Genomic DNA, 72,089 nt, shown 5'->3' on the forward strand with positions numbered 1-72,089 from the left:
ATTTGATATTATAAACATTGGGTTAACAACATTTAACAAGATCGTTAACCTAAAGGTTTCAAAACAACACTTACATGTAACGACTAACGATGACTTAACGACTCAGTTAAAATGTATATACATGTAGTGTTTTAATATGTATTTATACACTTTTGAAAGACTTCAATACACTTATCAAAATACTTCTACTTAACAAAAATGCTTACAATTACATCCTCGTTCAGTTTCATCAACAATTCTACTCGTATGCACCCGTATTCGTACTCGTACAATACACAGCTTTTAGATGTATGTACTATTGGTATATACACTCCAATGATCAGCTCTTAGCAGCCCATGTGAGTCACCTAACACATGTGGGAACCATCATTTGGCAACTAGCATGAAATATCTCATAAAATTACAAAAATATGAGTAATCATTCATGACTTATTTACATGAAAACAAAATTACATATCCTTTATATCTAATCCATACACCAACGACCAAAAACACCTACAAACACTTTCATTCTTCAATTTTCTTCATCTAATTGATCTCTCTCAAGTTCTATCTTCAAGTTCTAAGTGTTCTTCATAAATTCCAAAAGTTCTAGTTTCATAAAATCAAGAATACTTTCAAGTTTGCTAGCTCACTTCCAATCTTGTAAGGTGATCATCCAACCTCAAGAAATCTTTGTTCCTTACAGTAGGTTATCATTCTAATACAAGGTAATAATCATATTCAAACTTTGGTTCAATTTCTATAATTATAACAATCTTATTTCAAGTGATGATCTTACTTGAACTTGTTTTCGTGTCATGATTCTGCTTCAAGAACTTCGAGCCATCCAAGGATCCGTTGAAGCTAAATCCATTTTTCACTTTTCCAATAGGTTTATCCAAGGAACTTAAGGTAGTAATGATGTTCATAATATCATTCGATTCATACATATAAAGCTATCTTATTCGAAGGTTTAAACTTGTAATCACTAGAACATAGTTTAGTTAATTCTAAACTTGTTCGCAAACAAAAGTTAATCCTTCTAACTTGACTTTTAAAATCAACTAAACACATGTTCTATATCTATATTATATGCTAACTTAATGATTTAAAACCTGGAAACACGAAAAACACCGTAAAACCGGATTTACGCCGTCGTAGTAACACCGCGGGCTGTTTTGGGTTAGTTAATTAAAAACTATGATAAAATTTGATTTAAAAGTTGTTATTCTGAGAAAATGATTTTTATTATGAACATGAAACTATATCCAAAAATTATGGTTAAACTCAAAGTGGAAGTATGTTTTCTAAAATGGTCATCTAGACGTCGTTCTTTCGACTGAAATGACTACCTTTACAAAAACGACTTGTAACTTATTTTTCCGACTATAAACCTATACTTTTTCTGTTTAGATTCATAAAATAGAGTTCAATATGAAACCATAGCAATTTGATTCACTCAAAACGGATTTAAAATGAAGAAGTTATGGGTAAAACAAGATTGGATAATTTTTCTCATTTTAGCTACGTGAAAATTGGTAACAAATCTATTCCAACCATAACTTAATCAACTTGTATTGTATATTATGTAATCTTGAGATACCATAGACACGTATACAATGTTTCGACCTATCATGTCGACACATCTATATATATTTCGGAACAACCATAGACACTCTATATGTGAATGTTGGAGTTAGCTATACAGGGTTGAGGTTGATTCCAAAATATATATAGTTTGAGTTGTGATCAATACTGAGATACGTATACACTGGGTCGTGGATTGATTCAAGATAATATTTATTGATTTATTTCTGTACATCTAACTGTGGACAACTAGTTGTAGGTTACTAACGAGGACAGCTGACTTAATAAACTTAAAACATCAAAATATATTAAAAGTGTTGTAAATATATTTTGAACATACTTTGATATATATGTATATATTGTTATAGGTTCGTGAATCAACCAGTGGCCAAGTCTTACTTCCCGACGAAGTAAAAATCTGTGAAAGTGAGTTATAGTCCCACTTTTAAAATCTAATATTTTTGGGATGAGAATACATGCAGGTTTTATAAATGATTTACAAAATAGACACAAGTACGTGAAACTACATTCTATGGTTGAATTATCGAAATCGAATATGCCCCTTTTTATTAAGTCTGGTAATCTAAGAATTAGGGAACAGACACCCTAATTGACGCGAATCCTAAAGATAGATCTATTGGGCCTAACAAACCCCATCCAAAGTACCGGATGCTTTAGTACTTCGAAATTTATATCATATCCGAAGGGTGTCCCGGAATGATGGGGATATTCTTATATATGCATCTTGTTAATGTCGGTTACCAGGTGTTCACCATATGAATGATTTTTATCTCTATGTATGGGATGTGTATTGAAATATGAAATCTTGTGGTCTATTATTATGATTTGATATATATAGGTTAAACCTATAACTCACCAACATTTTTGTTGACGTTTTAAGCATGTTTATTCTCAGGTGATTATTAAGAGCTTCCGCTGTTGCACACTTAAATAAGGACGAGATTTGGAGTCCATGCTTGTATGATATTGTGTAAAAACTGCATTCAAGAAACTTATTTTGTTGTAACATATTTGTATTGTAAACCATTATGTAATGGTCGTGTGTAAACAGGATATTTTAGATTATCATTATTTGATAATCTACGTAAAGCTTTTTAAAACCTTTATCTATGAAATAAAGGTTATGGTTTGTTTTAAAAATGAATGCAGTCTTTGAAAAACGTCTCATATAGAGGTCAAAACCTCGCAACGAAATCAATTAATATGGAACGTTTTTAATCAATAAGAACGGGACATTTCATGTATCATGATGGATTTTTCTATCCTTTAGTGGATGTCCATGAATACATTCAATAATCCTTTCCATCATTGTTGATCCTGGATGGCCTAATCTGTTATGCCATAAACTGAATACACCAGGATCAATATATTTTTCATTAACTATCATATGTGTTTCTGGTACATTTATATGTGTAGAATGTAATCCAGGACTAAGACTTGGTAGTTTTTCAACCACATGACTCTTGTCAGTGATACTTAAATATTTCTCATTTTCTGTTGTCACTGACTGATAATCATACCCATTAAGGTATATGTCGGAGAAACTCAATAAATTTCTGCTTGACCTGGGAGAAAATAAGGCATCATTTATTAAAAATTTGTACCATTTAGTAGTATGAAATTTGCCTTTCCTATCCCTTTTATCAAGTTAGCAGGTCCTGATATTGTATGTATAGTTCCTTCCGTTGGTTTTAGATCAATAAAATATTTCTCAGATTTAAGTATAGTGTGTGTAGTTTCACTGTCTGCTATACAGAGATCTCCACCACTTTATTGATGTTGTATTCCAGCAAAATTCATATTAAACTTCATATATAAGAAATAAATAGTGAGTACATTAATATTACACAATATTTTACACGCAAATAGATAGTACTGAAACATTTAGCAAACATAATGACAAAGACAGACGATATTAAATCGTTTATTTTTTGAAAGACACACAACAACTTAAACATTCAAGAAATCTTCATATAAATTAGATGGTTTCTCAGTGACTGTTGGATCGAGGTTATCCACAAAGTTTACTTCCTTTTCTTTATCTTTCAGCGAATCCTGATACATCTTAACAAGATGTTTAGATGTTCGGCAAGTATTAGCCCAGTGGCCCATTCTACCACATCTGTAGCAAGATTCTTCAGAATTTTTAGAAGAATTTTCTTCAACGTCTTGTTTAGTGGGCTTGTTTTGTGGTTGATATTTATATTTTCGTGGATTATTATTTCTTTGACCACCACGACCACATCCACGCCCATTACCATTACCATAAGGATGGTTTCTACCATAGTTATGGCTTTTGGCATGATGATGGTGATGGTTATTATAACCACGACCTTGCCCGCGTCCTTGTCTCTTTTTATAATTATTTGCAGTATTTGCTTCAGGGATTGCAAGTGTACCAGCAGGACGGGATTGCTGATTATTCATTAATAGCTCATCATTTTGCTCTGCAACTAAGAGATATGAATTAAGTTCAGGATATGTTTTGAACTTTAGCATTCTCAAATTTCTTTGCACTGTGATGTTTGCAGCATTCATTGTGGAGAAAGTTTTCTCCATCATGTCTGCATCACTTATTTCATGTCCACAGAATTTAAGTTGTGAACATGTATTATACAAAGCTGAGCTGTATTAATTTACTTTCTTAAAGTCTTGGAACCTTAATGTTCTCCATTGTTCCATAGCAGCTGGAAGTAAAATTTCTCTTTGATTATTGAATCTGCTTTTGAGACCTTTCCATAAAACATGGGGATCTTCTACGGTCACATAATTATTTTGTAAGCATTCGTCAATATGTTGATGAATAAAGCAACATGCCGTTGCTTGTTCTTTTTCAGAACAAGTGTCGTTTTCATTTATGGTTTCAAGAATGCCCATTGATTTAAGATGCATTTTTACTTTTATAAACCATGACATGTAGTTGTTTCCAATTGATTCTAAAGGAGTAAATTTAAGCTTTTTCAGATTCGACATTTTCTATTATCAAAAATTAAAACAAACAACATGATAAATTAGAGTCAATTTATATTCATAAGTATATAAACACTAAACATAAATTTAAGATAACATAATGATAAGTAGGCGACAATGTCGACCATGTGTAAGCAATCATAAATAAATGTTATATAACCGAAATATAAATATTAGTAAACATAAATGATAATTAGGCGACAGTGTCGACCATATAACTGTTAGATAATAAAAATATAAATGTTAGTAACATAAATGATAATTAGGCGACATTGTCGACGATATATTTTTCAAGTGGTATAACCGACCATATATCATTTAGGTGGCAGAGCCAACCATATTTATTATTAAGATTATCGTGCTGATAACGTGTTAAGATTTAGTAGTTTATAACTACCTTTAGTGGTTTGATTCTTGATTAAGAATACTAATAATGAAGTGTAAGAACAAAGATGATACTGAAGAGAAAGAAAGAAACACTTTATAAGTGTGAGAAATGGTGCAAGTTTAATACTTGCATTCATGGCTATTTATAGCAAAAATATCACAAGTTTAGGTAATACAATAATATTACTTTTGTGTATCAATAATTGACTATCCATTTATACATATATTCTATATTATAACATATTATTATTATTATTATTATTATTGTTATTATTATTATTATTATTATTATTATTATTATTATTATTATTATTTAATGTTTTAATTTTTTATATAATATCAGTTACGAGATATATTTTAAAAATATCCTTCTCCATTTCGTCCGTCAAAATGTTACAAAACCACAAAGTCCATCATGTATACACACCATGACTTGATGGTGAGCGAATATCACCCATCAGTTTCTTCGATGGCAGACAAATGGGGGCTCCCCACGACAAGTCGTTCTCCGATCTATCTATAGTAATATAGTCTATAAATCTATCTATAAAGAATATAAATATAGAAATATATTACTCTGTATTGAACACTAATAATTTGAAATAACACTTCAAGGGGTGGTCATGACCTAGCGATTTGGATGTTTGAAAATATCTAAACGAGAAGGGTTCAATTTCCACTTGCTACAATTTAATGTCTTGTTTCGAAAAAAATAATTTGAGATAACATCATAATAACTAAACAAGGGACTACATTGGATGGTGCCAATTACTATATTTTAGTTGGGCTAAGGAGTAAATATTTTTCCTATCAATTAAACTATTGAGGGTAACCAAACAGCCCCTAACCCATTCTCCCTCCGCCACCGATTCTCTTGTAGCCAATTTATATACGGAGTACTTGTTTCTCATAAAATAAAATTAACATTAAAAAGGTAACATCCAAGTCCATTTCTATTTCTTGGATGTGTGTTCAGTTTACAATAAATTTATTAGCTTAGTACTCCCTAAAGTCTTAATTTAGCTTAGACTATAAGAAATCCAGACCTGTTCTTCCATTTTTGTCTAAATCTGGTACTTGTAAACTGCGATTGCAATTTGCAAGCCACTAAATTTGGCATGTGAAATTGTTAATAGCTGTGTCATGATGTCATCGTGCATGCGACTCTTAATTAACATGAATTAATGACATATTTGAGTGATCTTTTCAAGACGTTACGTAGAACATGGAAACCCATGACCTTAAATCAATGCAAAACCTCCTTGAGATCTACATCTTTTTATACGGACTAAGAAAAAATTGTACCATTGGTCACTCATGTTTACTCCAAATTTCATGATAACCACTAATGTTTGTTTTGAACAAGGTTAGTCACCCAAGTATCAAAAAGTTCCATGATTGATCACCCAACTAAGTTCTGTCAAAAACATACCGTTAGTGTTTAATCACGTGTTTTACATGTGAGGGTATGTACGTCCACAAGTATGAAAAGTACCTATTTAAAGCCTATTTCTCATCTAAACCCGTCACTCTCTCCTTCCTTTATCATCCCCACGCAAGAACCCTAATTCAGCCCATAAAATACATCAAATTGATAATGATTAATTGTCGGTGTGGAGCACGGTCTCAACTCGTTACAGCTTGGACTGACAAAAATCCTGGTAGAAGATATTATTGGTGCCTCTCAACGGTAATTACCCTAACCCTAATTTTTTTTTTAATTCGTGCAATTGCAACAGGATTGAGGTCAATTGATTTATTTTTTTTTAATTTGTGCAATTGTGACAAAATGCTGACTGTAATTGATTTTTTTGCAGTTCTGCACTCATCACTTTATTGATTGGTTTGACCCGCCTATGGGTGATCGAGCAGTCATCATAATACCTGGTTTATTGAGGACAAAGAACAGATTGGAAAATGAAGTTAAGAAGCTGAAGATGATTATAATGGGGCTGATATTGATTTGTATCTTTTGTTTGTTCAAAGTGTATGGTTGAAGCACCTAGAATAAAATGTAGTGCATTGTTTTATTAATTTTTTTTTTTTTGAAAGGCAAGCTTGCATCAGTCCGGATCAAAGCCTAGTCATCATTTGCACACACACGCGCTTTCGGGCAGGAAACCCGAACCACACTCTGAGGATCCGACCCTTAAACCATCCCGAGGGGCAGGCGGGCCGGACCTTAGTCCCGGAGCGGGTCGGTAAAACCTTCCCTTTGGGCCACCTTCAAGGAATATATTTCAATTCCTAGAGCGGGTGACGAGGTTCGAACCCGAGACCTCTAGCCCTGCGAGTACACAAGTGTAACCGCCGTACCGCTGGACCGAAGTTAAGAACCATTTTGTTAAATGGTTGAACCATTTTGTATGTTTTAGTGAACTTGTATGAATTTGGTGATTGCAATAAAATGGTATGTTATTTGCACTCAGTTGGTAGCAACAGATGGTGATCAACATGTTCAATAATAGTAGATAGAATTACCATATATCATTACTTCTAGTGATTGTTGTATGCACAACACAATCACCAAAAAAATAAAATAAACTTTAGTTCACCTTCATTGCATACATACATAACACAAACACCCAAAAAAGGCTTAAACTAATTGTTGCATACATAACACAATCACCAAAAAAAAAATACTTAAACTAATTGTTGCATACATAACACAAGCACCCAGAAAAAGACTTATACTTAATAGTACTAGACTTCATATTAATCACTCCTTAGCTTTCTTCTTAGTACCACTTCCACTTGTTTTTGACTTCCTTTTAGAACCAACATCCTTACCCTCATTTGTACATCTTCTAGCATTATGCCCAAATTCTCTACATTTACCACATCTATTAATGCTTCCTTTCTTAGACAAACAGATGTATACACGCTTAAAAACTCTAGTTGGTAAGGCTGGATCACACTGTCCAGTTTCAACTCTGGTAGTTGTACCAGGATTTGACCTCTTCAATTCTTCCAAGTAATCCCTCAACTGCCCATATTGCTTGTGATAATCCCCTTGAATAGTCACAAGTGCCTTTTTTAATGCTCTATATGCTTTGCTCTTTGAGACATTCACTTCATTTTTTGCTTGAAGCTGATGTTGAACTGCTTTAGATGGAATTGTAGGATTGGATGGTAGTTGTTCAACAAGTTGTGAAGCTAGGTAGTCATAGGTACATTGTTTGATAAATCTAGATTCTCCACATTCATGTTTATCCTTTAAAGTTCTTACTTTCCATGTTTCTGAATTTGCTTCTTTTGAGATGTGTATAACCCATGGACATTTATCTTTACTGATAACATCACCTACCAAAGATTGTCCACTTGAATGTGCCTTAACTTTATCAGACCCCACATCACTAAGCACCAATTGTTTATTTGGCAATCCTAAACATTTACCCCTAAACTGTTTTTTGTCATTATGTGTTAAAACAAGTTGTCTCCTAGTCTCAACTGCATGAATCTTAAAGTACTCTGTAGCATCAGCTTTAGAACCAAATTCTTGACCAAGAAAAAAACAAGTATTGCTAACCTGCTGTTCTGACCCTATCTCGAAATCATCATTGTTTACCACTTCTAAATTCACAAATTGTTGGTCATTTTCTGTACTTACAATTTGTTTAGCAGTGCCCATGAACTCCACATCTGGATCAATGTTAAAATCAAAGTCTTGCATATCCACATCAACATCTTCTGTGTGGTTATCTTCATTAACAATGTAATCATTATCAAGGCAATCATTAGATTCGTCTACTAATTGAAGTCCAACTGCAAAAATTATAATTTTAGGTTAATGTTTTGAATTCATGTAATATAAATTTCTAATTTGGTAAAACCTGCTGTAGAAAAATTAGGGCTGAACAAAATTACAATTTTACCTTCTATTTGTGCTCCTTCAGACTCTCCGTAATCATCATCAACATCGTCTTCTCGATTCATCATCATCGTGAACATAATGATACAATATTAGGGTAAACTCTTGGCACGATTGATCTGGAGGGTTTTAATCAACTAAACGAGCGTACTAAAATTGGGCACTCATATCATAGGGTTTAACAAAATATGAATGTGTGTGGACGTATATACCCTCACATGTAAAACACGTGATTAAACACTAACGTTATGTTTTTGACAGAACTTAGTTGGGTGATCAACCATGGAACTTTTTGATACTTGGGTGACTAACCATGTTCAAAACAAACATTAGTGGTTATCATAAAATTTGGAGTAAACATGAGCGACCAATGGTGCAATTTTTTCTACAGACTAATAAAGTATTTATAAACTAATCAATTAAATACGTACTCGCTATTTCGTTTTTGTTGCATGTATCTGAGTGTATAATTACGAGATCTATATTTGTCTATATCATATATTACTTGATTAGTTGATTACTTGACATATGGACTACACTAGATCTCTAATTATCACTCTTTATTACTCTTAATTTTCTTTTTTTGAAAAGCAACATAATTATTATTACCAGTTTGAAAAATTACAAAGAGTACAATATTTATTTACTTCTTTGTAGCCTATATAACTATACATTAAGAACAACACGAACTATACACTGTAAACGAGTAATTACAACGCGAAGAGACATATTCTAGTTAGCCTCTAAATATATTTGGGAAAAGTATATGAAAATGCATTTAAATTTTACTAAATTTCTATTGTATGCATTCAATTTTCAGATCTCCTATTGTATGCATTCAACTTTCTAAATTGTCCTATTGTATGTATTTAACCTGCTATAATAGGTAACCTTTCAATTAGATATTTACATTATTAGTCTCTCATGTTTGTAAATCCTAATTTCATTGATCCCTCATCATGTTTGTTAAATCTAGAATGTTTCAGGCTTTGATTTCCATATAAAAGTTTCTCTATATGCTTCCGCATACACTCGAAAGTCATCAATATAACCTGAAACAAATCAAAAATTCCGAATTTGATCAAAATCAAAAGAGTTGACTTTTTACTTTGAAGCTTTGACTTCGAAATCCAAGCTCGGATTCTTCGAGTCAGGACCTCAAATTTTGCAGATAGTTTCAAGAAGTGATTCTAAACAATTCTGAATTTTTTACTTTTCTCTAAATCTTCCTGGATCAATCCGATGATGAACTTGGATATGATGATGAACACAAACAGAAGCATACCTTTGTTTTTGGCTCTTTATAATCATCAATTACTTTTTCTGCCAACTCTAAGCTATCTACATATGTGTGTCTATTTACTTGTCACTTAAATAACATACTTTACGCCTTGTAGCACAGTTCATAAGAATATGAAAAAAAGACGGAATCATCCTTCAATTCATGTTTTATTCATTCAAAAGACTTATAAAACAGGCCAGATGTAGAAGTAATTAATTGTAAACCATGTTTAGTGCAAAGATGATTTTGTAAACCGTCACCTGATACATTTTTAGGTGACTTGCAAAGATGATTTTGGTTTTCTAACTGTTAATTTGATCAGCAAACATAGATTAGGTTATTATGTTAAATTGAATTTGGTTATCTAGAGCCTGATGGTGTATGCTCGATGGTGTATTGGTTGAATGAGAATGGATTTGTGGTGGTATGAAGTTTTGAAAGAAAATGTTATTTGATCAGCATATATGAGTTTCATATATTTTTATGTGGAAGCTAATACAGAATAATTGTTTGGGGTTTGATTTAGGGTTAGTGAATAATTGGGGATGGAGATGAAGGACAACGTTGAAGGAGATGGTAGGATGATGGATGATGATGAAGGGACCAATGAAATTAGAATTTACAAACATGAGGGACCAATAATGTAAATTTCCAAAAATGAAAATGAGGTGACCTGAAAGGTTACTTATTATAACAGGTTAAATACATACAATAGGACAATTTAGAAAGTTGAATGCATACAATAGGAGATCTGAAAGTTGGATGCATACAATAGGAATTTAGTGAAAGTTCAATGCATTTTCATATACTTTTTTCAATATATTTTTGGGTTCACGAGCTATTGGTTCCAATCCCATTTTCTTTTCTTTGAACGGTTTGAAATCCACTCGAAACTTTTAACTTGAATTTCGTGAAGTAACATTGACCCGCTCGCCCATTTTTTCATGAAGGTTTTCTTATTACGGTTTTTCCAAAGATAATAACCACAAATCCACTCGATTGCTTACCATAGTTTAGTGGCCCATTTTGACTTGATTTGCGGATGTCTTCAAAGGAATAGCTCATTCATACTAAGATTGTTTATCGATCCCAAACATCGAAAGCATGTTTGCATAATATGTGCGAATGATCAATGGTTTTGATCCCGTCGTCACACATGGGACAACGGGTCGAACCAAGGTCAATCCCACGTTTATCTAACTCGGTACTTTATTACTCTTATTACCGATTAACTTACAAAAAAAAATGACTTAACAGGTGTACCAATTAAACTTTTTCTTTTATTTAGGAAAAAACATAGAACTTACACTAAAATAAAGGATTTCAACATAAATTGAAACTCCTGTAAAACACACAACCATAAAGAATAAAGAACCGAGCATAAAATTATAACCTAATTAACTTAGCTCCCACCAAACGTAATCTAATTAAACTTTTAGTCTCATTTCTGGCCTATAACTTAAGCACACGTTACATTATTCTTTTAAAGGGTTTCTAAGACGAATTGCACTAGTAAACGTAACATGGAGGTTTAAGCTCTTATTCATGTGAACACATGTAAGTTCTAGGTCCTAGGTCTTATAGTTTACTTTTAAGAACGTGATTATATTATATTTATATTTATATAAAACAAACAAAAAAAAAACAAAAAACAAAAAAAAAAAAAAAAAAAAACTCAAGCAAAAATCTAAAGAAATTATTACAACGTATTTTCATTCAAGACAGTGACGGGGGATAATAAGGACAGGATAATAAGGGCGGGGGTGTCATAGTCCCCCCAAAAAACTTTGTCCTCACTAGCAATTTCTGCGATTTTAGAAACTGATTTTGTTAAGTTCAAATCTTGACCTCACCAAATTTAAGTTTGAACGTCTGACATACAGTTTATTGACTTTATTCATTGGATTAATTATTATTTTATCAATTCTTAAACTTTTATATTATTTGTATATAGTACTATATACAGTACATATATTTTGTTAAAAACAGTACTTGCATATTTCATTCAAAATTTAGCAGTTTGGGGATATTATAGTGACCTTGAATAATTAGCTAAGTAAATCGAATGAAACCCTTTATTCATATTGAAACTACTTGTTTTGAATGGATTTTTTGACTCCCTCATTGTTGGTGTTCAAGCTACGTCACTAATTAAGAGTTCCAATTTAATGAAATTATGTTCTCTGTGACTAACCAAGAAAAATAATTAATCACGACGATTTAATTCATGATGACATATTTTCTCTAGAGCTTCAGCTTGAAACAAACACTACTACGATGCGTCGAAGGTCATATAGCTCATGAGTCATGAGCATATATTATTATAGATAGATTTGAAATGAAACAAAGTAAAATTAAAGAAACATTTATACTTGATGAAACATGAAGTAACATTCACTGTTTTTGATAAGAATTGATTAAGATGGAAAACATGTTACATTGTTGTAAAAATAAAAGGGTAAAACAAATGAACGTGTAGAACATGCCAAGCATGTTCCTCAATAAAATCGTACGAATTTAGCACTCCCAGAAAACGTTCAATTTTGAATTTGAGCAGTTAGTCTTTTCTTTTCTTTTCTTTTATTTATACTAAAAACACGGATATTATTAAAATAGAAGGCAACTTTGTCACATACGAGTAATGAAAGATTCACAATCAAAAGATACAATGCGAAACACGCTATGCTCGAAGAGGGTAAAAATCACTAGAGTAACTTCTGACAAAACTAACTTAAATCAAGCTCAAAGTTTAACATTTTTGAATTAGCGAGGAAACCCCTTTATGAAGGAGCACATTGGCTCCCTCATAGAGGGTGAACCTCGGGTAATCAAGCCCTCCAAGCGTGAGATCGGGTACTGGATGAATTGTGCATTACGCGCACCTTTTGGTCATACTCCATTTCTGAACGATTTGGCATAGTCAGGAGTCGAACCCGTGTGGTGTGCTTCATTGAGCAACTCGGTGGTCACTCAAGCAAGCATGCGTGGTTTAATTAACCTACTTTGAACGCACACTTTCGATTCCGCTCATCCGAATGAGAGGTTATCCCGTCAACTTTATCAATGAAAGCCTTTTCCTTCCTGATGCATAAAGGAATATGTGAAAACGTTGGCCTTTTGAAGCATCATTTTTTTTAAAGGGAAGTAATTTTACAAATATATAAAAATACACGAAACAAACTAGCAAGAAACTAGACAAGACACGAGACCACACACAAACAAACAAAAACTCGAACACACTAGTACGAGAACACTAAAGGAAAATCGCACACCCATAGCCCAACTACAAAAGATCCACGCAAAATACCATACACGAAACCCATACACAAGAACCACAAACATAGTCGACCCCGAAATGAACACCACGACTAGTTATTGAATTTATGTTTCCGAGCCCGAGGATGCGCAGGAAGAGCAACATGAGCAACAATCAACTTCATCATCGTCCTCTTCCGAATCTTTCATCACATTATCGATAAAATATCTATCATACCATCGAAATTTATCCCGACGTTAGCTACGCTTCATATTTTTCCTTTCCCAAACATGTTTAATGAAATGACTTTTAATTAAAGGATGGACTTCTCTCTCTTTAAAACGAAAACGAGCTACTACGGTAGATGTTGAACTAGAGATCACATCTTGCAAATCAACGTTATCCCTTTTGTTAAAGCTAGGATCACCCACATCAGATTCATCTGAAACCAGGCCTAGACCATTTGAGGTGCAATTACTCATCTCAGAATCCGGCATGTAACTTGTCTCATACTCATCTCAGAATCCGGCCTGTAACTTGTCTCAAAATGCTCTCCACCAGATAAAATATCACTAGATTGGGCTGACCCAATAAATGTGCTTTGATTTATTGAGGAAGCCTGCTCAAGCCCAACCTGGTTTTGAATATTCATTGGAACTCTCAAAGGTACACAGTAATCATCACACGTGTAATCTTTTCCTTCGATACCTGCGCAGTCGACATTGGAGTTCGCATCAGAACCTATCGGCCTTTGAGCTTCTCCCGTCATCAGACCGTCGTCGGGATTGATTACCGGTGTGGAGACCGCTGTCGGAGAATCACCAGACGAAACCGAGGTCTCATTGCTTTCAGTCGGAATAATCTCACCATCTTCAACGTCATTTGCATCATCTGTTGGGATAAAATTTACCGATCCATCAAGAGCTTTTTCCTTGTTACCTTCATAACAGGTTCCATTATTCACACCCACACTTGATGATTCGTTATCCCCCGAGCTAGTGTCTTTGGCAGGTTTCGATTGGAACAATAAATTACTGGAGGTGCCATGAGTTTTTTCCAAGTTAACCACTCGTTCGGATGGATTAGGACGGGTCCTTTCAAAGTTAACCACTCGCTGTTAAAGCTAAACACGAGATTGTGATTGCTTACCGATTCAGGAAGATTAAATTCAAGACATTTACCTCCAACCTTTATCTCGATACGATTAGTCACCGGAATCTGGAACTCCTTGGATTCTTGATTAATACCTGCAAGTGAATCTGCATAACTGCTTCCTTCCCATTTTAATGGATTAGATGGACCACAGTTCCAAGGAGCATGTGGAAAATTATCATTTCCTTCAACATTCAGGTTGCTTTCACCATCCTTACTCAATGAACGATTAGCTACATTCCTCTCCAAAGCTTTTTAAACTCGAATCCACCTCCCATTTATCTGTATGGTGTTCAAGATTTTTTTGAAAGAATCAATATCAGTAATGCCATCAAATCGAACATATCGAAAACGTTGGCCGCTTGACAATCTCTTTCATGCTAAGTACACGTCTTTAAGAACACCGTAATTCTCGAAGACTCTCCGACAATCAACTCAAGACCATGTATCCGGGAAGTTGAAAATCATAAACGATGTTACTTGATTATCACATGACTTTGTAAACGAATAACCATTTGGCTTCAACATGAGTAAAAAAAAATTAATGTTCTTTGGAGACTTTTAACAAACAGGTGGTGTGCAATGAGAAAAATTTGAAGAGAGAATAGCTTCCATAAATTTTCCTGCTATGAATCTAACAAAATATTAAACAAAACAGAAAATAAAAGTTATGAAAGATGGATTAATGGCAATTTATGGCGACGACAAGGTGGTTTTGGTGGTGGAGTAGTGACATTAATATACGATATTATAGATTTAACTCTTTTATCAATGACATAAAATTTCTATATTGAATAAAGAATTGAACATATCTGAAGCATCATATCTACCATCTTTTACTGACTTCGTTAATTACTCCGTAATATGTAGTATTTACTTTCTCATTATAATCCTCCAAAAAACATTGACAAAATGTGATTAAATCTGTAATGCCAAAAAACATAAACCATGTTTAAAAAAAAAAAAAAAAAAAAAATTGCGCGGTGCACAGATCTTAGTGCGTGACGTGCACCCGCTTGTACGGAGCACACCTAGTTACGCGGAGTGCACATTGCTCAACAGAAAAATCCCAACACTGAGTGCGTGACCACCATGTGGTACGCAGAGCTCAGACCTGGTGCCAGCTTTTCTCTTTTGATCCAGATTGAAACATACATCAAAGAACAACTATTTTGATCCCCAAATCTACACTTCAACTTTACAAACAAATTTAAACGTATCAATCCCTTTAAAAACACACTTATAACTTTTATAATCTCTTTAAGAACGAATTCACACCTTTACTCTTTAAAACATATTGAACGACATTTTCAACTAACAAAATCGTTTTGACTCTTCAACGAAACTTACTACTATTTTGACGACCAACTTGCTTCGCTACATACATAATGACAAATCTCACACTTAACAACTCAAACAAAGATCAAGACCTTAAACACAACAAAAGGGAGTCAACCGAATCATTTAATCTCATACAACCAACTTGCACCCAATTCACACTAAACAATATTAAACATGATCCGAAATACATAATCGACTCAAAATAATTCATTTATAGTATTATGTAAGTTGCACAATAAATGCGAAAGAAATAATTGTAGTAAAATAATTCTCCTAACGTCTCTGTGGGTGGCATATGATCACGTCTGTGGTTAAGTCTCCTCAAGTGCTGTCTATATATTTGTTCGAAAAAAATAATAAATTAATAAAACATACATAAAAACGGGGTAAATGACATTTCTTAGTGAATACCATAATTCAACATACACATTCTACGATAAATATATAAATATAAATGTAAATAAAAATGTAAATATAAATACAAATACAATACAAATAAAGACTTATACTTAGACCATGAATAACCCTGTCTGTGACGTCACATGCAGATTGTTCACTTTTTGGCCAAAAAGTGCAATCTGCCTGTGACGTGGCAGTGTCACCCTTTGACACCAAAATAACCCTGACGCCCCTCCAGTGTCAAATAGGTCCCACCAGTTTTATTTTTTCTTTTTTTATTTTATTATGAATACAAATTATATTATATATAATTAAAAACATATAAAAATTAACCATTACATAAAATTTAACCATTACATAAAATTTAACCATTACATAAAATTTAACTATTACATAAATTTAACCATTCATGGTGCGGAATGCGGACATAAGGTTCCAAATATGCTCAACTAGATCATCGGTTAGTTGGTCGTGCACCGTCCTATCTCTTATTTCTCGGATGATAACGTCTTGATCCCGTCCTCTATTCGGTATCCGTTCTGGACGATTCTCCATATCTTTGGTAATGAACTCTTCCTCCCAATCACTTAACGCAAATCCTTGATCTTCCAAAATCATATTATGTAATATGATACAACAGTCCATAACTCTCCGCATCTTGTTTTCCGACATAGTGCGTGCTGCTAACCTTAAAATATGATATCGACCTTGAAGAACCCCAAATGCCCTCGCTACATCCTTTCGGGCACTAGCTTGAAACCTAGTAAACTTAATCCTTGGATCATCTGTCGGACACGCAAAACCTTTGACTAGAGTAGCCCAGTCAGGATATATACCGTCAGCTAGGTAATAGCCTTTTGTGTACTGATTACCGTTTACCTCAAATGGTGCTAGTGGAGATGTTCCTTTTTTAAGTTTATCAAAAACATAGGATTGATTCAAAACATTTATATCATTGTTGGAACCCGCCATTTCAAAAAATGCATGCCAAATCCACAAGTCATACGAAGCAACTGCTTGAAGCATAATGGTAGGTTTCTTGTGATCACCCCTAGTGTATTGTCCCTTCAAAGCAACAGGACAATTCTTCCACTCCCAATGCATACAATCAATACTCTCGAGCATACCCTTAAAATCATGTTTCTCCTCATGTTTACTATATAATCGTTGAACATCGTATGCATTGGGAGATCTCATGTAACGTTCTTTGTATAATGTAATAATACATTTACAAAAGTTATCTAAACAAAGTATTGAGGTTTGCTCACTCATTTTTAAATATTCATCAAACATATCGGCGGCAGTTTCATACGCCAATTGGCGTAGAGCCGAAGTCATTTTTTGCAATATTGTAAAAGTCGGCCGACCGATAGCATCAAAATGTTCCCTAAAAAATCTAAAATGCTCGGGAGTATCATGAGAATCGAAATTAGAAATACCTTGCGATATTCGGAGAAATAGTTCAATCCGCATACGAAAACGCCTTTTAAATTTATATGGCGGAAACACGGGTGTGTCACTAAAATAATCCTTCCATAAGTTTTCTCCGGCTTCTTCACGATTTCTTGGAATATAAATTCGTGATCTTGGAACACGCTCGGATTCGACTTCGTCATCCTCATCTTCTAAATGTTGAATTAGTGCAATAATACGTCCGTCTTCCGAATCGGAATCGTAACTAAGTAAATACGATGCCATGAAAGAAAAATAATTGATAGATAAGAAAGAAAATTGTATGAAATAATTGATAGAAATGAAAGAAAAATAAAGGGAAATGGTGTGTTAAAAGTATAGAATGTATGAGTTTATATAGATAAAAATATATAGAATTTTAAAAAAAAATTAAAAAACACAAAAATAGCCGTTTGCCAACGGTTTTATTTTTCAGCCAATCCACATCTGACACGTATCCCTGACGCTTCCTCTCTCTTCCGTGAAAAACTTGACTAAGCCCCGTCCGCGTCACCGGTAACGCCCCACTAGGGGCGTTAGAGGGGCGTCACCCAATGCCAACAGGTCTGACGGGACCCTCTGACGCCGCGTTAAAATTGTTTTTATAAATACTCCAATAATAAGTTTCCAATTTCCACCGAATCTTGTCTATTCGCATTTAATTTAAAATTAGTACACACCAACAATACTGTCATGCTCATGATAAAATCCCTTTCCGAAAATTGACCAAACCCTACTCAAAAAGATCAAGAAAACATTTGAATCCAGGAAAGTATCAAAACGACAATACCCATTTACACACAATATATTCATAGATACAGATATATATACCAATCAAAACAACCCATTTGTAAAAACCATTCCTTTAAAGATCTTATTGATTGATCCACAAAACGGAGCCTGTTCTTGCTGTTTGTGTGTTTAAACTAACTGGGTTTAGTTTAATTGTTTATCTTCATTGATTTCACCAAAACACAACTGATTTTGATAATTCTATTGAATTAAAAAAAAAAATGCAAAAAAAGAGATGGAAGAAATTAGGGTTCATGAGGAGAATGCTAACGTGCGCCATTGCTTTGATTTCATTGGTGGCTCTGTTTTCTGCTCATTTGCATCTTTTTTTCCCTCCTTCACAACTGTCTGTGCTTCCTGATCCTTACAAGCTACCAAAGGTGATTCCTTTTTTATTTAATTTTTATAATTAATTGATTATGATTATTATTTATTGATGGGTCCAACTAGGGTTTTAATTTTCTTGAATTTTTTTGCTTTGTTTGGCTGTTCAGTTAGTTTACTATTGCTGCTAAAAGTTTCTGTTTATTTTGGGCAATTAAGCTTTATGAGGACTATATATATGTTGTTCATTTGCAACAAATTCTGTTTATTGAAATGTTAAATCACTAAAAAAGGTTACTTATTTGGGAAAATCAGTGCTAACTACAGGCATATAGTAATGTAGTTTTAGATAAGGTGTTGTTGTAATTATTTATAATTAATTATGTGTAATATTTTGTATTTGTAAGATGCAAAACTCTAGTTTGTCCTGTTTCTTGAATTATTGTATACAAATGTCACAATATTGGTTCAATTTTTGGGTTTTGTCCTAATTTTGAACTGATATTGTCTGCTTTGGATTGTAAAAATTGGAAATTATTAGCATAACAAATGTTCTCATTGGTTTTTGTGTGGGCTCCACACACATTTAAACTTTGAATGAACACTGAATATCTTGGTTAATGCAATATGTAGCAACATGAAATGCAATACCAAAAGTTGAGCAAAGAGCAAAGCTTGATTAGTCCCCATTTGTCAAAACCTCTCAAGGTTAATTTTTTAACTCAACTTTTAACTTTTAATCTCCCATTGATCATTCTATTTCTAACTTGTAAATACAAGGAATCTTATCTAGCGTTTAACGTTTAGTATAAATATTTAGCTATAAATATTACTTACCTGAGAGATGCTGAGATGTTACGTAGGAGTAAATGACGTATTTAAACCAATATACTTACTTTTTATTTTTGCAATTTATAATTCTTTCAATTTTATCTGAAAAGTACCATTTTTTGCAACATACGATTTTGAGATGGCAACTTATAAACACTATACTTTTATATTTGTGGGATATTTTAACCGGAAAGCTGTAAATGCTGAAATAGTTCTATTGTTTAATAAATCATTATAATATATATATATATATATATATATATATATATATATATATATATATATATATATTTTACCTTTATAGCAGTTAAATATTGATGATTAAGTAATAATTTATAAATATAACTGAGAAGTAGTCATGAATGTTTCATGTTTTGAACTCCTTTAGACTTGACAGATGAACGGTGCTAACGGCTCGTTGGATTTCAACAAGTTGTGGAAGCGTCCACCTAATCGTGACTTCGTCCCTTGTGTCGAGCCAAGTTCGTCATATACCGGTTAGAATTATTGTGATCTTACTTCAAGTGAATGTTTACTAATGATTTAGTTATTCACGGTTCACATGGTTTATGATTTTAGTTCCACAAGAAACGCGAGGTTACTTGGTTGTTCATACGAATGGTGGCCTCAATCAAATGCGAGCCGGGGTACGTTTCTTCCCTTGATCCCCATATATCTTAATATGATTTATATTTATTATGCATTTATAATTTATATTTTTGGTTAGTACATTGTACTCCCGGGTCCTATTTCACACACAACCCTCTTTCGTTAAATTGTTTTGGAAGAAGTAAAATACGTAGTGGATAAGTTTGAAAAAAACCTTTCGTTAATGGGATTCATAAACATGGTTGACCGATATTGACTTTGATCAATTCTAATTTAAATTCATATTAAAATGTTTGACCAATATTGACTTCGACCGATCTTGACTGAATAGATCCGATTTTGACCCATTGACCGACGTTGAACTATTAATTACTTGGATTTTTGGAAAATCGGGTCGGCCAGTTTCTAAAAAGGAGTACTCAGCCTTAATCGGAGAGTTTTACAACACTATTCATTAATAACACAGATATCATTATAAATATTTTTCTTGTTATATTATAAAATAGTCATTTTAAGGTTAAAACCTGATTTTTTTAATATAATTTTTTTTTTTTGTTGTTGTTGTTGTTGTTGTTGTTGTTGCAGATTTGTGATATGGTAGCTGTGGCTCGCATTATAAATGCTACTCTTGTAGTACCGGAGCTCGATAAACGCTCGTTTTGGCAAGACACTAGGTACTACTTCTCACCTTATGTTATGATTTGATTTTGAGTGTTTGCAAACGAATATCTAAAATAAAAATCGGTTTGTAAATACAGTAATTTCTCTGATGTGTTTGACGAAGATTATTTCATTAGTTCGTTAGCTAACGATGTTAAGATAGTTAAAAAACTTCCAAAAGAATTAATGACTGCAACGAGAGCCGTTAAGCATTTTAGAAGCTGGTCAGGTGTTGATTATTATGAGCAAGAAATTGCCAGTTTATGGGATGATTATCAGGTACACTTGTTCATTTGTTGTACTTTATGTTATATTATTACAAACAATCAATAATTCATGCAAGAACGAGTGAAATCATTAAATTTTTATAATACATTAGATTACCATACTGGTTATAGTAGTGATATGAAGTTTTGTGATCAAAAGATAGACCACACGATAGATCAAATCTTAAATGTTTTAGCATGTATATATTATAGAAAATCTATTGTATGTATTCTACTTCAAATAACTCGTTCTTGGTATTAAATTTTAAGTCATTGCTGCTGTATACATCCGTTGACTTCTTAATTCGGTAACCAGTAAGGGGTTGTTTACTTTTTTTTTTTACTTTCCCTTTGTTTCCATTTGCCTCTGTTTGGCTATACCAATTTTCAGATTAGATGACAAAGAAACAACAATTATACTTACTGAATTAAGAACTGTACAGAAACAGATCATTAGGTGGAAAGTAGTAGTCATATAGTTTCTTATGTCATCAACACAGGTGCCACTTCGGCCGTTTACAAGTTATAAGAGTTTAATACATACAATAGAAAAATGAAAGTCTGATTAATACACCGAGTGCTAAAAAAGTAGAATACATACATACAATAGATTTTGAGCAAAGTTTGATGCGTTTGAAACACTTGACCTAAATCTAAATGTAAAGTGGAATGTGGTACTTGACAATTGTTGTCCAAATTGCTGTTTTTGCACATGTATTACTTTTTGTGCATTTTCGCGTCAATGGGCTGTTTGAAACGTAAAACCGAGATTATATAGACATATAGTTGCTATATAATCTTTCACGTTTTCTATTTTTCAGTTGACGTTGAATCTGTATTTTTAACTACACAATTAATGCAGAGTGTTTACATTTTCAAATCCGTTTTTGTTCCTTTATACTGTATAACAGTTACTCTGTTTTTTTTTTTTTTTTTTTTTTTTTTTTTTTTCTTCTCAATTTTCAACAAAGGTTGTAACTTATCAAATCGTAAGATGAAAATGCTTCTTCTGAGATATATGATTAAGGTGTGATAATCAAAAATTTAATCTTTAAATTCTTGTCTTTAGGTTATTCGGGCAGCTAAATCGGATTCAAGATTAGCTAATAATAACCTTCCTCCCGATATTCAAAAATTGCGTTGTCGTGCATGTTATGAAGCCCTCCGTTTCTCACCGCGTATAGAAGCAATGGGAAAAGTAAGTATGCGTAACGTATTTATCTGAAGGTGGCAAATTAATTAGGTAATTGGTCAAAACAGGCCATGTTCATGTACGGGTACAAACAAACCATTTTGGGTTGAGCCGAAGAAGTTTTAGTCCACTAATATTTTTTTATTGGTTAGTCAATTTAGTTATAAAAAAATGATATAGGAAGTTTTATGCATTTAAATTATTACACTATGGGGAGTGAAAGCTTGACCCGTTAGAGATAAAAGTACCCGAATCGATTTCCACCTATAATGTCATCTAATTTGCATTGTGGGTCCTCTAAAAATATTTTTAAGCGAATTTATTTATTTTATTGTATTTGTTTTGTAGTGGTTGGTGGATCGGATGAGGTCATACGGTCCTTACATTGCGTTGCATTTAAGATATGAAAAGGACATGCTTGCATTTAGCGGATGCACTCACGATTTATCAATCGAAGAAGCTAATGAACTTACATCTATTAGGTAAAATAAAATATATCATAATGAATACTTTGATGTTAAATATTGAGATTCTCTTCCATTATTTTTTTTTTATTTTACGTTTTTTTTGTAGAGAAAATACGTCGTATTGGAAAGTGAAAGACATCGATTCGATTGAACAAAGAGCAAAAGGGTATTGCCCGTTGACTCCAAAAGAAGTCGGAGTCTTTCTAAAAGCCCTTGGATTCCCTAAAACAACTCCGATATATATTGCTGCCGGAGAAATATACGGGGGTGATACCCGTATGTCCGATCTCGCTTCCCGCTTTCCTATGTTAATGAAAAAGGTGCGTAGTCCGTTGACTCATTGACTTTGACTCTTTTTTTCTCCTATTATTTCATAATATGTGATGATCTTGTCGAAAATTTGAATCTTGATGTGGCAAAAAGTGGTTGCAACGTTTTGTTAGACACATAGTATGATGCATATTGTTTCCAATGTTGACAAATTGAAACTTTTGGATTAGTGTAAATGTTAAGGTCTCACTCGTCTTTTGATTGCTGGAACTATTATAGTTTATACTATTTTATTTATTTATTTATTTTATTTTTTTGTTTTTGAAGGAAAACTTGGCGACAATTGAGCTTGATCCGTTCATCAACCATGCATCTCAAATGGCTGCTTTGGATTATATTGTGTCGGTGGAAAGTGACATTTTCATACCGTCGTATTCTGGGAATATGGCAAGGGCTGTTGAGGGTCATCGACGTTTTTTAGGACATAGAAAAACTATTTCTCCCGACAGGCAAGTTATTTTGTTTCTTGTTGCTCTCTTTTTATGCAAATTTTAAAATTTTATGGATATCTGATATTTCAAATAACATACGTGGCTTCTTGCTACAATCATAGTAAAAACACAATCTTTGCTAAATAAGAAACTCTGTTTTATAGGACCAAAATGCTAACTTAGACCTTTTCTTTATATATTAGTATATGACTCATGGCTAGTTATTTGCTTATTGAATGGTCTTTGATCTGATTCTTGATATATTGTTACCTTTTTGTTCATTAGGAAACTTCTTGTTCGTTTTTTTGACAAAATTGCTAATGGCACGATGAAAGAAGGCAAGAATCTTTCAAATCGGATTATTGAGATTCACAAAAGACGGTACGTTCCTTGTCTACTTCCATGTAGACCCTTCCATACCCATTAGTAGTATTTTTTATAATATGGGATTAGCCGTCTGAACTTGCTTTGTAGCTAACTAGCTATAGAATGCTCCAATTTGGAGCTGACAATTTCAACCCATTCACATAGAAACAGGTCAATGTGGCTTGTACTTGATTGATAACCTGCAAAATATAAAAACTCGGGATAAAATATTTAAATAGGTCAGATGGGATAAACAGGTCAATTTGGGTTGTATTAGTCTGTTTTGACACACCTGTATACCAATTGTTCAAATATCAAGGATATTTTTTAATGCTGTCATTCTGATTTCACATGGTGTGCTTATCGCAGGCAAGGTTCACCTCGAAAGAGAAAAGGTCCCATCACAGGGACAAAAGGAACGGATAGGTTTCGTTCAGAAGAAGCGTTTTATGTGAATCCTTTGCCTGATTGCTTATGCCAAAAGGAATTTGAAGAAAATAGCACCACTGTCTTCATTAAATAGACCACCTTGACGTGTCGTTTTGTATTTAGATGATTAAGCACCCAGTTGAAGTTGATGACGTGGCAACCGAATGATTTAGCAGCACCCTTGTCGAGTATTGCAGGCTATGTATATCTATGAGAAAACAGTAGATGCATTTTAGATGAAAACGGTGTTTAGGTGAGTGAGAAAAAGTGAGAAAAGATGAGGTATTTGAAATGGTTGCAAGTATTGGGTGGTAGGCTTTATAGAGTAAAATGTTCGTTCTTCATATAGAGTAGTAGTGTTTTTGTATTCAATTCAATACATTATAGTGGAACATGTTATTTAAATAAATAATATAAAGATAGAAAATTTTAACCTGATATTACATCTCTCTAGGAACCAAACCGATAATGACGATTTGAACTGATCCCAAATCGAGCTATTTCGGTCCGGTCCTTGGTCTATATTTTGCTAGATTTTTGGTGTTCGGTTTAGCCTGCGCCGCTCCCAGAAAACTAGTTCGGTTAGCTTTGGTATAAACACCTCTATTTGCTTCAGTCCTGTTATCAAAACCTATACATCCAAAATACATTTTTAAATGTTTTAACACAATAATTCAACGATTAAGGAGGTTATGATTCTGTAACGTGTGAAAAATTACTTGAATTTTTTTAACATTTACACACTCACAGCCAGCATTTATGTATTATTAATCAAATGTGATGTGATGCATATTACGTAGATCACCGACACCAAATACTAATACTACTAGTTCAAACAAAAAACTACTACAGTAGTAACTAGAAGCTTAATTCTCTAACAGATTTCATTACTACCAATAAGAAGATACAAAGAAACTAGAAGTTCAACTTTGTTAAAAAAATTCAATAACATAGATTGTAACTAAGAAGATGCATCAAGCCCTCTCGCCCCTAATACGCCTAGCGAGCTGAATGTCTTTAGGCATGATGGTGACACGCTTGGTGTGAATTGCACACAGGTTGGTGTCTTCAAACAGTCCCACAAGGTAAGCCTCTGCTGCCTCTTGAAGTGCCAACACTGCATGGCTCTGGAAACGCAGATCGGTCTACACAAGTGAAAAGTATAAGCCAAACATGAGAGTCGATCATCCAAACACATGACATATTAAAAGTGTCAAATAGGACTGGCAGATATATGACCAAAATGAGTTTAGCTCCAAACAAATCTATTCACTATATATTGCTATTGTTAGAGATCAAACATTAATTAAATAGATAGACCTAAATCTCTAATAAGCTCCGAAATCCAACAAGAAAAAAAAAAAAAAATTGATCTTTTCATTAACAAAACATGTAGTCTGTTCAATGTCCATCCTATAAAAACTGCAGTTTTTGACGTAACACATACTTCAACAAAGAACTGAAACTTTATATATACATCTACATTACTAGTTACTAGTCATGAAAGACAAATAATAATAAGGATCTTTTTCACCTTTGTTAATTCAAATGACTAGATGAACAAGTATAGAGTTTTTGACATAACAATGATAGTAATATAATAATCCATGGGACATTTAAGTCCACGTATAATTATACAAGTTTAAGATATATGTTATAAGACATAAAAAAGTGGCCGACAAATTTGTACATAAAGTCAAAAAGCAAATCCTATTTGATATCTCATGAATGAATTGTACAGTGGAATTTGAGTAGTATAAATAAGGATCGATGAATGTAAATCAAATGTACTAAAAAATTATAATATACTCTCTCCCTCTCTTTTATCTTCTAATAATCAATAGCCTACAGTCAAGAACCAGACCACTAAAGGTAGTTATACTGCTAAATTATAACACGTTATCAGCACGATTATCTCAACATTTATACTAAATATGGTTGGCCCTGCCACCTAACTAATATATGGTCGGTTATACCACCTAAATGATATATGGTCGACACTGTCGCATAATTTACATTTATGTTATCTAACATTTATTTATGTATACTAACATTTACATTTATGTTATTTAACATTTATTTATGTATACTAAACATTTACAGTTATGTTCACTAACATTTATATTTATGTTATATATGGTCGGTTATACCGCCTGAATTATATTTCTGTAATCTAACTCTTATTAACTTCACAAACATTTATATTTATGTTATCTAACATTTATGATTACTTATGCAATTAATCATTATTTATTTCATGCATACTAATGTTTATTTTTATTTGAGCCTTCGGGGTCACACACATATACACCGAGACGTCAAATAAAATATATATATGATGTATATATATTACTCAAGTAACAAAATAGTAAATCGAAATTAATTCATTTACTATTCATATGAATAGTAAATGAAACGAAATTAATTAATTTACTATTCACATGAAAGTGACATGATAGAAATTATTAATTATAAGTTACATAACATACCCCTAAAGTATTTGAAAAATACGACTTTTTAAATAATTTTCAAAATCAACAAGTTGATAAATTGATCTCATATATATACTCCGTATCTTTTTGAAAGATTTTGTCTTTTGTTTTTTTTTTTTTCTTTACGTATGATATAAAAAAAAATCTTGTCCTTTATATTACTCATACGCGTTTTGATATAGTGACTTTATTCGTTAACGTCAACTAACGACGTTACAACGGTCATATATACATAACGATTGTTAACGTCAACTGACGACGTTACAACAACTATATTTTTCAAATATAAATTAAACATCCCCGTTTTCATATTTTCACAAATCAATCTTCATTTTCTCAAATTACTACTCTCAATTTTTTTTTTTAAAAAGATGATTAACTCAAGGATGATTTTTCCTACTGTATTGGTCATAATAGCTATCATCCTTGTTGCTTGTACACCATTAGATGAACCTATATTTTATCCTTCCCTTATGATTTTATTATTTGTAATCATACCATTATTCCTTTGTTTGCTACTTATGAATCTAAACTAATTCTAATTTCATGTTGTTATTTGTCTATGAAAAAAATTGATTATGATTATGATTTATGTTGTTCATCTTTCTGAAAATAGAAAATGTCAAACTTATCAAAGCTTGAGTTTGATGCCTTAGACGTATCGGGAACAAACTACACATCATGGGTTATGGACGTAGAAATAAATCTTGGATCATTGGGTATTCTAGAAACTTTAAAAGAAAACAATACTTGTTCCGATCAAGATAAATTAAAATCAATTGCTTTTATTCGCAAACATATTGATACCACCTTAAAACATATGTTTCTCACTATCAAAGATCCACATGTTTTATGGGAAAGTATCAAGAGTAGATTCGATAATCAAAAGGAAATATTACTCCCAGCTGCGAGGGAAGAATGGAGAAATCTAAGGTTCCAAGATTTCAAAAGGGTAAGTGAATACAGCTCGGCCATGTTCAAGATCCGTTCAAAGCTTCAATTCTGTGGTCAAGAAATAAGTGATGCTGATATGATGGAGAAAACTTTCTCCACAATGCATTCTGCAAACATAACTGTGCAAGAAAATTTAAGATTGCAGAATTATAAAACTTTTTCCAAACTTCAAACTTATCTCTTAGTTGCAGAAGTTAATAAAGAATTACTGATGAAAAATCAAGAATCTCGTCCTACCGGTGCGCTAGCATTTCCTGAAGCTAATGTTATTAACAATAATAATAATAAAAGAAGAAATGCACATGGACGAGGGCGTGGACAAGGTCGTAGCCATATTGGCCAAAACCATCATCATGGAAATTACCATAACAATAATAAAAATCATAATTATGTTCGAAATTACCCTTATGGTAATGGTCGTGGTGGTGTTCATGGTCGTGGTCGTGGTGGTCGTGGTCGTGGACAAAGAAATAATAATCCACAAAATTATAAAATCCAAACACCATACAATCCCACAAATCACAATGTTGAAGAAGGCTCTTCAAAGAATGTTGAAGATTCTTGTTACCGATGTGGTAAAATTGGCCACTGGTCTAAAAACTGCCGAACAAATCAACATTCTGTTAATCGGTATCAAGAATCCCTAAAGGGAAAAGGAAAAGAAGCAAATCTTGTGGATGACCTTGATACAAAAATCACTGAACCAACTTGTGACTACTTTAATGAATAAATTTCTAATATCTATATATATAGATATCCTATTATATGTTCTCGTTAAATAAATGGTTGTAGATTTTCAATCTACACCATATCTAGTTTACTACATATTTTCTTATTATATGCTATCGTTTGTAACATGTTTTGAATGTAATATATTGATGAATTATGTACTCATTATTTGTTTCTCATATTTTTTTTTTTGAAGTTCACGATGTATACTGCCGGAGTAAGAAATCAGTCAAATGGTGGAGATATTTGTATTGCAGACAGTGGTGCTACTCACACCATACTCAAATCTAAAAAATATTTCACAGACTTGAAAGCAACGGAAGGAACTATACATACTATATCAGGTCCTGTGGACTTAATAAAAGGAATGGGAAAGGCAAAATTCATGTTACCAAATGGTACGAATTTTATGATAAATAATGCCTTATTTTCTCCCATGTCAAAGAGAAATTTGTTAAGTTTCTCTGACATATACCAAAATGGATATGATTATCAGTCAGTGACAACAGAAAATGAAAAATATTTAAGTATCACTGACAAGAATCGTGTAATTGAAAAACTACCAAGACTTCATTCTGGTTTACATTATACACATATAAATGTACCTGAAGTAAATGTGGTAGTTAAAGAAAAATCATGTGATCCTGTAATGATCAGTTTGTGGCATGAGAGATTAGGCTACCCAGGATCAACAATGATGAAACGAATAATACAAAATACACATGGACATCCATTGGCGGATCAAAGGATCCCTCATGATGCACTTATCCCATGTACATCATGCTCACTTGGAAAGTTGATAATAAGACCATCACCTCTTAAGGTTGAAAAAGAATCACCAATGTTTCTTGAAAGAATTCAAGGTGATATATGTGGACCAATTCATCCACCATGTGGACCATTTAGATATTTTATGGTTCTAATAGACGCATCTAGTAGATGGTCTCATGTTTGTCTATTATCAAGTCGAAATATGGCATTTGCAAAATTTCTTGCTCAAATTATTAAATTGAGAGCACATTTCCCTGATTATACTATTAAAAGGGTGAGACTAGATAATGCCGGTGAGTTTACGTCTCAAGCATTTAATAACTTTTGCATGTCTATTGGGATTATTGTTGAACATCCCGTTGCCCATGTGCATACACAAAATGGTTTAGCTGAATCATTAATTAAACGATTGCAGCTAATAGCTAGACCATTGATAATGCGAACAAAACTCCCAGTATATGTATGGGGCCATGCAATTTTGCATGCTGCATCATTGATTCGCATTAGACCAAGTGCAAGTCATACATATTCTCCCTTGCAACTTGCTTTTGGCCATCAGCCAAATATTTCCCACCTTAGAACATTTGGTTGTGCGGTTTATGTCCCTATCGCACCACCACAACGCACTAAAATGGGTCCTCAAAGAAGGATGGGAATATATGTTGGATATGAAACATCTTCAATAATAAGATATATTGAACCCATGACGGGTGATGTTTTTACAGCACGTTTTGCTGATTGTCACTTTAATGAAACATTATTCCCTAGATTAGGGGGAGAAATAAAAAAATAAAGAAAATGATGTTTCATGGTGTGAACCTCAATTAATGTATCTTGATCCTCGCACAAAAGAATGCGATACAGAAGTTCAAAAAATAATGCATATGCAAGAACTTGCGAATAAATTGCCGGATGCATTTACAGATACAAAAAGAGTGACTAAATCATATATACCAGCAGCAAATGCTCCAGCTCGAATTGAAATTCCAAAAACTGGCAATAATGTCATTCTTGAGTCTTTGTCACGCCAAAAATGTGGGAGACCAATTGGTTCCAAAGATAAAAATCCTCGAAAAAGAAAATCAGCTGATAATAAGGTAAAAGAAAGTGTTCAAGAAGAACTACAAATCAATACTCCTTCTGCAGAGGAGATTGATGATGTCAATACGGAATTTTCAATCAATTATGCACATTCAAAAATATTATGGAACCGAAATGAAATGAAAAATCTTGATGAGATATTTTCATATAATGTTGCATATGACATCATGAATGATGATGATGATCCAGAACCAAAATCTGTCATGGAATGTCAAAATAGACATGATTGGGATCATTGGAAAGGAGCAATACGAGCCGAATTTGAATCGCTCAATAAAAGAAAAGTTTTCGGATCTATCATTCTCACACCTAAAGATGTGAAACCCGTGGGATATAGATGTGTTTTTGTGCGAAAAAGAAATGAGAAAAATGAAGTTACAAGGTATAAAGCTAGACTTGTAGCTCAAGGTTTTTCTCAAAGACCAGGAATTGATTATGAGGAAACTTATTCTCCTGTTATGGATGCAATTACTTTTAGATACTTAATCAGCCTGGCAGTTTCTAAAAATTTAGAAATGCATCTTATGGATGTTGTGACTGCTTATCTTTATGAATCACTTGATAGTGATATATATATGAAGATACCTGAAGGATTTAAGGTATCAGAAGCAACCAATGCAAAACCCAAAGAAATGTACTCAATCAAGTTACAAAGGTCTTTATATGGGTTGAAACAATCGGGTCGCATGTGGTATAAACGATTAAGTGATTACTTGATAAGCAAAGGGTATACTAATAATCTTATTTGCCCATGTGTTTTCATTAAGAAAACAACATCCGGATATGTGATCATAGCTGTTTATGTTGATGATCTTAATATCATAGGTACAAATAAAGAGATCCATGAAGCTATTCAACTTCTAAAGAAAGAATTTGAAATGAAAGATCTCGGAAAAACCAAGTATTGCCTTGGTTTACAAATTGAACATATGCCTAATGGTTTACTTGTACATCAAACAACATATACTGAAAAGATTTTAAAACGTTTTAATATGGACAAGGCAAAACCATTAAGTACTCCTATGGTTGTTAGATCACTTAATGTTGACACTGATCCATTTCGTCCCTGTGAAGACCATGAAGATATCCTGGGACCAGAAGTACCATATCTTAGTGCAATTGGAGCTCTTATGTATCTTACAAATTGTACAAGACCTGATATTTCTTTTGCAGTTAATTTGTTGGCAAGGTTCAGCTCAGCTCCTACCAAAAGACACTGGAATGGGATCAAACACATATTTCGATACCTTCGAGGAACTACTGATTTAGGATTATTTTATTCTAACGAATCAAAACAAGATTTGGTTGGTTATGCAGATGCAGGTTATTTATCTGATCCACATAAAGCTAAATCTCAAAATGGATATGTATTCCTAAATGGAGGTACCGCAATATCATGGCGTTCTCAAAAACAAACACTTGTTGCAACATCATCAAATCATGCCGAAGTGATTGCATTACATGAAGCTACTCGGGAATGTTTTTGGTTGAGATCAATGACACAATTCATTACTGATTCTTGTGGACTGGAACGCGATAAAAGTCCAACAACTATCTATGAAGATAATGCAGCTTGCATAGCACAGATGAAAGAAGGGTATATCAAAAGTGACCGAACAAAACACATACCTCCTAGATTCTTCTCATACACTCAAAATCTCATTAAGGACAACCAGATTGAAATGAGATATGTGCAGTCCAGCAAAAACTCTGCTGATCTTTTCACGAAAGCACTTCCAACTGCTATTTTCAGAACACACGTTCATAACATTGGCATGAGACATGTTCAAAAGATGTAACAACTGAAGCAATGTCTACTTGAGGGGGAGTCAACTCCATGCTGCACTCTTTTTCCCTTAGCTAAAGTTTTTTCCCACTGGGTTTTCTTTAGCAAGGTTTTTAACGAGGCAGTAACTTATAGTTGATCTCCAACAAAATAAAATTGTCGTCCAAGGGGGAGTGTTATAAGACATAAAAAAGTGGCCGACAAATTTGTACATAAAGTCAAAAAGCAAATCCTATTTGATATCTCATGAATGAATTGTACAGTGGAATTTGAGTAGTATAAATAAGGATCGATGAATGTAAATCAAATGTACCAAAAAATTATAATATACTCTCTCCCTCTCTTTTATCTTCTAATAATCAATAGCCTACAGTCAAGAACCAGACCACTAAAGGTAGTTATACTGCTAAATTATAACAATATAGCATTTGAATTATATCTATTGTATAATATCTGATAACGAGTTTGATAACCATAAGATATGGAGTAAGTAGGAATATATAGTGTACTGTGAACCAACCTTGAAGTCTTGAGCAATTTCACGAACAAGCCTTTGAAAAGGTAGTTTCCGGATTAAAAGTCCAGTACTCTTCTGAAACTTACTTGCGGATTTCACTGCACGATAATATAACTTAACATCACAACCAATAGAAAAAAGTACAAACGTTAAAGTATAAGAATGAAGGCACTGGTGTGTGTGACAAACCGAAGGGCAACAGTTCCAGGTCTGTATCGGTGAGGCTTCTTCACACCTCCCGTCATTGGAGCAGACTTGCGAGCAGCCTAACATACCATTATATTCATTGTCACAACTTTGTTTCAAAACCAAAATAACTTAGGTTGCATTCTTGTTTCGAATCCAAAATTAAACCAAAATGCAAATTATAAAAGAATAGTTCTAAACTAAATTCGTAATATTTGGCAAAAACAATAAAAAAAAAAAAAAAAAAACGAGATATTGAACCACAAAACAATAATAAGTAGATCATAATCACAGTCCCTATTGCTTAAACCCTAAAACCATTACGGTATAATCATAGATCAAAACAGTACCGGCCGGTTATTATATTCAAATCATTCCACCTCAACACATTTCAAAAAGCTTGTAGAAACTTAATTTACAAATTAACATGAAAATTTTCAGTTTTACGTAACGAAACTTTTGATTTTTTTTATAAACTTTTGTATGTAAACGAGATACATGAACAGTATCACGTTATCGGACCGAAACAAACCCTAGAATTAACACGATCACGGAAATAAATTAGATATTAATCGATGTGAACGATAACATGAAATATAGGTGTATCACAAACCCTAATTTGATAACGCCAGCGGATCGAATTCGAAAATGAGAAAGAAAATGGAGAGAGGTGCTTGCCTTTGACCGGTTTTTATGTGTCAGAGAGTTTAAATTGTTGTCAATGAGAAATTGGCTTAAATAAATGTTTTCATTAAAAATGTATTTTTTGAAATTTTTTTTATTTTTACATCATTAGGTCGACCAACAATATGGTCGACTACCTTTTAACTTGATCGATCACCTCATTTTTCAAGGTGGTCGACCAAACTTCATTCAGAGCATGATCGACTACCATGTAAACATGGTCGACTACCACCTCAATTATACAAGGTCGACCACAAAGCAAAAAAACAACGCGGGCGACCAATGAGTTGGTCGACTTCTCTGGATTCAAGTTTCACGCATCCCGAAATCTGCAAAATCCGTGCAAGTCTATTAACAGTTGGTAGTGACACTTTTTTCAGCTTACATTATGGGATTCATATAGTCTGTGTGTAAAACATATATGAATTTCCACCTCTTAGAAAACAAGTTAGCCATTATTATAAAAACACTTTCTTTACAGGTGGGTGGTAGCCATGTTTTTAACACTCAAAAGTGGAGGTTGAATTGTTGGGTGGTGGTAAAATTGTAGAGGTGTGGTGACATTAAACAAACTGAAAAAAGTGTCACTAAAAACTGTTAATAGACTTGCACGGATTTTGCAGATTTCGGGATGCGTGAAACCTGAATCCAGGGAAGTCGACCAACTCATTGGTCGCCCGCGTTGTTTTTTTGCTTTGTGGTCGACCATGTGTAATTGAGGTGGTAGTCGACCATGTTTACATGGTGGTCGACCATGCTCTGAATGAAGTTTGGTCGACCACCTTGAAAAATGAGGTGATCGACCAAGTTAAAAGGGTAGTCGACCATATTGTTGGTCGACCGAATGGTGTGAAAAGATAATTTTTTTTTCAAAAAGTGTATTTTGAACGAATTTTTTTTAAAAGTGTATTTTGGCGAATTTTCGTGCGTCAATTAGCAACATGTTCATATTTATAGAGCTTTAACTGGGCCGTGTTGAACAAAATGGGCTGGATATTATATTTGGTAAATGTACGGGCCTTTATAATAAAATCTGCTTGGGATGTTTTATAGAATTATTTTACATTTTTATTTTTATTGTTTGCTTAAGATATAGAGCTGACTAGGGTGTTCCTCGATCCGATTTTTTTATTTTTTCGATTTGGTGTTATCGGTTTTTAATCACTAAAACTTAAAATCAAAAATTGAACATAAACCGAATTCAAATATTAAAACCGAAACCAAAATCCAAATTTAAATTCGGCTCGATTTCGGTTAAATCAAATTCGACTTCCAAATACTATCATACTTTGTAAAGTATGATATTATTATTAACTTTGTAAAATATTGTTAACTTTGTAAAATATCATACTAAACTAATACTCGTATATATAATCGAACATATATACAATTTTATAGAATATAATAAATTTATAGAATATCATAATACAATACATATTATATCAAGAAAATAAACAAAATCAATAACTAAATGAAAGACTAAAACTATCTATATCTTAGTATAATGTATACTTATTCAATAATAATGCGTAAATTTTATTGAACAAATAACACACACATATATATAGGGGCAAGATCAATGGGTAAGTAACCAATCGGGGAGAAGCAATTTTTTTTTTCCGTTTTTTTTGGATTTTTTTTCCCGGCATCAAGATCACACGAAAATATGAAGATTTAGAAAAAACACTTCGTGATGAATGTTATTATTTAGGCGGAAAAACGATCGGCAAAAATAACATTCAAGATAATATTGTTTCTGAAGAATGTGAACGTTTTTTTTTCTTCATGTTTTGTGAAGTAAAATTTAGCCCGATTAGAGTTTAGGGTTTAGGGTTTAGGGTTTGGTGTTTTGGGTTTATGAATAAACTCAAAACACTAAACCCTAAACCCTAAACTCTAAACCATTCGTGTTAAAAACTCAATCTAAATCCTAAATCTAAACCCTAAACCCTAAATTTCTAAACCCTAATATCTAAACCCTATAAACCCTAATATCTAAACCCTCAACATACGCTCGAAAAACACGATAATTGTTATATATTACTTCTTCAAGCGTTTTTTCGCTAAAATAAAAATATTTATCACAAAGTGTCTTTATTAAATGTTCATATTTTCATCCAATCTATAATATTCGTGAATAAAATTTTTTCAAAAAATGAATTTTTTTTTGCTTCCTCCCGCTTCTCCCCGATTGGTTACTTCCCCCTTGAAAAGCCAACAAATAACATATTGACTCAACAGGAAAGACAACTTGAATGGATACGATTTAAAAAATGAGAAGTGAAAGAAATTTAAAAAATATGTGAAATTAAAGATTCAAATAGGATTTCAAATTCAATTAAACATAATTTGACTTGAAAAGTTAAGATATTAATTCAAATCATATCTCATGAATGTATATAATAGTATAAATAACTTAATATATTTGTTTAATATTGTGTAAATTGTATTCGGTTTTTGGTTACTCAAATTCAAAATTGTGACGACCCGAAAATTTCCGACCAAATTTAAACTTTAATCTTTATATTATTCCGACACGATAAGCAAAGTTTGTTAAGTTAAATCTCAAGAATTTTAAACTGTGTTCATACATTCATTATAACCTCGACCAAATTCCGACGATTCACGAACCGTTATATATAAATAGATATGTATATGTATATATATATATATATTATAACTTGAGAATATTAATAAAGTATTAAACGTATAATACTTTACCCGAACGTATTTGTTTCAATATGATTTTTGACGAAATTAAAAAAAAATATATTAAATGATTGAATTATCAGAAACATTGAATTATGATTACAAGTCTCTATTGAGAGGTCCACTATGATTTGAGAAAATCTATTCCTCTTAACGATATTTAGAATAATTTGTAAAGCTATTTATAAATAAAAACATAAAGTGTCATTTACGAAAGTTAGACAAAAGTTAGTGGAGAATTGGTTTCCATAATATTCTATTAATCTATTTTCAAACGTACAAAGACGTTTTCAATTTAAAAAGAACTTTATTATTAAAACGTATATAACTTTTATAAATATCTAGAATTACTTTTGACAACTCATTACTTAACCAGTATGATAAAGATAACGATATTTATATTTTATTTTATTAAATATATATAACGATTTAAATTAATATTATATATATTTATACGCGTATTATACATACATAGTTTTTATACTTTTACTATACTTTAATTTTACCTTTACTTTACTTTTACTTTACTTTAACTTTAATAATTCATACTTTAATAATTCACTTTAATAATTCATACTTTAATAATCCACTTTAATAATTCATACTTTAATAATTCACTTTAATAATTCATTTTAATAATTTATACTTTAATAATTCACTTTAATAATTCATACTTTAATAATTCACTTTAATAATTCACTTTAATAAATCACTTTAATAATTCATACTTTAATAATTCACTTTAATAATTCATACTTTAATAATTCACTTTAATAGTTCAAAAATCTATTATAAATAGAATTCAATAGGTTTCATTTTTTCATAGAAACTTGAAAATATATTTCTCTAAAATCTCTCAATCGAATTACATATATATATTTTCTTTGTATTATTTCAAGATATTATTAGTATACATAAAATACAACGACAGAGTTATACTCAGACGATTTCAAAATAAGTTTTCAAACGGGATAGAGCTAAGGAAATTATGGGTTATAGCTATGGAGGTTATGGGTATTAATCGAGGGTATTTCTCGTGAGTTCAACCTAACGTTTATCATTTTCGTTGCGTCTACGTACTTTCCTGCAATATTGAATCACAATATTGATACGTTCGTGAATCCGAGACAAACCCTGCACTTGTTCAGTGCCGTCATATACATAATTGCTATGAAATACAGTATTGTGAGTTTCATTTGCTCCCTTTTTAATGCTTTTGCAATATATATTTTTGGGCTGAGAATACATGCGCTGTTTTATAAATGTTTTACGAAGTAGGCACAAGTACTAAAACTAATTCTATGTGGGTTTAAACCAGAAATATACCCTTAGCTTGGTAACATTAAACTACTTGTCTATGTACGGTAGGCGCGAATCCTAAAGATAGATCTATTGGGCCTGACAAACCCCATCCTGACTATGGGATGCTTTAGTACTTCGAGGTTATTTTAAACACACCTGATCTGGTGTACTTCAGAGGGTAAAACATGAACGTTAAGGCTTGTTACCTGGTGCCTACAACTTATAGAATACTTTTAAACACTTGCGAGTGTATGGATATTTATGGAAACTGAAATCTTGTGGTCTATTACTATTACGGAAATGATTGATTATGATAAACTAATGAACTCACCAACCTTTTGGTTGACACTTTAAAGCATGTTTATTCTCAGGTATTAAAGAAATCTTCCGCTGTGCATTAGCTCATTTTAAGGATATTACCTGGAGTCATTCATGACATACTTTGAAAGACGTTGCATTCGAGTCATTGAGTTCATCAAGATTAATATTAAGTCAATTATAGTTGGATGTAATATGAAATGGTATGCATGCCGTCAATTTTTGATGTAAAGAAAGTTTGTCTTTTGAAAACGAATGCAATGTTTGTAAAACGTATCATATAGAGGTCAAATACCTCGCGATGTAATCAACTATTGTGAATCGTTTATAATGTATGTGAACGGGTCATTTCAGTTGGTATCAGAGCTGGTTTAATGCCGTTTATTAGCGGGTTAATCGTAGAGGGGGTTCTCACAGTGTTACCTGTGACGAAGCATTGGCTCTTACTCCTCGCGGTCCCTATTAGGGTTGGCTGTACTGCCGAGAGGCGGGCCGTAAAATCAGTGTCTGAGGTACGCTCAGTGGTCACAGGCGGTTAGCTGAGAAGGCACTGAGTGGGATGCGTCCCCAACTTTCAGTTGGTATCAGAGCGGTGGTCTTAGCGAACCAGGTCTTGCATTAGTGTGTCTAACTGATAGTTTATAAGATACATTAGTGAGTCTGGACTTCGACCGTGTCTGCATGTCAAAAGTTTTGTTTATCATTTTTAGTCGGAAATCATCTACTTACCATCCTTAGAAAATTACCTGCTTATCATTCTTAGTCTAGACACGTCTTGCTGCATTGATTGCATGAATAGTGTATAGACAAAATTCATATCTTAGCGTATCTGCTAAATCATATCTTATCGTATCTATTACCGTAAACTTTGCCTGACATATTCCGTAAATTCCTCCGTAATCTACGAAACCTTTTGCTCTATATAATTAGAATACCACCCGATAGCCGGAAAATCATTTCATATCGAAAAATCCTTTATCAAATCGTACGAAATGGAATTCGTCATCAGTTCAAGTTCCTCGGATTTCAAAATGGAATCCCACTCAAGTTCCAAAAGCAGTGTGACCGGAATGGATCAACCAATTAGTCATCATCTATTCTGGATGAATTGAGGATGGGTTCGTAGCCTCCTTAATCATTGGAGACAAGAAGAAGGTGATCCTTTCCATCCACCACATTGCCCTCTTGGCGAAGAACCTGAAGCACTTACCGGCGAACCTGTTCGAAACACCATTTTCTCTCTCATTTCCAGAGTATCTCGTCATGATTATATACTACACCAAATTCTAGATCTTATTTATCCGCTCGTCCGAACCGACAATCACCCCGGTGTAATAGAAGAAGTCAACGAGCTTCGCGCTCGGGTAGTGGCTTTGGAGAATATGGTGCAAAGGTTACAAACACCAGCAGCAGCACCAGCAACATAACCAGTACCACCATCAACAACATCAACAGTACCATTACCACCACCAACAACAACCGCATCGCAAACCTCAACTTCACAATCTGTCCCATGAGCATCGACGTCATACGCCCTGTAGATACTAAGGAATACCACAACGATGAAGTATTGATTCATAACTTCATTGGGAAAACATTCTACGACGATTATGTAATTTCTAAAGTTTAGAAATTATCTATCCTAGCCTTAACCATAAATCAAGTGAGTTTAATTTAATATTAACTCATTAAATCTATATTACATCTGAAGAAATATACACATATATTTCCATAAAGACTGTAATAAAATTCTTTTGTACAAAATATTAATTGTGATATTTTTTTAACGGGTAGGTAATACCCGAGAGATATATAAATTCACAATTAATACATTACATTCTTCGAATCTGATTCAGCAAATCATCAACTATACTCCCTACTTTCACAACAATATCCATTCTTTCATATAAATCAAAACAATCATACCCATTCAAATTCAATTACATATTCTGATTTTGAAATCGCCGAATTCAATTCAAGTTATAACTGGTATCATCACTCTTAGATTCCTATATCTTTCAAAGCTATACTTTGACTTCAAAACTGTGTTAGAACATCATATGTATTAACGATTACAATATGTGCTCAAACCCTTCGAAATACCTGAAGACACTTCAAATAATGAACAATCGAGATGATGATCCAACCACATGTTATCCATAGTTACGTACCTAAAAAACTCTTGAAACCAAAGTCATAATTTAACATGTATCCATGTCAGACCTTTTGGCATTTACTAGCTAAAATAACTTTTCAATCCCTTCTAAAAATAAACAGTTTTGTCACAGCTCCAGCAAACCAACTTCAATTGTTCATTCGAATAAGCCTTATTATAATGATTACCCCTTCATCATTATTACCGGGGAACCTTTCATATCTCGCCACATTAGCAGTAAACTTATTAACAACTTCATTGATCTTTGAATTTCCGAAAAATCTTTATATTTATCAAAACCCCATCATTTACTCATCTGCATCTTGTAACGAGAATTGCCATACGAATCATCAGAAATTAGCAATCAGTATTTTGAAGTCTCGCAGCATGTCTACGCCAATAATTATATGTGTCTATCTTCTGGACTTATATACTTTGAATGTGAAGTTTCTGAAAAACACCCTAAACTGCGAACCAGTTCTCGAAATTTTGAAAAATGCCGATGAAGCAGCAAAAACTGTAAATGACCTTAACAGTAAAAAGTTGGATGATAAAGGATAGTATATTGGCAAAGCTCAGAAAAAGAGAAGCTTTGGAACTGGAAAACGGATTGAGCAAAGTATGAAGGAGGCTGTGGACAAATCACAAAGGCTGAACCTGCCTTCAAAGAATCTAAATGATTCAGTACTTGCTGAAGTCATTAACGAATACCTTGCTCCTGACTCTAAACCCCTGCGGACAATATCCTTCATCATCCTCTGATATTAGACATTCTAAGATATCATCGTATCTTTCATTATAAATATCCTCCATATTTCTGAAGATATTTCCATAATTATTCTTATCTGAAATCATTTACCTCTTCGTGCTGTCTGTATTATATCATAAAAGAAACTATTTTAGTTTCTATATTCTGAAACTTTCGAATTTAAAAAAGGAATATTTTTGAAGTAGTGTTGGGAACTGAAGCATGAACTAGTATAATATAATGACACTTGATCAACGTGATTATATTACAGTAATTCATGCTGAGTTTCTAAATGGAACATGATGATTCACAGATCATAACGTCATCATGTGCTATGTTACACGACTCTTGTATTCTCTTTGATCTCCAAATATCAAGAAAATATTTCTTGATGATTCGGCCTTTTTCGAGGTATTCTGGTAATTTGACAAGTCAAGATCGTGCCATTACAATTTCCTTCCTAGAACATTAACAATGTTCATTCCGAAATTTATATTTGCGAATTCTGGATCATTACAAGCGGTGCTTAATCGCAAGAAGAAGAAACGAAAGGACAAAGCTCCGAACTAGAAATGGGAGTATAAATCATAGCAAACAGAAGAGAGCATTAACTGTGGATGACAATGATTATAGAAGAAGCAAGGACTTTGAAATATAAGGGAAGATATAAAACCCAACAACAACCCAGAAATCACAAACCGTATATATCAATGCATATAGCAGTATAAAGACACGGGAGAACTAAAAATACTATAAAACCAAGAGTATAGTAGAAGTAAATAGATTCTTCCAGAGGCAGATGAAAAAGAAGAGCGACAGATATGAAAGTGAGGAGTATATCAAGAATCAGCACTGGATGAAGCGTATTGACAAATAATTTTAAAGTAAGAATTGAGGGAGAAAGAATAGAAGGTGTGAATTAAAAGGAAATGAAGGAGATGGATTTATAGTGAAATATCCGACAGAAAAATCGAGATGAATCATCGCATTAAATCGAAGAGGATCATAATTTCCTTAATCACCGAAGAATCAAATCCTATATAGATTACAAAGATTTTCTTTAATCCGGAGATCAACCGTGATGATGTCAAAAGATAAGACGAATCCCTATTTTCTCATTTCACTCTTTTACGATAGCTTCACTCATACGTTTCGAGTAATCGAATTATTTTATCCATATTTCTCAATCATGATAAAACCCTATGAATCAACTTATATTCATCATAATAACATTCTTATTGTTAGCCATGACGACCTCGATCAAATTTCGGGACGAAATTTCTTTAACGGGCAGGTTCTGTGACGACCCGAAAATTTCCGACCAAATTTAAACTTTAATCTTTATATTATTCCGACACGATAAGCAAAGTTTGTTAAGTTAAATCTCAAGAATTTTAAACTGTGTTCATACATTCATTATAACCTCGACCAAATTCCGACGATTCACGAACCGTTATATATAAATAGATATGTATATGTATATATATATTATAACTTGAGAATATTAATAAAGTATTAAACGTATAATACTTTACCCGAACGTATTTGTTTCAATATGATTTTTGACGAAATTAAAAAAAATATATTAAATGATTGAATTATCAGAAACATTGAATTATGATTACAAGTCTCTATTGAGAGGTCCATTATGATTTGAGAAAATCTATTCCTCTTAACGATATTCAGAATAATTTGTAAAGCTATTTATAAATAAAAACATAAAGTGTCATTTACGAAAGTTAGACAAAAGTTAGTGGAGAATTGGTTTCCATAATATTCTATTAATCTATTTTCAAACGTACAAAGACGTTTTCAATTTAAAAAGAACTTTATTATTAAAACGTATATAACTTTTATAAATATCTAAAATTACTTTTGACAACTCATTACTTAACCAGTATGATAAAGATAACGATATTTATATTTTATTTTATTAAATATATATAACGATTTAAATTAGTATTATATATATTTATACGCGTATTATACATACATAGTTTTTATACTTTTACTATACTTTAACTTTACCTTTACTTTACTTTTACTTTACTTTAACTTTAATAATTCATACTTTAATAATCCACTTTAATAATTCATACTTTAATAATTCACTTTAATAATTTATACTTTAATAATTCACTTTAATAATTCATACTTTAATAATTCACTTTAATAATTCACTTTAATAAATCACTTTAATAATTCATACTTTAATAATTCACTTTAATAATTCATACTTTAATAATTCACTTTAATAGTTCAAAAATCTATTATAAATAGAATTCAATAGGTTTCATTTTTTCATAGAAACTTGAAAATATATTTCTCTAAACTCTCTCAATCGAATTACATATATATATTTTCTTTGTATTATTTCAAGATATTATTAGTATACATAAAATACAACGACAGAGTTATACTCAGACGATTTCAAAATAAGTTTTCAAACGGGATAGAGCTAAGGAAATTATGGGTTATAGCTATGGAGGTTATGGGTATTAATCGAGGGTATTTCTCGTGAGTTCAACCTAACGTTTATCATTTTCGTTGCGTCTACGTACTTTCCTGCAATATTGAATCACAATATTGATACGTTCGTGAATCCGAGACAAACCCTGCACTTGTTCAGTGCCGTCATATACATAATTGCTACGAAATACAGTATTGTGAGTTTTATTTGCTCCCTTTTTAATGCTTTTGCAATATATATTTTTGGGCTGAGAATACATGTGCTGTTTTATAAATGTTTTACGAAGTAGGCACAAGTACTAAAACTAATTCTATGTGGGTTTAAACCAGAAATATACCCTTAGCTTGGTAACATTAAACTACTTGTCTATGTACGGTAGGCGCGAATCCTAAAGATAGATCTATTGGGCCTGACAAACCCCATCCTGACTATGGGATGCTTTAGTACTTCGAGGTTATTTTAAACACACCTGATCTGGTGTATTTCAGAGGGTAAAACATGAACGTTAAGGCTTGTTACCTGGTGCCTACAACTTATAGAATACTTTTAAACACTTGCGAGTGTATGGATATTTATGGAAACTGAAATCTTGTGGTCTATTACTATTACGGAAATGATTGATTATGATAAACTAATGAACTCACCAACCTTTTGGTTGACACTTTAAAGCATGTTTATTCTCAGGTATTAAAGAAATCTTCCGCTGTGCATTAGCTCATTTTAAGGATATTACCTGGAGTCATTCATGACATACTTTGAAAGACGTTGCATTCGAGTCATTGAGTTCATCAAGATTAATATTAAGTCAATTATAGTTGGATGTAATATGAAATGGTATGCATGCCGTCAATTTTTGATGTAAAGAAAGTTTGTCTTTTGAAAACGAATGCAATGTTTGTAAAACGTATCATATAGAGGTCAAATACCTCGCGATGTAATCAACTATTGTGAATCGTTTATAATGTATGTGAACGGGTCATTTCAAAAATTTTGAAAACAAAACATTGAATTGAAAACCAAATTCAAATTCAGTTTCGATTTTGCTCAATCCGAAAATCAATTTTCAAATCTGGTTTGATTTTTTTTTATTTCGTTTAGATTCGATATTCGGTTTAAATGGTTTTAAATCAAATATTGAACACCTCTAATGTTGACGTATGTATATGTTTAAGAATATGATTGGTAGAAAAAAAAAATAACTAGAAAATGTAATAATAGATGATTAGGGGTATATTAAGAGAATAATGGATATAAATCGACTTTGTGTTAACACTTTTTTTGGGTAAGCGAGGAAACACCCTATAAACGAGTACAATGGTCCTCATAAAAGGTAAAACTTCGGGTAATTAATCCCCCGAGCGCGAGACTTGGTACGGGTGAATTGTGCATTATGCGCACCCTCTAGTCACACTTCCTTTTTGAACAATTTGGCATAGTCAAAAATTGAACTCGGGTGGTGTACTTCATTGGACAACTCGGTGACCACTCAGATAAGTTTGCGTGGTTACTTTCTATTAACACTTGCATAACATAGAATTGTTCTACATGATGAAAATGTTAAATTAAAATTAAAATATTAATGATGATGTATCAGAAATTTAGCGAACTTTTCTCCATACCTGTTTTACTTGTGTGTTTAGATGAGGTTGGAAAAAACAAATGATCATATAGATATTCACTTGACGATGTTTTGGTGAAAATACCTTGGAGAGTTTGGAGTTGAAGTTGAAGTTGAAATTATCATATTAACTATTAGACAAAAATGATAAATAGTATCAGGGGCAGTTTCATCTTTTTACCTACTTTACTGTAGCACCAGAAACACTGTATATTAACTATTAGACAAAAATGATAAATAGTACCAGAGGCATTTTCGTCTTTTTACCTACTTTACTGTAGCACCGGAAACACTATAGCCCGTTAGTACTGTAGCAACGGAATCACTCTAGCAGTGGTACTGTAGCATTTTTTTTCCTTTATATTTTTCTCTACCCGTTATAACAATTATTTTTAATTTTTCCTTTTTTGGTTTCCTTTATATTTTTCTCCACAAAATAACGACTTAATTGCGTTAAATTTTTAAAAGTCAACAATTTCATAGCGAAACGCGGAGATGCACGTATATTGTTAATTTAAAATAACATTTAAATCTTTGATGAGTTATACCTTTTAGTTCGACTCGAGTTGCGCTTCAACGACATCATCGTCAGCCACGAAATAATTTTACAAACTAAACGCAATAAAATACATTCAAAATCGAACCCCCGGCGCGAAGCGAGGGTTCGACAACCAGTTAGAGCTTATATAATAAATTAGGTGAAGTTGAAACTTAAGCGTGTGACTTAACATTCAATGACAAAATTCATATTTATATACTCCGTAAATATTATTATTAAAGTATTTTTTTTTTTCAGTTCATAAGTTCTTATGTTTTATTTTTAGATGTTAGGTCAACCAATCTTTTAGTGCTTAGATTTTCTATTTTTGGTTTAAACTTCTATATAAGCTTCTAGCGATGCTGCAATAGAACGACGTCATTCCAAACACACCCAATTTGATGGCATTTACATGACGTGAAAAAAACATTAGTTTCATCTAAAAAATTGAACCGTTTATATCTGACTTTAACCATGTTTATGGTGCTATCTTGACATCATTGTATATAAAATAGAATTGTGTAGTAGTATGTAACTATGTAATGTGCGGCTTGTTGTCTGTTAACAAAATTCAGACACAAGGTTGTGTTTCATTGGTTTCTACTAAAATTGGTAGGAACGTTGGATGTATTGTGAGTTTTAAGTTTTAATAAATTCTGCATTTCAAAAAAAAAATAAATATATTGTCTACTATATTACTTAAAAAAACATAAAACAATTTAAGGAACATGCTAGTATTACATAAATAAACAATTAAACAATATAGATTTGGGTGGGGTCCCACTTTGATCACATAGATAGATAGATAGGGATCCCAAACAAAACACTGGATAGGATACAGTCATAAATCCCACACACAATATATCCCACCCATATGACATGGATTTCTTTTATTTTATAATAACCAAAAATCTAAAATCAAAATTTAAACACAAAATAATCAACTAACAACAAGAAGAAAATAATCAACCAGCAGCTGCAACAACAATGGGGTTAGTTTCATTCCTCTCAACAGTCCCAACTTTGCTTCCAGTTTCTCCATTGCCTAATTTATCAAAATGCCCACTTCATTCTGTATGTTTTTTCTTTTAATTTTTCATATTATATTATATATTAATTAATATTATATTATGTTTTCACCAGTTAATGTTTTTTTTAGTCATTAATTACTTTTTTAATGTTATGAACAGAGTACAATTAGTTGTAAATTAGTGGATGATAGTAACCATGAAACTAATGCTATAAGAAGAAGGGACATTCTTAATTGCTTTGGTGCTGCCATTAGTATGGTAATTGTGCATTTTCATTTTTGCTGATTTATATATTTACTTTTTTTTTTTTTAAAGTTGTAGTCAAGATGTTGATGTACTAATGAAGAGTGTGATACTACTTATATTAATATAAATTACAAAACTTGCAACTGTAACACTCTTGTTGAAAATGTGGGAATTGTGATTAAAATTAAGAAACTAAATGACTTAAAAGTGATGTGATTATGGGTTGTGCTAATTGTTCTTCTCTTTATAGGAATTGGTGGCGAGTTCTAGCCCAATCCCCGGCCCGTTTGTTGACGTGGCAAATGCTGCTGACTTGATACAGCGTAGACAACGTTCCGACTTTCAGTGTAAGCTTTTTAATTGATGTAAATTCACGAATTATGGACATTTTCGACTCATTTAATTATAGATGAGTCATTAGGATCATTATATCTTCAATGGGTCACATCTAAAGTTTTACTAAGGAGGGAACAGGTCAAATGGGTCATAATTTCACAACATGTAGTTAATAACAGTGCACTCATAGTTGACTATGTGATCAGTTCGTATGAATTGCCACTTCAAAGGAGTCATTTTTGAACCCCGTTGTGTCTGCAGGAACATGATATACAAATACACAGACTATTTATAACAAATATTTGAACTTGATCTTTTTCTCTTTTTTTACTTATTATGCAGCAAGTATAAAAACAACGCTCTATACAGCGATCAAGGTAAATAATAACGGCGCACCATATTTGATTACATTATTTTAGACTTATAATAAATAGATATTGTTACTTTTTCAGGCAAATCAGGAGCTCATTTCGCCCCTATTAACTTTAGCACTTAATGATGCTATGACATATGATAAGGTCGGATTTAGAACTTATTATTCTATTGTTTCGTTAGAACTGTTTGATTAGTGAAATAAACATATGTTTAATTAAGCTTGTAGGCTACAAAAACTGGAGGCCCAAATGGATCCATACGCTTTAGGTACGTTTGAATCATACTGTCCCGATTAATGTCACATTTTCTTTGAAAAGATTCTTTTTTAAATTAGAAGAATTCAGATATTACTTTACAAGTTGATGTTTATTTGAATTATGAAAGGGCATGTAAGTTTTTGTTCATAGTTTGTGTTAGTTCTCAACTGTTAGCATACTCAATTTACAGGTTTTAGCTTAGATGTTCGGATTTTTAGTCATGTTTATTTTTATTCATTTTTCTGCTTGAAGCTCGGAAATCGAAAGACCAGAAAATAAAGGACTTTCAGCTGCTTTATCTTTGGTTGAAGATGCAAAAAAAGAGATTGATGGTTACTCGAAAGGTGGACCGATCTCATATTCTGATCTCATCCAATTAGCAGGTTTGACTTTAGTCAGTTGTTTCAATAAAATTCAAAATATTACTCATACTTCAAAGTTTTAGATCTCCAACATGTTTCCATTTGGATGATCTCAATTTATATGTAACCATCATTTTATATTGAATATAACTTAGTAACTTCAATCGATTCTCACAAGTCAAATGTTGAGTTTTTTACACCTTCTTGATGTAGCTCAAAGTGCGGTTAAGGCTACATTTTTGGCTTCGGCTATTCGGAAATGTGGTGGTAATGAAGATAAAGGGAATTTGCTATACTCCGCTTATGGTTCAAGTGGGCAGGTATGTTACCTTTGTTGGGATTTAACAAGTTCATAATATACTTAAACCATTTTAAGAATTAAGAAAGCGGAAGCATGTTAATTATCAATTTTAGACTTGTTAAACTTTAACCAATTAAAGTTAAATCCCAATTAGGATCAAGTTGTGATATATACTTACAAACTACAAGCAAGTAAAGAGATTATACCTACTCCAAGCTTGCTAGTAAATGATGAAGATGATGATGATGAATGGAGCTCTAAAAGTGTGAAACCTCAAGTTGTTATACCCCAAACTTGTGCACCAACACCCTAGCTTTGGTTAGGATTTATTGACACTTGAATTTAGCTTCCAAAAACCAAATTAAGAACCCTTTGAATCCCCTTAAACCCCACGGTTTTGGCAGCAGAAATGGGAGGAGAAAATGCAGTTTTTTTGATTACTTTTGATGTGTAAATGCATGTGTGTTTTGGTCTCCAAGAGAGCCTTGGTTAATATGCATTTAGAATGGAAGTAACATGGTAAAAGACAAGTCAAAAGAGCATGCTTACTCCATACTCCCATGCCACTTCCAATTCTTTTAAATAAAATGGTTTGTTTTATAAAATTAGATTTTATAAAACACATTTTATAAAACTTCCATTTATTATATACATTTTATTATATAAAATCAATTTATATATAAAAATGTAACATAAATAAATTAATTATTTAACCAATAAATAATTAAATCCATAATATATAAATTATTCCATAATTTATATAATACACATCAAATAATATTTAAGAAAACCATTTTTCTTAAAGTTCAAGTGTCGCGTATTTGATCAATGAACCAATCGTTAAAATCAAATACAAATAAGGTGTCGGTAAGTTTGTTATTGGGTATGACCCGACTTGGATCATAACACGTCAGCCACATTAATTTAATATGTCTCTCGGGCATACGAAATACCTTCAATCTCCCACTTGCACGAGAAACATAAGGAATTAATGCAAGTGATGGATACAGCCTAACACACCGTCCATCACCCCTAATATGTTATGACTTTGTGCCATTCAATAACATCATCCCTTTCGAGTTCCCATCTCGAATATGATTAGGTGAATCTTTCATTATTTCCTTTCGTCCTAGATGTCATGTTAAATCCAAGAGATACAGAGTGATCACTCTCTTATAGATTTAACTTTTCAGGCCTTAGACATCTGACTCTCAACGAATAAGAGGGACAAATTCCATCTTGACTACATACGTCCTAGATATACACTTTGTAATATACCTGAGTTCTTCCTTATGTACTACCATGTTTCAGAATAGCGAAGGAAAGAATCAAGGCACAGTACTTGGTGAATATCCGAACCCAATATGTATCTCAGGTCAGAGGATACAATGATATTCGCCTTTACTCAAGATTACATGTGATCAACCACAAAGGCTCTATAATGAATAACCTGTGTTGATCGTGGCCAAACAAGCGATACGAATTGCACAGAACTGAAAAATTAAGAAAAGCCTGCGGCTTACTTTTTTTATTTCTAAAACTTAAAAAAAATGAAAATTAACTGAATGCCTAGCACGATGGCACACATGCCTTATTTAAACACCAAAACAAGATAAGGATAACTACAACTAGAATTTGAAATTAAAAAAAACAACTGGAATCCTTCTAGACTCCATAAACCGCAGGTAATTTGTTCCACTCCTCCTGGTTATTTTCCCTTAACAATTGGGCCAAACATATATTCCCCAAAATACTCTTGAAGCCCAATCACCTTTTTGTTCTTTCGTTGATAGATTTGACCCCAATTGTCCCGGCCCACATCTTGGTTACGAACATCTGCATCATCCTCCCCCCCTTGAGAAGGACTCGACCTCGAGTCTAGATCCTGATCATCATCACCAACATAGGGAGAAAGGTCGGCGACATTGAAAGTAGCTGATACGTTATAGTGACCGGGCAAAGCAATCTTGTAAGCATTATCATTAATTTTCTTGACAACACGAAAAGGCCCATCGGCTCGGGGTTGCAACTTCCCAAAACGTCCACCTGGAAACCGCTCTTTTCGTAAATGAATCCATACGAGATCATCTTCTTCAAACGTAACCCGCTTACGCCGCTGATCAGCATGCTTTTTATACACAGCATTTTGTCGGGAAATGCGTGAGTGCACCTGCTCGTGTAACGATTTCATATGATCAGCCATATCAACACCTTCACCCGACGCATTGGGAATTTCATGTTTCGGCAACAGATCAAGAGGTGTAGTTGGGTGGCGCCCATACACAATCTCAAAAGGAGAACGTCCTGTCGTGCGATTCACTGATGAATTGTAAGCAAACTCAGCTTGAGGAAGAGTCAAATCCCACTGTTTAGGGTGATCACCGACCAGACTACGTAGCAAATTACCCAAACTGCGATTCACAACTTCGGTTTGTCCATCAGTTTGCGGGTGATGCGAACTACTAAACTGCAACTTAGAACCCACACGTGCCCACAAAGTACGCCAAAAATGGCTAACAAATTTTACGTCTCTATCTGAAGTTAATGTCTTTGGAATACCATGAAGTTTCACTATTTCCGCAAAGTAAAGACGTGCCACCTGACTTGCATCAAAGGTTTTTGTACATGGTACGAAATGCGCCATTTTAGAAAAACGGTCAACCACCACCATAATCGAGTCTTTGTGACGCTGCGTTCGAGGTAACCCGAGGACAAAATCGAGACTAATATCCTCCCACGGTCCATTGGGCACCGGCAGAGGCATATACAAACCCGTATTACTCCCGTGTGTTTTAGCAACATGACATATCCGACACCGAGCAATAATTCGGTTAACATCGCGTTCCATAAGTGGCCAATAGAAACGTTCCTTTATACTGGCTAATGTCTTATTCATCCCAAAATGCCCCCCTAAACCTCCAGCATGACTTTCAGTAATAATTGAGTCACGATTTGATCCCCCCGGAACGCACAGTCGAGAATGCTTAAACAAGTAGCCGTCAAAAATAACAAAAGAACCGAAAGTACCATGAACACACTTACCCCATATATATTTGAAGTCCCGGTCAGTAGCATATAAATCGCGCCAATGTTCGAACCCCGTTGCTTGGACACACATAGTATTAAGCAAAGAATGCCTTCGACTCAATGCATCTGCGACTTGGTTTAAAACACCTGCTTTATGCTTAATAACAAACGTATAAGCCTGTAACGATTCCACCCACTTAGCATGTCTCGGATTGAGCTTGTGTTGACCATGAATATATTTAAGCGACTCGTGATCCGAATAAAGTATGAATTCTGATGGTAACAGATAATGCCTCCAGACTTCCAAAGAACGCACGATAGCATAGAATTCACGATCGTAAGTGGAGTATCTTCGCCGGACATCGTTAAGCTTTTCGCTAAAATACGCAACTGGCCTTTTATTTTGGCTAAGAACCCCACCTATTCCAACCCCCGACGCGTCGCATTCCACTTGAAAAACATCTTCGAAGTTTGGTAGTGCCAGAATAGGAGCATTAGTAACTTTTTCTTTCAGGATGTTGAAAGCTGTAGTGGCTTCCTCGGTCCATGTAAACCGTCCTCCTTTCATACACTCTGTAACTGGGGCAATGATCGTGCTAAAATTCTTAATAAAACGACTGTAGAACGAAGCAAGTCCATGAAAACTACGAACCTCATGTATGCTTTGTGGGATTGGCCAGTTGGTAATGGCTTCTATTTTGGCTTCGTCCATACGGATACCATTCCCTGAAATTATATACCCTAGGAACGTTACCTCCCGAGTCATGAAGTGACACTTCTTCCCGTTGGCATAAAGACGTTGTTCTCGTAAAACATCAAACACTTGTCGCAGGTGGTCAATATGTTGCTCCTCATCACAACTATAAACCAATATATCATCAAAATAAACAACAACGAAGCGTCCGATAAAAGGTTTGAATACCTGATTCATAAGTCGCATAAAGGTACTCGGTGCATTCGAGAGCCCGAAGGGCATTACCATCCATTCATACAACCCGTCACGTGTTTTGAAAGCGGTCTTCCATTCATCACCGGGCCGCATGCGTATTTGGTGGTAACCACTTCGTAAGTCCACCTTAGAGAACACGTGTGCACCGTGTAGTTGGTCAAGCAAGTCTTCAAACCGAGGAATCGGAAAACGATACTTCACCGTGATTTTATTAACGGCCCGACTATCAACACACATACGAAACGACCCGTCATGTTTAGGTACCAACAATGCAGGTACCGCACACGGGCTCATACTTTCCCGAATCAAGCCCTTAGCTAATAACTCATTAACCTGTCGTTGCAATTCAGCAAATTCCTTCGGATTTAGACGATAAGCTGCTTTATTAGGAATCACCGAACCAGGTACAAGATCAATACAGTGTTGTATGTCGCGCATGAGGGGCAAACCAGCTGGGATTTCTGTTGGAAAGACATCTTCGTAAGCCGATAGTAATGGTTGCACTATATCAGGTGGAGTGTCAACAGTGCGATTAGCTTCTGTGACAACGAACGCGTACACGAAGGGTTTGGTTTTGGCCTCATCCAGAAAAGCTGATTTGTTCAAAATCAAACTGGACTCCATACTTTGTCGTGCATCAAGGGGCGCGAGTGTAATGTTGACACCGTCCTTTACGAAGCTATACGTATTGCGAAACCCATCATGCTTAGTTTTGCGATCATATTGCCACGGTCTCCCAAGAAGGAGGTGACACGCATCCATTGGAATCACTTCACACCAAACCTCGTCCTTGTATAATTTGCCAATCGAGAAGTGAACTAAACATCGCTTTGTTACCTTTATGTGATTCCCTTTTTTGAGCCACGTTAGCTGGTAAGGATCGGGGTGATCCTCCGCTATCAGTGACAGTTTTTCGACCATCTCGGTGGACACTGCATTTTCACAACTCCCGCCGTCAATAATCATAGTGCATACTTTACCCTTAGCCGTGACTTTTGTACGAAAAATATTGTTTCGAAGCCACTTATTGTCATCTGAAGGGTCTGTAGCTGTCTTGAGTGCCCTATGAATTACTAATGACTCTCCTTGATCCGGATAAACAACCTGCTCCTGTTCAAAAGTGTTATCCTCCTGCTCGCCATCGGTATCATATCGCGGGTTCTCATCATATTCGTCACAATAGGCGATAGGTTTTGGGTTCGGGCAGTCCCTGGACAAGTGACCATAATCCTGGCAATTAAAGCATTTTGGGCCTCGTTTGCTACTGCTCGGGACTGATGGTGGAACTTTCGGGTCGACTGGTGCTTTTGCCGGAGCTGTGACTCCAGGTTTTGGAGCTGGAGGTGCGGTATACCTGGTAAAAGGTTGTTTGCTTTTGCCTTTTTGCTGTTTCTCAACTTTAAGAGCGAGTCTACATACGTCATTATACGTCCAATACGGTTGTAAGGTAACGATATCTCCAATATTGGTATTTAAGGCACCCAAAAACCGAGCAATTGTGTGCTCTTCTTCTTCCTGCACATCGCAACGCATACGAGCACGATCAAATTCCCTTATGAGCTCTTCCACACTCATGTTGCGTTGGCGTAAATTGTGATACTCTAGGTAAGCTTCTTGCTTGAAGTTTTCGGGAAGAAACTTAGAACGGAGTAGTTTCTTCATCTTTTCCCATGTTTTAACTTTTGATTTTCGGGCATACGCCCTTTGCTTGCAAACATTATCCCACCATAAGGAAGCATGCTTTCGTAGCTTTATTGCAACAAGCTTCACCTTAAGGTGTTCGGGGATTTCTTTAACGTCAAACACACGCTCGACGGTACTCAACCAATCAATAAAATCGTCCGGTTGCATAGATCCTGTGAATTCCGGGATCTCCACCTTCATTCCCAAGCTTCGCAAAGGGTCATCATACCCCCTACGATCCCTCTGATAATGATCAGCGAACACGTTACCCTGTTCGGAATCATCGAGTGATTGCTCAGAATCACGATCATAGTTTTGTTGGTTGTGCAATTCCAATTCTGCGATCCGTCTTTGCAGGCGTTCGATCTCCACATATGGGTCAGGTTCATTGATTCTAACAGACCGGTAAGCACCTCGACGAGGTTGTTGTTCGGCCATCCTGGACTCCGGATACCACTTAATGAATAACCTGTGTTGATCGTGGCCAAACAAGCGATACGAATTGCACAGAACTGAAAAATTAAGAAAAGCCTGCGGCTTACTTTTTTTATTTCTAAAACTTAAAAAAAATGAAAATTAACTGAATGCCTAGCACGATGGCACACATGCCTTATTTAAACACCAAAACAAGATAAGGATAACTACAACTAGAATTTGAAATTAAAAAAAACAACTGGAATCCTTCTAGACTCCATAAACCGCAGGTAATTTGTTCCACTCCTCCTGGTTATTTTCCCTTAACAATTGGGCCAAACATATATTCCCCAAAATACTCTTGAAGCCCAATCACCTTTTTGTTCTTTCGTTGATAGATTTGACCCCAATTGTCCCGGCCCACATCTTGGTTACGAACATCTGCATCACTCTATACAGTAATTCTTGAGAGCGGGTCTTCCAATATTTGTTTCCCACAAATATCTATGAACCTTGGTTGCAACCTTGCCCCACATTCAACCTATGAATGTATACCAATCCGAGTTCATAATAGTCTAAACCTCACACTTGTTCCCACAAATGTGATCGACTACGGAATTTAGAATAATAGTTTATTCATGGATAAAATATGCAAAATTGGAACATGACTCATAATTAAATTAATACCATAATAATTATATTAATGAGTTTGAACTAATTCGTTCCATTACAATACATAAAGTAGATCAATTCCAATCACTAGAATATCGAAGCCCTAACGCACAAACATGTCCCTCATGTTTTGGCCCATGTAAAAGCTTCGTGAGTGGATCCGCAACATTATGATCTGTGTGAACTTTGTGAATACATATCTTTCCCTTTTCAACCTCATCCCTGATGTAGTTGAATCTCCGCTCAATGTGACGAGTCTTTTGATGAGCACGAGGTTCCTTGATTTGAGCAATCGCACCCTCGTTGTCACAAAAGATCTCAAGAGGGTCCTGAATGGAAGGGACCACTCCTAAGTCGTCGATGAATTTCTTCATCCATGCAGCTTCCTGAGCTGCCAGTGAGGCGGCAATGTACTCCGACTCTGTAGTGGATAACGCAACAACCTCCTGTTTCGAACTCTTCCAAGAGACCGCACCACCATTTAACATGAAGACATAACCGGATTGTGATCGAGAGTCATCTCGATCAGTTTGGAAACTCGCGTCCACGTAACCTTTTACGGCAAGTTCCTCCTCACCAGACCCATATATTAGAAACATATCCTTAGTTCTCCTAAGGTATTTCAATATACTTTTAACAGCAATCCAATGACTGTTTCCTGGGTTATTCTGGTATCTACTTGTCAAGCTTAGAGCGCATGACACATCCGGTCTAGTACATATCATCGCATACATGATAGACCCAATAGCAGATGCGTATGGGACTTTCTTCATTCTCTCTTGTTCATCTTTCGTGGTAGGACACTGAGATGAATTGAGAATGGTTCCTCTTTGAATAGGTACCAAACCTTTCTTAGAGTTTTCCATCTTGAACCTTTTCAAGATTTTATCAATGTATGTACTTTGACTTAAACCTATCAATCTCTTGGATCTATTCCTATAGATCCCTATCCCCAATATATATTGTGCGTCTCCAAGATCCTTAATGGAGAAGCAACTCTTTAGCCAAGTTTTGACTCCTTGCATTGTGGTAATATCATTCCCAAATAATAATATATCATCCACATATAGCACAAGGAACATTATAGAGCTCCCACTAGCCTTCTTGTACACACAAGCTTCATCACCATTTTTAATGAAGCCAAATTTCTTTGCCTCTTCATTAAAGCGATGATTCCACATTCTAGATGCTTGTTTCAATCCGTAGATTGACTTCTTTAACTTGCATACCCTTTTAGGATATTTTGGATCAACAAAACCTTCAGGCTGAACCATATAGACATCTTCCATAAGATATCCATTTAGGAAAGCGGTTTTGACATCCATTTGCCATATTTCATAGTCATAGTGAGCAGCAATGGCAAATAATATCCTAATAGACTTTAGCATTGCCACTGGCGAGAAAGTTTCATCATAATCAACCCCTTGAGTTTGAGTGAAACCTTTTGCTACAAGTCTAGCTTTATATGTATCCAAGTTTCCATGTATGTCGGTTTTCTTCTTGAAAAGCCACTTGCAATCAACTAGCTTAGAGCTAGGAGGTTGCTCAACAAGTTCCCACACTTGGTTTTCATACATGGATTGCATCTCGGCGTTCATGGCTTCCTGCCATTTATCTTTATCAATTCTTGATAAAGCATCTTTGTAGTTTGTCGGTTCATCCAAATCAACCGTATAGCAACCTTCCACGAGAAACCCATATCTCTCGGGAGGATTACTAATCCTACTAGATCTTTGAACGTCTTGTGTACCTTGATCATCCACTTGATCATTTTCAACATCCTCATGTTGAGTACTAGTGCCAACCAATTGTGTATCATCGGCTTGATCTTGTACCTCTACAAGATCTATCTTCCTTTCACCATCACCTTCCATAAGGAATTTGGTTTCAAGGAATTCCGCTTTCCGAGCAACAATTACGGTTTGCTCAGATGGATCATAGAAGTAATATCCCATGTCATCTTTGGGATATCCTATGAAGATACACTTTGTGGATCGAGCATGTAGCTTATTTGCTACATAACGCTTAGGATAAGCTTCACATCCCCATACTTTCAAGTATGAAAGAGAAGGAGGTTTTCCAAACCACATCTCATGAGGAGTTCGTTCCACCTTCTTGGTTGGGGCCATATTTAAAATACGAGCCGCGGAGCTTAGACAATAACCCCAAAATGATAGAGGCAGCGAGCTTCTTGCCATCATAGATCGAACCATATCCATTAGGGTTCGGTTCCTCCTTTCGGAAACTCCATTAAGTTGGGGTGTTCCGGGTGGAGTAAGTTGTGAGATAATCCCACAACTCCTAAGATGATCTTGGAAGGCATCGCTTAGGTATTCACCTCCTCTATCGGTACGTAGTACCTTAATTGTCTTATTGAGTTGATTTTGTACTTCGTTTTGATATTCTTTGAATGCTTCAAACGTTTCGTCCTTGTGTCTTAATAAGTAGACATATCCGAAACGACTAAAGTCATCAATGAAAGTAACAAAGTATCTTTCACCTTTCCTAGTCATGGGTTTAAAGGGTCCACATACATCCGAATGTATTAATCCCAATAAATCTTTAGCCCTTTCATAGGTCCCTTTGAAAGGTGCTTTAGTCATCTTGCCTTGTAAACAAGATTCACATACTTCAAACGAATCCATTTCATTTGATTTCAAAAGTCCATTCTTTTGAAGTGTATGTATTCGGTTCTTGTTTATGTGACCAAGGCGACAATGCCATAAGTAGGAATCACTCAAATCCCTTTTGAGTTTCTTGGTGCTTGTATGGTACATTGAGCTACTAGATGATGTGTCATCATGAACCAATTCATAAATTGCATTTGAAGGCGAAGCCTTGAAATAGAATACATTATCTTTAGAAACATGAATATCATCATCAATAAAATTAACAACGTAACCACATTGTTTTAAGCGAGAAATAGAAATAATGTTTCTACACAAATCCGGAGCATACAAAACATTTTCTAAAATAAGTTCCAATCCACTTGGAAGCTTCAAAATAAAATCTCCTTGAGCTTTAACATGCACCTTTGCACCATTGCCCATATAGAGACTTGATGTTCCCGCCTTATGATCACTTCTTTTGAACCCCTGCAAAGAATTGCAAATATGAGTTCCACATCCAGTGTCTAATACCCATGTATTAGAAGAAGTAATACTTAGCTCTATATATACCATATATATATTACCTGAGGTTTGCCCTGCATCCCTCTTGTCCTTCAACTCCTTAAGGTAGACCGGACAGTTTCGTTTCCAATGACCCATCTCACCGCAACCGAAACATGGGTCTTCCTTGGAGTTTGCCTTCTCGGTGACCTTTTGCTTCTTGGCCTTGTTGATGGTTGGGGTAACCATCTTCCCCTTCCCTTTGCCTTGATAGGCGGGTCCTTTTCTCTTAGCCACCTTTGGCTTAGAGGTGTTACCTTTGGACCCACCTTGATCGATTGCTAACACGGGTAAAGCCCTTTTACCCATGCTAGTTTCCGCCGTTCTAAGCATACCGTGAAGCTCACCTATGCTCTTATCCATCCCATTCATATTGTAATTAATTACAAATTGATCAAACCTTTTTGAAAGGGAATTAAGGATAAGATCGGTGGCTAACTCATTTGATATGTTTAGGTTAAGACGGTTAGCACGATCAATAAGGCTCTTCATTTTGAGGACATAAGAGGAGACGGATTGGGTGTCATCCATACGACATGCATGTAGCGCTCGAACCGTTTCGAAGCGCTCGACACGTGCTTGTTGAAGGAACATCTCCTTCAATTGCGTAATCATGTCATATGCACTATGATGTTCGAAATCCTTTTGGAGTTCGGGTATCATAGTCCCAAGCATTAGACAAGCGACTTGCACCGAATCGGCGCAATACTTGTCATAATAAGCCATGCCCTCTATATCTTCCTCATCCGGTTGGTCGGGAATAGGGTCCTCCAACACATACGCTTTGTCCTCAAGTTTGAGGACAATCCTAAGATTACGGAACCAATCCATAAAGTTCGTATGGTTGAGTTTGTCTTTCTCGAGGAGAGACCTTAATGATAGGTTGTTTAGGTTAAGTGGTGCATTTTGCATGTTGTTGTTATTTGCGGCCATCTACAAAATTTAACAAAGTCCTTTTAAGTATCGATTTTAAATTTAATAAACAATACCCTTTTATTTTTAATTGTTTTATTAAATCTTAGAATCCAACGGTAAATCAAATTTCGGTTAGGTGACCTTTATCCCGTTATTTGATTTAGCTAGGTAGTCATTTATGTGACAATTGCAATCCTTTTGCAACTTCTAAGTTATGGGATCATGCAATCCTTTTGCATGGCATATTTATCCCATCAACGCCTATTTGTTCCTCATGCTTCGGTGATCCTAAGTTCATGATTCCTAAATCAAGTCGTCCTACCTGTGTAAACATGTAGACTTAACATACAAGTGGTTAGGTGACCTTTATCCCACATGTATGCGAAGTGTACCTTATTCATATTAGTTCACTCATGACGGTTAGGTGACCTTTATCCCATCAAGAGATTCCTAATATGTCTAAGTGTTTCCACAAAAGGATGGCGTTTAACTTGTTTACCTTGTTTTAGTTAAGGGATTTTAAGTTTTCATAAATTCTAGTTTAAGAAAACATTTGCCATACACCAACATGCATTTGGTGTATAGTTCATTATGAAAAGCCAATTTCATGTCTATAAACCATTTTATATGATCCTTATCATTTTCTTAATAACCGATTATTAATGTCCTTTTAGCCGTTTTTAATTTAACCATTTAAATTGTCGTTTTGCATGTCGTTAATTAATGTATAATTTAACCAATTAAATTTCCATTTTGCTTGTTGTTAACTTGTGTGATTAACTTGTAGCATACAAACATACAATCCACAATCATACAATAAACAACCATGCATGCAAAACAAATATGTTCACAATCAAGCCATTTTGGTAGACATTTGTTTAGCCGAAAACAAATGCCACCGGATAAGGGGTAATTACATAAAGTAGGAGATTTCAAATCTCCCACTTAACCTTGCATCCAAATGCTTCTTCATGTGTTCTTCAAGTCTTCATCATTCTTCATCATTTTACAAAATATATCCTAATACATTTTGTCTAAAAAATGAAATTACAACCTAATCTATTTTACATACCAAATATAAAATAAATTACATAACCAAATGAATTATTACATGCCAAATGAATAAATATTATTACAAACCAATTGAATAAATATCAATCAACCATGCATGCAACCAAACACAAGGTCAAGGCTTAGATTGTGAACATCATCAACATAAGTGATAGGTAATACAGAATCACAAGTGATTGGAAACACAGAATCACAAGTGATCTGCAACACAGAATCACAAGTGATTGGCAATACAGAATCACAAGTGATCGGCAACACAGAATCACAAGTGATTGGTAGTACAGAATCACAAGTGATTGGCAGTACAGAATGCAGAATCACAAGTGATTTTGGCCAAAATGACAACCACCCAAAACCGAAAATTTTACATTCTACTTCATGCATGTTCATAGAATGCAAAATTATAGTGGGTTTAATAACCATCTCGAAGCATATTTCAACAACTTCGGCTCTAGATACCATTGTTGGGATTTAACAAGTTCATAATATACTTAAACCATTTTAAGAATTAAGAAAGCGGAAGCATGTTAATTATCAATTTTAGACTTGTTAAACTTTAACCAATTAAAGTTAAATCCCAATTAGGATCAAGTTGTGATATATATACTTACAAACTACAAGCAAGTAAAGAGATTATACCTACTCCAAGCTTGCTAGTAAATGATGAAGATGATGATGATGAATGGAGCTCTAAAAGTGTGAAACCTCAAGTTGTTATACCCCAAACTTGTGCACCAACACCCTAGCTTTGGTTAGGATTTATTGACACTTGAATTTAGCTTCCAAAAACCAAATTAAGAACCCTTTGAATCCCCTTAAACCCCACGGTTTTGGCAGCAGAAATGGGAGGAGAAAATGCAGTTTTTTTGATTACTTTTGATGTGTAAATGCATGTGTGTTTTGGTCTCCAAGAGAGCCTTGGTTAATATGCATTTAGAATGGAAGTAACATGGTAAAAGACAAGTCAAAAGAGCATGCTTACTCCATACTCCCATGCCACTTCCAATTCTTTTAAATAAAATGGTTTGTTTTATAAAATTAGATTTTATAAAACACATTTTATAAAACTTCCATTTATTATATACATTTTATTATATAAAATCAATTTATATATAAAAATGTAACATAAATAAATTAATTATTTAACCAATAAATAATTAAATCCATAATATATAAATTATTCCATAATTTATATAATACACATCAAATAATATTTAAGAAAACCATTTTTCTTAAAGTTCAAGTGTCGCGTATTTGATCAATGAACCAATCGTTAAAATCAAATACAAATAAGGTGTCGGTAAGTTTGTTATTGGGTATGACCCGACTTGGATCATAACACGTCAGCCACATTAATTTAATATGTCTCTCGGGCATACGAAATACCTTCAACCTTCTGTTATTTTTTGATTCTTTTTTTGAACGTCAAAATTTTATAAACTAACCGAACCTCCCTAACAAGCAGCTAGGAAAGGCCAAAAATTACAACGGCTTAATCAGCCAATCATTCCAAATTACATCCATTTTTCCTCTACTAGAAATCCAAATAAAAGGAAAATGACAAATTGAATCGAACAATGTTACCTTTTGTTATTGTAACATGCGTGGTTTAAGTTCTACGTTTCTCTCGGTCTATATTTGTTTTTATATAATACTTTCATTGTGTAGTGGGGATTATTCGATAGGCAATTTGGACGATCGGATTCACAAGAACCTGATCCCGAAGGAAGAGTACCCGACTGGACGAAAGCTAGTGTTCAAGAAATGAAAGACAAGTTTATAGCCATTGGATTAGGCCCTCGTCAGGTAAATTAATCATTTTTTAAATATAATCGATTTAGTAAATTCATTTAATTAAATTTTGCAGCTAGCAGTGATGTCAGCATTCTTGGGTCCTGATCAATTAGCAACTGAAGCCATGTTAGCTAAAGATCCAGATGTTACGAAATGGGTTGAGAAGTACCAACGAAGCAGAGAGACAGTGTCTGAGACTGATTATGAGGTTAGTTACGTATTCACAAATCCAAATAGATTATTTACTAAATTAAAGTGGCAATTTGGCCTAATTAGTAATGAATATTGTGATTGATCCGGGTAGAGTTAGTTCCACAGATGAGTCAAATGGGTAAAAAAAAAATATGATACTGAAATAATATTAACTTTGAAATACTACAGTATATGAGACACAGCTATTTATAGTAGAACAAATTTTTTTGACCAAAAGTGTTTCAATTCATGCCAACCCGCCCATTTTGCTACACGTACAACAAGAGGTTTAACTATTAAAATCATTGTACTTGACTTTTCGTCACGTTCAAGCCAACCCGCCCATTTTGCTACACGTACAACAACAGGTTTAACTATTAAAATCGTTGTACTTGACTTTTTGTTACGTTCAAGCCAACAATTATGTGAAAATGGATATAAAATGTTGCATTTCATCATGTAACATAAATTTTGTAGATATAAATGCAAGAAAACGTCACACATTATTTTGAATTGCCCATTGTTGTATTTTAAGTGCTTTGCCTGTTTTTGTAGTATCTAATATCTATTGTTTTCTTCTGATGTACTCTATATCTTAACTCTTAAGTCAACATGATTGGATTAATACTTCAATAGTAAATCTTAACTAAACCATATACATAAAGAAATTGTTTAACTTGTTTCAGGTCGATTTGATTACAACTCTTACAAAAATTAGTGGTTTGGGTCAAACCATCAACTATGAGGCATACTCGTACCCCATCCCTAAGGTCGATTTCCGAAAGCTCAAGCTATGAAAAGGCAAGTATGACAATTATTGGTCATAAAATGAGCATAACAAGTTGAGTATCGTGCTACAAAAGTACTTCGTGGTTAAAAGTAGTATTCGGTTGAGGCATATATCCAAGAAGATTCTGGTTTTGTTTTCTAAATGGTAGTAGTTATCTATTTATTTGTTGATAGTTATGATAATGGCACCATTCAAGAATCGATTTATGTATAAAAAACTGCACTTGAAGATCTATTTAGAGTGATAAAACTTGTAAATTATGGATAATAAATAGATATTATAAAATCAACATATGATACTAACTACATATAAGGATGAACAGAATGTGATAAACAACATGGATCAAATAGTAGTTCATTTAAAATACTTGGAACATTGATCAAATGAAACTAAACTTAGAAATTCATAAAAAGAATGTATCTCATAAGGATAATAAATTATGACCAAAAAAAAAAAATCATAAAATGAGGCTGCAAATCCTCACTGTTGTGGTTGTTCTTCACTTTGCTTTGGTGCTTCCTTAATTTCATCAGCTCCTTCCTCCTGCAATCCATAAATCAACAAAATGCACATCATAATGGGCGCACAGATGGATTGGATCAAACACGGGTAATTTCGTTAAAGTGTCAAAATGGGTTGGGTCAGGTCAGTCACATGGTTTAGTCCAAAAGTGTACCTGCATATCCGAAGTCCATAGAGTGAGGTTGTCACGAAGTAGTTGCATGATCAAAGTGCTGTCTTTGTAAGACTCCTCACCCAATGTATCCAACTCAGCAATTGCTTCATCAAATGCCTATACAAATTCACGTGAGAGTAATAATTATTTTAAAATAATAGTAATTGAAAAGAAGTCGAATGGATCAGTCAATCTGAATCTGCTATGAAGTTTTACAACTGATACCTGTTTGGCAAGGCTACAAGCCTTGTCTGGAGAGTTCAAAATTTCATAGTAAAAGACAGAGAAGTTGAGAGCCAGTCCAAGTCGAATTGGGTGCGTTGGTGCAAGTTCACTGTTTGCAATATCCTGCAAAAAAATATATATATATATATTTTCTTGAAAACTTTAATAAAAAAGACATTAAATTTATGTAAAATTTCACAATAATCACATATAAGATGATCCAGTAACAATATATTCTATTATATATAACATGGGGAGGATCCAAAGGAATCCCAGTTTCTAATGAAATCATGGACCCCAAAAAATACACCAAATTTTCATCAAATAAAATTTAATTTAGTGTTTATTATATGATGAATATTTAATATTTATAGTATATATTTAAGGTGCTTTTAAAGGAAATAGAGTTACTTAAATGATTAAGAGATAATTACAACTCGTTTCAATACAAATATTAGTTTCAATCGGCGTCCGAGGTTATAAAAAAACTTGACGAATGGCGAACGATTAAGGATTCAGCGTTGAATCATTTCATTGACAGGCAATCAAACACAGACTTAGTTGCAGTTTGTTTTTTAGATGTGTTTTTATGAAGATCTGCAGACCATGTCTATAAAGAAGATGTGACCTAAAGATTTGTATGCTAAAGGGCGAACACTGTTTGTTTTTATGTCTACAGAATTACTTAATCTTGTCTATAACATTAATAAGCACATTTTATCTTATGTCTTCATATAAAAAGCATACTGTAAAAACATCTGCCCACGAAGACGTCGTAATAAAATCTGCAGACTAGAAAACAAACACCACCTTTAGTGTTTATTTAGGGGTCCTGGGTCCAACTCATCCATAAGATAAATATGAACGATTCAGTATTCAACGTCTGAATCATTCAATTAAGAGATAATCAAACACAACCCTAACATTTATTTAAGGGTCCATGTTCCAACTGATCAGATTATCAGATAACATATATATGAACAACTTACCTGAGCAGATTTATAAGCAGTGAGGGTACTCTCAGCAGCTTCTTTCCGTTCATCATTAGTCTTAAACTCAGCCAAATACCGATGATAATCACCTTTCATTTTCAAATAAAACACCTTCGAATCACCACTAGTCGCTGAAGGAATCAATCTTGAATCAAGCAACTTCAATATTCCGTTACAAATCTTCGTAAGTTCATCTTCAATCTTCGATCTATAACCTTTAATAACAGTCACATGATCCTCATTACCACGTGACTCCTCTTTTTGTTCAATTGATGAAATGATTCTCCATGATGCACGACGTGCACCGATGACGTTTTTGTACGCAACGGACAGGAGATTACGTTCTTCGACCGTTAGTTCGTCCGTTTCCGTTACTTTTTCCATGAATTCAACCATTTCGTCGTAACGTTCTGCTTGTTCTGCTAGTTTCGCCATGTACACGTTTTGATCACGTGTTGATAATGCCATTTTTTTTTTTTTTTTTTCCGGTTAGTGTTTCCGGTGAAGGAGAGAATTTTGGTTTGAGGTTGAATTGAAATGAATTTAGGGAATGAGGAGAGAATTTTTAGGGGAAAATGTGAGGATTAGAGATAATAGTGGGAAAAAAAAATGTTTTTTTTTTTTTTTTTTGCACAAACAATAATCATCAAATTTTGAGTTGTCAGGCCTGAATTGGGTGTATATTATGCTATTTATGTTCTACGTTGAATCGAACAATGGATTTCAGTTTTTGAATGTTTCACAATCGAAATAAAGAACTTTTAAGAAACTATATTGCAGGAAACAAAAATTAAAGAAATTTCATATCAAAACAGCTGAATCATTATAATAAGGGACAAAGAAACATGGACCTGCATTACTCTTACTATTATGACCAGAGTAACTTAACAACTGTTGTAGTTGGTTTATTTGTACTAGGCTAGTTATATATGTTGGGAAATTACGGTCTCACTAATTCCCACCACCCAGCCCAACAATAATAGTAAAGAAATAAGAACAATACACAACACAAGATTTAACGTGGAAACTCCAAAACAGGAGAAAAACCACCGGCCCCCAAAGAGAGAAATACACTATATCACAAATTGTTACAATGATATAGACGACTCTCTTAAGCCAACTACACTCTCCAAAATATTTAACTAATACAACTCTCAAACAAGGGTAAGAAAGAAAGAAATAATCAAATACTTAAAGTGTATTGATTGGTGCGATTTGGAATGAAGACTTAGCCCCTATTATATAACCAAGTCACTCACCCCTCACATCTTCCTCCCACCAATGTGGGATAAACATATCTTCTACTAGCCAAAATAAACCAACAAATCTCCACCTTTTGGATAGAAGAAGATAACCATGCTTCCACATTGCAAGGATAACCGATGTAGACGCTTCCTCGACGACAACTTCAAGATCCTCATCTTCATGCCGTTGACATTATCTCCCAAGAGACAAAACTTGCATCTTCATCGAACATTGTCTAAACCGACAATCATTGTCATCACAGACAATCATAACTCTTAACAAGAATTATCATACTCCACCATTAAGAGTATAACACTTAGAATATCACATTCCAAGCATTTCACCTCGACACATGTTGTTGAACAACCAGCTGAAACTTTATGGTGCAACTTCCTTGTTTGGCTTTCCCGAAAGTCCCATCAGCTACAACATCAGTTTCCACCACACAGCCTGCATCAACGCCAAACCAATGCCCATGTGTAATTGTGGAACCGCTAACGAACATCCTTTTCCACGGTGGCGCGGACACACCATGAGGATGACGTGACTTCAGAGGAATTCGTCACTCTCCGTAACAACGGAGACAATGTTAGCGTCTTTGGAGCCATTTGCCGGATTAGCTCCACCGGGACAATTAACCCTTACATGTCCAGTCTTCCCTCACTTCCATCATGTCAGATTCTTTCTAGAGTTTCTCTTCTGCCTATCCGAACACAACACTATCGTATCTCCTGATGACGAGACCCCGTTACCTTCCAGTCTTTTCTCCTCGGATAGGAGCTTGCTAGTAACGTCTTCAAACTTCAGAGTTTTCTTCCCATACATCAAAATAGGTTTCATGTGTTCATAAGACGATGATAAAGATAATATCAACCTCAAAGCTTTATCTTCATCATCCGTTTTAACTCCAATAGCCTCCAGTTCTGAAACAATACCGTTAAGAATACTTAGATGATCTGAAATCTTTGAACCCCCATCCATACGCAGAGTATGAAATTGTTCTTTAAGACACAACCGATTTGAGATGCCCTTGCCCTGGTACAACTGCTCTAGTTTAACCCAAAGCTCCTTTGCCGTTGATAACCCGTGCACATTTGCAAGAACGTTCTTTGCAAGACACAAACGAATCGCACTTGCTGCCCTCAAATCCATATCATCCCATTCTTCTTCATCGAACTTACTGCTAGAATCACTGCCAGGAACAAGGGTGGGTTTACCCTTCAAAGCCTTGTGTAAACCGGACTGAATCAACACATCCTTGACTTGAACCTGCCATAAGCCAAAATTGATCATCCCATCAAATTTCTCTACATCAAACCTCATTGGACTGAACTTCGACATCGTATCCGTATCCTATAGACAACAACTTTCTCTGATTTTGCTCACGTTTCGAATAGCCAAAAGATGTAGCAGGTAGCCAGGACCCTTTAAATCGGAAATCCACAACTAGGCCACTAACAAATCCAACTATTACTACGAATCAGAAAAAATATTGTCTAACCAGATACCCTATACGATCAATAGAACTCGTTTCTGATGTGGACGATCCACTCACGTGGCAACCACAGAGCATACTCCGACTCCTATAACCGAGACCCCCGTCAAACCTGACGCTCTGATACTAGTTGTTGGGAAATTACGGTCTCACTAATTCCCACCACCCAGCCCAACAATAATAGTAAAGAAATAAGAACAATACACAACACAAGATTTAACGTGGAAACTCCAAAACAGGAGAAAAACCACCGGCCCCCAAAGAGAGAAATACACTATATCACAAATTGTTACAATGATATAGACGACTCTCTTAAGCCAACTACACTCTCCAAAATATTTAACTAATACAACTCTCAAACAAGGGTAAGAAAGAAAGAAATAATCAAATACTTAAAGTGTATTGATTGGTACGATTTGGAATGAAGACTTAGCCCCTCTTATATAACCAAGTCACTCACCCCTCACATCTTCCTCCCACCAATGTGGGATAAACATATCTTCTACTAGCCAAAATAAACCAACAGTATAAACTGTCACAAACTGTCCATTTATTTTTCGTGCAAGATTACGTAACCAACTCGTTTAGATTAAGTTTTTACGAGTTCGGAGGACAGCTATTAGCAGTTGCGACTCTTGAACCCCACGCGAGCAACTCTCTGCTCGTATCATCCTTGTGAGTCATTACTTCAATAAAACACAAGCAGTCCTTCTTCTCTCCGGTTGCGGTTTCAATTGCTTCAATCAAATCTTCTTTGCAAAATATCTGCACATTCATTTTAAGGTTCATACTTAAAAAAAATGGTAAATACGTTGGTGAATGAGAAAATAATGGATTTAGGCATCATTGTTGATACATCTTGGACAGTAACCTGTACATCCATACAATCAATGAGACATGGATTTTACTTTTTACTTTTACTAAGCATTTTTACCATGTGTATATTTAGGCATACTTTTAGCCCTGATTAAGAACCCTTGCAAGATAGCATGTGGTCGATGTTCTGATATCCTTACATGAGATCTCATTTTCAAACTTCACTAACATCTCATCTTGGGGTGGCCAGGAATAAAAATGTCACAAACGGTCACGGGTTAGCCTGCTAGAAATACTCCTTTTCGATATGTATTGAACAGAACTTATATGTATATCCGTTTAAGCCTAATAATAGACACATGAAGGTATTTCGAACAAATCTTCCTAACAATCTCCATTTAGATGTAGAAAGTCTAGCATAGTATTTAGATATATATTTATATATACCTGAAAGCTGCCATCACCAATGCAAAGAATCACTTTCTTGTTGGTTGCAGCTTTTGCATATCCAAGGGTAGCACCAACAGACCACCCAATCGATGCGTATAACATCTGGACTTCATACCTGTAATGAAGAATTTGATCACCTAAAAATTATAAATGTAAGGATATTAGGACCCAAAACAACGCAAGTGATTCAACAAGATCACTCACCGATAGTAATTCTACAAGATTACTAACCCACTTAATGAACGAAAGACTATAAATGCAAGAAATGTAAATCGACACAAGAGATAACGTGGTTATATGCAATCGTTGTGATTGCTTTAGTCCACGGACCAACTAGAGAATGTATTTACTGAATATTTGTGGTGTGTTTACAATGAGTTACAAGAGGGTCTATTTATGGAATGGTTTAAGGAGTAAGCTAAAAACAATTCCTTGAAGCTTCATGTGAGTTTCCTGACAGCTTCATGGAAGCTACATGTGAGTTTCCTAACAACTTCGTGGAAGTTTCGTGTGAGTTTCCTGGAATCTTCCTTCTAATTGTTTAAAGTTCTCCATATCTCCAACAATCTCCCACTTGGAGACTTTGAACAAACCCAACCTTCGTCAACCCAAAATATCAACGATCTAACCAAGAACGTTAAACCACCATTATACCACCAAACTCCATTTGGGACACACACACTCAACACATACTTCGGATGAGCAGACTTTCGATACAAGGTCTTCAACACTACTTGTTAGAATTGAAACATTAACTCTCTAATTCTCTAGTTGGGGTCTTCTCTCATCAATTCATTAGAAGACCAATTGAGGTAATGCAAAACCTCAATTTCTCTGTCGTAACAACCTTAGTAAACATATCAGCAGGATTCTTCGTACCAAGGATTTTCTCCAATAATAAAGTACCACCATTTATATGTTGTCGAATAAAATGATACCTTATCTTGATGTGTTTCGTACGACTATGAAACACCGGATTCTTCCCAAGATGTATTGCACTTTGATTATCACAATACAAGACGCAATAGTCTTGTCTTTTACCCAACTCACCTAAGAAGTTCTTCAACCAAACAAGCTCTTTAGAAGCTTCTGCAATAGCCATATATTCGGCCTCGGTAGTTGACAAAGCAACACTCTTTTGTAGTCGAGACATCCAACTAACCGCCGTCTTCCCTATTGTGAAAACATAACCCGTAGTGCTTTTCCCCGAATCATCACATCCACCCAAATCAGCATCCGCATAACCCCTAAGTATGAGATTGTTTTTGGAGAAACACAATCCCATATTAGAAGTACCTTTCAAATAACGAAGCAACCATTTGACCGCTTCCCAATGCTCTTTCCCCGGATTAGACATATAACGACTTACAACTCCCACTGCTTGAGCAATATCGGGTCTTGTACAAACCATGACATACATAATACTACCCACGGCCGATGCATATGGAACCTTTTCCATCTCCATTTTGTCTTCTTCCGTTTTAGGTGATTGACTTTTCGATAGCTTTATCGTGCTACTCAAAGGCATAGAACGAGCCTTTGAATTTTCCATGTTAAACCTCTCTACAACTTTCTCAATATATTTGGATTGAAACAAGTATAGAGTACCCTTCACACGATCACGCACAATACTCATGCCAAGTATTTCCCTAGCACCACCAAGATCTTTCATCTCGAATTCACAGGAAAGTAATCCCTTCAACTTGTTAATTTCGGACATGTTGGTACCTGCAAGTAACATGTCATCAACATACAACAATAAGATTATATAAGAAGACTTGAGTTTCTTCAAGTAGCAACAGTGATCCGCTTCACATCTTAAGAAACCAATCTTCTTCATAAAATCATCAAACTTCAAGTACCATTGCCGAGGTGCTTGCTTCAATCCATACAAACTTTTCTTTAGCTTACAAACCCACTTCTCTTTACCCTTTACCTCAAAGCCCTCGGGTTGCCTCATGTAGATCTCTTCAACAAGATCACCATGCAAGAATGCGGTCTTCACATCTAGTTGCTCTAGATGTAAGTCTTCGGATGCAACCATAGAAAGTACCAAACGAATAGTAGTCATCTTCACCACTGGTGAAAATATCTCTTGGTAGTCAACTCCTTTCTTTTGTTGAAATCCTTTAACCACCAAACGAGCCTTGTACCTTTTCTTGCCATCCAACTCATTCTTGATTCGATACACCCATTTACTTTGCAACGCCCTTTTATCATGAGGTAACTTCACTAGTGACCAAGTTTTATTCTTCTCAAGTGACCCCATCTCTTCTTTCATGGCAAGCTCCCATTGTATAGATTCTTTTATCTTCCTTGCCTAAAATAACTTTCGGGTTCACCATTCTCGGTATAGAGCAAGTAGTTTGCTGATGGAGAATACCTAGGATTAGGTTTGGGCACTCTAGTCGAGCGTCTTGGTGTAGGAGTAACCGGAATGGTTGGACCGGTTTCATTTGTGTCCTCCTCATCACTAGAACTCGCACTATGTTCGGAATCATCACCGCTTTCCCAATCATCCCCATCATTAGCATTTTCTGATGCCTCACCGTTATTTGGCAATTCATTGTTCCCCGTACTCCCACTAGAACCTGCAAGATCATCAATAGAAACATCGTCAAAAGTAACTTGACTCGGTTTAGGACTCCCCGTTTCCGGTTTGCCATAGACCGAATCTTCATCAAAAGTAACATCTCGCGAACGAATTACTTTTCTAGCCTCGTTGTCCCAACAACGATAGCCCATTTCATTCGACCCGTACCCTATGAAAATACACTTCTTTGACTTAGCTTCAAGCTTGTCTTTATCCGCATATTTGGTCTTCACATATGCATTACACCCAAAGATCCTAAGGTGACCATAACTCACCTTCTTACCTTGCCATTCTTCCTCGGGAATTCGGAAACCCAACGGTGTTGAGGGTCCCCTATCTATCAAATAAGCCGCCGTGTTAACCGCATCCGCCCAAAACATCTTAGGCAAACCGGCATGTAGTCTCATACTCTTAGCCCTTTCATTTAACGTACGATTCATACGTTCGGCGACCCCATTGTGTTGCGGTGTCTCCGGTACCGTTTTCAACATTCTAATACCGAGCTTTGCACAATGGTCTTTAAACTCAAGACTTCCA

The 72,089-nt window shown here is 34.4% G+C and overlaps 6 protein-coding genes across 8 annotated transcripts in view; 2 read left to right on the forward strand and 4 right to left on the reverse strand.

Annotated features, from left to right (window-relative positions):
• Positions 1-16,647: 16,647 nt before the first annotated feature.
• Positions 16,648-17,946, reverse strand: LOC139870315 (protein ALP1-like). The gene has a single exon (XM_071858143.1). It carries the CDS (start codon positions 17,944-17,946, stop codon positions 16,648-16,650), a length of 1,299 nt encoding a protein of 432 aa, XP_071714244.1.
• A 418-nt stretch (positions 17,947-18,364) lies between these two features.
• Positions 18,365-24,664, forward strand: LOC139869957 (O-fucosyltransferase 7). 2 transcript variants are annotated; one of them, XM_071857807.1, is made up of 12 exons: positions 18,365-18,872; positions 19,450-19,524; positions 20,045-20,144; positions 20,227-20,294; positions 20,842-20,930; positions 21,015-21,195; positions 22,252-22,380; positions 22,723-22,856; positions 22,948-23,161; positions 23,439-23,620; positions 23,888-23,983; positions 24,338-24,664. In XM_071857807.1, exons 1-12 carry the CDS (start codon positions 18,714-18,716, stop codon positions 24,489-24,491), a joined length of 1,581 nt encoding a protein of 526 aa, XP_071713908.1. In that variant the 5' UTR covers positions 18,365-18,713; the 3' UTR covers positions 24,492-24,664. The 2 variants fall into 2 exon arrangements, with proteins under 2 accessions (XP_071713908.1, XP_071713909.1); XM_071857808.1 differs by lacking the exon at positions 18,365-18,872 and having other exon boundaries at positions 19,466-19,524; positions 20,036-20,144.
• A 707-nt stretch (positions 24,665-25,371) lies between these two features.
• Positions 25,372-33,828, reverse strand: LOC139870316 (histone H3.3-like). Its single transcript, XM_071858144.1, has 4 exons — positions 33,775-33,828; positions 32,937-33,013; positions 32,751-32,832; positions 25,372-25,542 (listed from the first exon to the last, which is right to left on the reverse strand). The coding sequence occupies exons 1-4, from the start codon at positions 33,826-33,828 to the stop codon at positions 25,372-25,374; spliced, it is 384 nt and encodes a 127-aa protein (XP_071714245.1).
• Positions 33,829-46,334: 12,506 nt separating this feature from the next.
• On the forward strand, positions 46,335-63,292 carry LOC139871701 (thylakoid lumenal 29 kDa protein, chloroplastic). Of its 2 annotated transcripts, none has more exons than XM_071859429.1 (11): positions 46,335-46,549; positions 46,666-46,764; positions 47,003-47,099; positions 47,431-47,465; positions 47,541-47,606; positions 47,690-47,730; positions 47,973-48,103; positions 48,296-48,402; positions 61,953-62,090; positions 62,152-62,286; positions 62,957-63,292. In XM_071859429.1, exons 1-11 carry the CDS (start codon positions 46,463-46,465, stop codon positions 63,065-63,067), a joined length of 1,047 nt encoding a protein of 348 aa, XP_071715530.1. In that variant the 5' UTR covers positions 46,335-46,462; the 3' UTR covers positions 63,068-63,292. The 2 variants fall into 2 exon arrangements, with proteins under 2 accessions (XP_071715530.1, XP_071715531.1); XM_071859430.1 differs by having other exon boundaries at positions 46,449-46,467.
• Positions 63,293-63,540: 248 nt separating this feature from the next.
• On the reverse strand, positions 63,541-65,421 carry LOC139871702 (14-3-3-like protein). Its single transcript, XM_071859431.1, has 4 exons — positions 64,951-65,421; positions 63,962-64,084; positions 63,737-63,853; positions 63,541-63,603 (listed from the first exon to the last, which is right to left on the reverse strand). The coding sequence occupies exons 1-4, from the start codon at positions 65,419-65,421 to the stop codon at positions 63,541-63,543; spliced, it is 774 nt and encodes a 257-aa protein (XP_071715532.1).
• Positions 65,422-68,290: 2,869 nt separating this feature from the next.
• LOC139870317 (pyruvate decarboxylase 2-like) overlaps positions 68,291-72,089 on the reverse strand; it is a 5,435-nt gene continuing 1,636 nt past the window's right edge. Inside the window, exons 2-4 of the mRNA XM_071858145.1 lie at positions 68,957-69,096; positions 68,505-68,564; positions 68,291-68,458 (exon numbers count right to left, since the gene is read on the reverse strand). Of these exons, the coding sequence (XP_071714246.1) occupies positions 68,291-68,458; positions 68,505-68,564; positions 68,957-69,096 (368 nt within the window). The remainder of the gene's footprint in view (positions 68,459-68,504; positions 68,565-68,956; positions 69,097-72,089) is intronic.

The sequence above is a fragment of the Rutidosis leptorrhynchoides genome, chromosome 10, assembly GCF_046630445.1.
Source record: "Rutidosis leptorrhynchoides isolate AG116_Rl617_1_P2 chromosome 10, CSIRO_AGI_Rlap_v1, whole genome shotgun sequence".
Classification (NCBI taxonomy): domain Eukaryota; kingdom Viridiplantae; phylum Streptophyta; class Magnoliopsida; order Asterales; family Asteraceae; genus Rutidosis; species Rutidosis leptorrhynchoides.

Bases quoted from the DNA above. Each gene is read 5' to 3' on its own strand.
- LOC139870315 (XM_071858143.1), bottom strand. From the start codon at position 17,946: ATGGCATCGTATTTACTTAGTTACGATTCCGATTCGGAAGACGGACGT.
- LOC139869957 (XM_071857807.1), top strand. From the start codon at position 18,714: ATGCAAAAAAAGAGATGGAAGAAATTAGGGTTCATGAGGAGAATGCTA. The intron at 20,145-20,226 runs GTTAGAATTATT...TTATGATTTTAG, and splicing joins GCCAAGTTCGTCATATACCG to TTCCACAAGAAACGCGAGGT. The intron at 22,381-22,722 runs GTAAGTATGCGT...TTTGTTTTGTAG, and splicing joins GTATAGAAGCAATGGGAAAA to TGGTTGGTGGATCGGATGAG.
- LOC139870316 (XM_071858144.1), bottom strand. From the start codon at position 33,828: ATGGTAGTCGATCATGCTCTGAATGAAGTTTGGTCGACCACCTTGAAA. The intron at 33,014-33,774 runs GTGATCGATCAA...ATGGTATGTTAG, and splicing joins CGACCACCTTGAAAAATGAG to GCTGCTCGCAAGTCTGCTCC. The intron at 32,833-32,936 runs GTTTGTCACACA...GAAATCCGCAAG, and splicing joins CCTGGAACTGTTGCCCTTCG to TAAGTTTCAGAAGAGTACTG.
- LOC139871701 (XM_071859429.1), top strand. From the start codon at position 46,463: ATGGGGTTAGTTTCATTCCTCTCAACAGTCCCAACTTTGCTTCCAGTT. The intron at 48,104-48,295 runs GTTTGACTTTAG...TTCTTGATGTAG, and splicing joins TGATCTCATCCAATTAGCAG to CTCAAAGTGCGGTTAAGGCT. The intron at 62,287-62,956 runs GTTAGTTACGTA...AACTTGTTTCAG, and splicing joins TGTCTGAGACTGATTATGAG to GTCGATTTGATTACAACTCT.
- LOC139871702 (XM_071859431.1), bottom strand. From the start codon at position 65,421: ATGGCATTATCAACACGTGATCAAAACGTGTACATGGCGAAACTAGCA. The intron at 64,085-64,950 runs GTAAGTTGTTCA...ATTTTTTTGCAG, and splicing joins CTGCTTATAAATCTGCTCAG to GATATTGCAAACAGTGAACT. The intron at 63,604-63,736 runs GTACACTTTTGG...TATGGATTGCAG, and splicing joins TATGGACTTCGGATATGCAG to GAGGAAGGAGCTGATGAAAT.